This window comes from Gossypium arboreum, chromosome 2, assembly GCF_025698485.1.
Source record: "Gossypium arboreum isolate Shixiya-1 chromosome 2, ASM2569848v2, whole genome shotgun sequence".
In the NCBI taxonomy this organism is placed as follows: Eukaryota; Viridiplantae; Streptophyta; class Magnoliopsida; order Malvales; family Malvaceae; genus Gossypium; species Gossypium arboreum.
In genome coordinates, this window is record NC_069071.1 from 70140937 (window position 1) to 70213025 (window position 72089).

General features: G+C 37.4%; 1 non-coding gene across 1 annotated transcript; it reads right to left on the reverse strand.

Annotated features, from left to right (window-relative positions):
* Positions 1 to 71425: 71425 nt before the first annotated feature.
* On the reverse strand, positions 71426 to 71532 carry LOC128289693 (small nucleolar RNA R71). The gene has a single exon (XR_008279338.1). It is a non-coding gene; the product is annotated as a small nucleolar RNA R71 (small nucleolar RNA).
* Between the last annotated feature and the right edge of the window lie 557 nt (positions 71533 to 72089).

Genomic DNA, 72089 nt, shown 5'->3' on the forward strand with positions numbered 1-72089 from the left:
TAAGTTAACAGATTTTAAAGTTCTTGTGAAATAGGGCCAGAACGGTTTCTGGATCCCCTGTTCCAACTTTGGAAAATCATTGTAAATTAACAAGAGATAATTAGGAGTCATTCCATATATGTGTAGATTCCTCTCTGAGTCTAGTTTCTATAGAAACAAACGGCATTAGTATTGAAGCCCTGTACAGGAGATATCCAATTCGTAACGCACAAAGGTCAGTGTAGTCGATCCCTACAACAGGCGAGACTTTAACTAATAAACTGTACTAATTGGCTCGACCAAAAATTCTAGAAAAAAATATGTAGATGGACATATGAGTCTAGTTTCAGGAAAAATTTACGGAACTGATTTTCGAGTTGTAAAACTCAAGTTATGAATTTTGGAGCGACTAGTACTCAGATTGGCAGCTTGTCTGAAAATTGTCAATAAGTGGGTTGAAGTCTGTTAACACCTCGCGTTCGACTCCGGCGACGGTCTCGGGTTCGGGGTGTTACAGGTATGAGCTGCATTTATTCAAAATTCGCAGATGTGGGAGGTACGCAAATTTGTTGGGCCTCACACATGCACATCAACACGTATGACAGAAGATCATCGAAAACTTGATTCTAAAACTATCTGTACGTGTATCATGCCAATGGTGAAGGACATGCCGACCATTAAAGTTTCAGTACTGATTGCCGAAATACAAGCACGATTTCAGTATCGAGTGTCATATCGAAAGGCATGGATAGCAAAACAGATGGCGATGGAGCAATTGTATGGGGATTTCGATGCGTCGTATAACGAGCTACAGGGATGGATAGCCGCTATGCGAGTACGCATCGAGGACCGTTATTGAGTTACGAACCACGATCTTATTACGGCTGGATGACCAACTACAGTTGGGAAAACGAATTTTCCATCGGATGTTTTGGACGTTTGATCCATGTGTGCGCGCATTTCCCCACTGCAAGCCATTTGTGCAAGTGGATGGGACCTGGCTATATGGAAAATATACACAAATCTTACTTATTGCGGTTGCTCAAGACGGCAATAGGAACGTGCTCCCGATAGCATTTGCCATTGTAGATAAGGAGAATATGGAATCGTGGGAATTCTTCCTTACCAACCTGCGAAGGTATGTTATTAGCAACGATAATATTTGTATTATCTCTGATAGAGGGAAAGGATTAATTGCCGCCATTAGACGTTCCGGTGTACCATGGAGATCCGTTTACTGCATCCGTCACATCGCAGCTAACTTCATTAGAGATTATAAAAATGCAGACTGGAAAAGACAATTTGTGAAAATAGGTAAACGATTGCCTTATCCTTTCAATATAAGTTTTTAGGGCAATACTGTAACTTATCTATTCTTAATACATATACAGCGTACGAGCTAGAGCCACACATTTTTCGCCAAATGATGACTCGATTTGAGAGTGACATGGAGGGTCAAACAAATACATCTTTCCGATAGTGGTTGGGTACTATGGAGCCGTGGTAATGGGCTCAAAGTTTTGACGAGGGCTTTCGTTATGGTCAAATGACCACAAACTTAGTTGAGGGGGTCAACGCTATATTGTTGAAAACACGACACCTTCCGATTTCAACAGTCTTCTCGGCTACATTCTACAGGTTGGCTACCTTGATGCCAAGAATGGGTCAGCAACAAGTTAACCAGATTGAGGCGGGACACATATTTGTCGAAGATATTAGGGATGCAATGGTTGCAAACCGTCGGATGGCGAGGTCGATGAATGTAGAAATATATTCACGACGCCTTGAAACGTTTCGAGTTACGGAGACCATTGGTCGTCGACCCGGTCTACCACCTAGGTCCTACAGAGTTGATCTCCGGAATAGACAATGCGATTGTAGGAGATTCCAAACACTTCATTACCCATATGCGCATGTCGTTGCAGCGTGTGCTAAAGTGAACCTTAATGTTGAACAATTTGTCGAAGATGTGTACACACTCAATCGCACGTTACGTGTATGGGAAAACGAATTCCGTCCGCCCGAATTGCCTACATGGGAAGTGCCTCCGATAACTTTCGAACTTGTCCTGCATGAGGGCTACGCAGAATCCAAGAGGTCGTCCGCAATCAACTAGAATCCGTAATGAAATGGACATTAGGGAGAAATCCGATGATGCACGTTGTGGATTATGCAGAGTTAGCTGGTCATAATCGGAGTAAATGCCCGCAATGAAACTATCATGTCGGACAATCGTCACGATCGGTAGGAATTGAACTTATGTTGTAATGTATTTATTTTATATGAAAAAATTATATTGTAAATATTCCTCTATTTGTTAAAAATCTATCAAGCTATTTTTGGAGTTGCAGATTTAATTTATTTATATCCGAGCTACAGAACTCCAAATTAAGATCCGTTAATTTTTCTAGAAACTAAGCTAACATATCTTTTTACCATAAAATTTTTAGAATTTTTTATTTAGCCAATTAGTACAATTTATTCTTTAAAGTTACCCTTGCTTTGCTGTTCCACAGCTCCGACCCTTATTAACTAAAAACAAATTATATTATAGTACGGGATTTGGATAATGATATTTATCATAATATCATTTACAACTAATCATGAACTCACCATTTTAACAATCCCATGGTCAATTACACAATAAAACTTAATATAATCATCATTTAATTCTCATGAAGCACACATAACCAAACATTTTTACCAATTACCTACACTCAATCAACAAATTGACATATACAAACAAGGTACTGGTTGAGTTTACATTTACTCAACTTGCATATATAACCAAACCAAGAAACCCTAAAATTGATGGTTCGATGGTGTGGTCCTAGGGTATATTTCATGAGGTCGACGTTCACGTTGTGGGTGATCGCGACGACCAACATCCTCTTCAATCGCAGTGAGGGTGTACGATACGTAGAAGAAAAATCATATGGCTCGAATGGCATCGATGAACTTGAGCCGGAGGAGTGCCATGTCATGCGGTGGATACAACCCAAGAGGGAGTGGAGTATCGCAGTGGATACGGTCGTAAGCGATGCTATAATGCGGTGGATATGGGCCGAGAGGTGCTATCTTTGCGGTGTGTACGACCCAAACATATCAAATCAGAATGGTATCCGCTCGATGAGCCCGAGGAATTGCCATTGCCCGCAAAATCCGGATGATAAGAAGTATCACCAAAGTGAATGCGATGACGAGCCCGGAAATAGTCATTGCTCGCCAAACCGGATGATAAGAAGTATCGTTGAATGTGAATGCGATCGCTGACTCGGCCTCGGCTGTACCTCGCCCGGTTCGGGTCATGCTCGGCATCCGGTCGTGGATCGGGCTCTATATCGCCATCGCTCGTATGCCCCAGATCATCGCGACGCTTGGGGACTATAGTCGATCGCCCACCAAGTAAATATGGCTTCCCATACTAAAGAACCATTGTATGTACTCTAACGATGGGCGCAAATCGGAAGACATATCCATTCGAGGTCTTCGAGCCATCCGACTCTCCCACACCGCAATATATCTCGGTGCGTAACCCCCAATGCTGTCCATGTCTCCTCTCTTGTTCTTCGTGAACCTCCTCCCCACCGCATTGGCGGATCCGGATGTCTTGGATGCAACCAAACCGTCAGTAGTACTCGATCTCCGTGGTACCACTCGACTACATTGAAACTAATAATTGTGCGTTTGTGCACCACAACCGAGAATCAACGAGGCGCACGAGGTATAATAGCCGCAATTTCGGTCTACGGTATGGCATCCATATAAACCGCACGATTAATACCATGATTAAAATTTAACACGGTTGGAGTAAGATATAAAAAGCAATTACATGTCACGAATATTTGAATAGCTTACCCCTTCCCCGGCATGTTGTTCAATCATCGACGATATATCGGGACAGTGTACGACCTCCCGATACCCGGATAAATACTCCATCTACGAAAACAATTTTCAAGTAAATATAGTTTCAATAGTATTATTATAAAGAAATTGCCAATTACTAACAAGTTAAATTTTATCACCTGTTAACTAGCGGATATACGTATGGTTGGTGACTAACCGATGCCAAGAATGGCATCCGATAAAGAGCCCATGATTGCAACAATATAAGGCATCCGCCCATGTCTACAAAGATTAGGCTTTGTCGTCCGATAAAGCTCACGATACAACATTGCCGTAATGCGGAACCCCAACTATAGGAGCGAACACTACGCAGATCGCTTAATGAGGTAACATCGGATATGAACCTTGTTGTTGTTCGAATTGGGCATCAATACACCCCTATGATATGCATAATGTACGCCGAAGCCGCGACACCAACCGTTCTTCGGTGGCATTATCGATAAATGTTGAAAATTGGCTTTTAGCCATGTAAATTTCAACTCGAAAAAGTAGACTCAAGATCGTCGGCGAGGCTCCTAGTAGGTCAGTAACAAAGTGCAACGGCTCATCTATCGCACTTACGCTCGTGACGGCATCCCGTCGATTGGGAGCCCAAATCGCAATGCAACATCCTCCGTAGTAATCATGCACTCCCACACGATAAATGAAAAGTGTGGGTTTCGGCCGCCAACGCTCGACCAATGCGGATATTAAATCGCACCGCAAATCGAACGTCCGGTCAATCTGCCGATCCGAATCCACTAGCTCTAAGTACGGCATCGATTGTGCATCCGGGAATATCCTACACCATTCACCCGCCCTTAATATGCGGTACGAGTCCCGATAAATTGTAATTACAAAAATAGTTATAATAACATAATTTATTTTCTTAAATTACGTAAATTTTTTTAATGAAACCCTTGCGTAACAAATAACAATATATTACCGTATTATTAAGCGTGTCACATATGTGAGAAAGTTTCTTATTGATCAATGAAGCCATTACGATGCTCGCAATTTCAAAATAAATTTCGGTTATTAATTTTATTGTTTGATAGATTTTAAATATTTATTAGAATAACTTAATAAAAATAGCAAACAATTTTTCTACAACATTTTCTTTTGCTATACTACATTAAAAATTAAATATATCCAATTTAAATACAAATATTATTATTATTTTAAAATGATAATAAGTAAAATATTTTCAGATATTATTTTTATATTATTTTAGCAAAAATGTTTTAAATGTATTATGTAAGTATTTTTTATAATAATTTAATAAATAACACCGATTTTGACACTTTTTCGTATTTTTTTCGTATCTTTTTTAAATATATTACTTTCAGATTATTTAATTTTAAAACTCTTATTTTAGTACATAATGTTTTAAATATATTATTTAAGTGTTTTAAATATTTTTTAATAAATAATCCTGATTTTAGCACTTTATTCATATTTTTTCAGATATTATTTTTTAAAATATATTCTTTTCCTATTTTATTTTTTATATTATTTTAGCAAAAATGTTTCAAATGTATTATGTATATTATGTAAGTGTTTTTTATACTAATTTAATAAATAACTCTGATTTTGACACTTTTTTCCTATTTTTTGTATCTTATTTTTAAAATATATTATTTTCGTATTTTATTTCTTCATATTATTTTAGTACATAATGTTTCAAATGTATTATTTCAATATTTTTATATTTTTCAATAAATATCCCTGATTTTAGCACTTTATTCGTATTTTTTCAGATATTATTTTTAAAATATATTTTTTCTTATTTTATTTTTATATTATTTTAGCAAAAAAATCAAATGTATTAATTAACGGTTTCTTTCTATTAAGGGTTTTTACTAAATAACCCCGATTTTGATACTTTTTTCGTAATTTTTTATTTTCGTATATTATTTTTAATATATATTATTTTCGTTTTTATTTCTTTATATTATTTTAGTACATAATGCTTCAAATGTATTATTTAAGTATTTTTATATTTTTTAATAAATAACCCTGATTTTAGCACTTTATTCGTATTTTTTCAGATATTATTTTTAAAATATATTATTTTGGTATTTTATTTTAGCATAAAATCATTCAAATATATTATTTAAGTTTTTTATATTAATTTAATAAGTAACCTGACTTTGGCACCTTGTTCGTATTTTTTATTTTCAAATTTTATTTTTTAATTATACTATTTTCATATTTTATTTTTTATATTATTTTAACAAAAACTCGTCACCACCACTTTCCCCAATAAAGTTTTTTTCAGATTTTATTTCTTCTCGTATTTTTTTCATTAATATATTTTTAATTTTTAAATTTTTATTATTTTTGTAAAAAGTTTAAAACTCCGATTTACATAAAAAATAAAAAATAAAAAATTCTATAATAAATCAAATAAATTAAAAAATCTTTTAAACAACCTAAAACACACACTTAACAAATAAATTACATAAAATAATAATAAAAATATTCTTTACACATAAATGCTTAATACTTCAATGAAAATATAAAATAAATACGAACATACCTTAATATCTCTTCTTAACCAAATAACACCTTAGAAAAATAAAAATAAAATTATATCTCGATTTAAATCTAAAACGTTATTAAACTAACATTAATTACTAAAATTTATAAAAAAAATTACCTTTTTCTTTCCTTCTTTTTCCTTCCCTCTTCTTCTTCTCCTTCTCTTTTTCTTTTACTTTTTTCTTCTCTCAGCCGTAGGCCTCCTTCTCCTCCTCTCCTTCTTTTTCTTTCTTCTTCTTCTCTTCTTCCCTTCTTCCCTGCTTCCCTTCTTCTCTCTTTTTCTTTGCTGAAAATGAAGCTTGGGGACCATAATATATGGTTCCCCAAACAAAATAACAAAACCCTCTGCATGAGGGGTCAATAGACCAAAAGCAGACACCGATGCCGCTCTGCCAGAGAAAGAACACTGTCTGCCGCTGCCAGAGAGCAACACTGGTGTGCCCCCGCACCAACATGTCCTTTTTTTTTTTTTTTCGTTTTTTTACTGTTTGGTACTGTTTGGTACTGTGCGTCAAGGTGGTGCCGCCTGTCAGAGTGGCGTGACCACCCTGACTATACCATTTTCGTATTTACTTTTTTTACTGTATTATTTTCGAATTTTTTTATTTTTTTATATATTTTTTTAGTAAAAAACCCACTAAAATAAAACTGAATTTTAAAAAAAATTGAATAAAAACAAACACTAAATTTCAAATTGACATTTAACTTTCTCGTTGTGTTTTTCTGAATCCCAGATAAACCAGTAACCGTTCAAATCAAAACCATATCTTTAACACTAGTAGTCAGTAGGGACGGCAACAGGGGAGGGGACAGCCATGATGATAACCTGTAGCAGTAATTCACAGAGAATTTTGCAGTAAATCAATGATGTTTTTTTTTTTTAAAGTTCTGGATGATCACCCATTACAAAAAAGTGTAAAATATTTTGAATGTTGAACTCCACTTTTACCTATCCAATTTCCAAGCAAGTGGGACAAATCTTTCCCATCTTTCAAACTCTGACCATACACTCAAAGTTTTCTTGCAAGGTAAAGGCACTTTGGGAAAGGCCACACCCCAAAAAGCTTAACATACAATTATATTAATAATTATAGAAAAAGTTTAATCGTATTTTTCGTTTCCAACCATTTTAAAAAAATTAATTAAGTTTTTGTTTTAAATTTTTCTCCCAATTAAATCTTGAATAAACAAAATTATCTATTTTTAACTAACGTTGACCGTTATAGTACTATTGACGTGATCGATAATAGCACTGACATGATACTCTATGTAATAATATATTTGATTGAGTTTGCATGCATATACGATTAAATGTATGAATATATTAATCGTACATAGAGTGTCATATCAATGTCGTTAACGGTCATGTCAATCAAAGAGCTTATTATACTTGGCCAATTTTGTTAGTTTAATGCTCAATTAGTTGTAAAAAGTTCAAAAGAGTTTAGGAGCGAAGCTAGAAATATTTTTTAGGGGGCCGAAATGAAATTTGAATATTTAATAGTTTAAATCTTTATAATTTTTAAAAGATTAAATTAAATTTTTATAATTTTAAAGGAGTCAAAGTGTAATTTTATCTTTACTAATTTAAAATTTTAAAATTTTCTAAAAATCAAAACAATAATTTTCTATTTTAGGGGACTGAATTTGCCTCTAAAGAGTTTAATTAATTTTTTGAAAAAATTTGAGAGCCAACAATACGATTAAGCCATAAAAAAAGCCATTCAATTTCTAATTTAAATAGAATTCTTCCAAGTTTTGGATTCAAACCCTTCAATATACATTACTTTTCAACAGTCATGTAAATACGTCCCTAAACTTTATACCTTTAAGTTGAAATCTATCCTTAAAATTAAATTAATTATTATGAAATATGGGATTTTTTCCCTAAAATTTGACCAAGAAAAAATTTGTCCCCAAATTTGATTTGATACCAAACTTCCTTCTCAACCAATTGTCCCTACCTTAGTTGGAATTCTTATCCTTACATTGATTCGCCCCCCCTTCTTCTCTCACACTCCCAACTGGCAATAATTCTGGCACTGGTGTTATTAGCTTTTTCTTCTTTAGCTTCAGTTTGTTGCAGTAATGTATATATGTATGCCTCTAATAAAACACCGCAATGAACATGATGAGGGTATGGGCATACACAGGAAAGTGGAACTCTTCGACGAGTTTGAGCCACATGTGCTTGCATGCAATGCACATTAAGTACGTCGATGATGGATGATGATGATGGGATTCTTTTTTAACCACGAAATACCCGAGCTGTCCATTTCACTTTAGGGTTTAGATTTCGATGTTCGGTCCATGCTGCCAATGTTTGCACGTACTGTATTGATTGACCCTCGAATCACATGGTACGTCCGATCATTATCATGTGGTCATTGTCTTTTTTCTGTTTGGATTGAACTTTATCTGTTGACGTTACCATATTTGATTTAATCATATTTCCTTCTATGTAGTCTGAAGAGTTATATAAAAATAAAACCATAGCCCCTAACGCCTGTTTTTATACATATAATTTTATATGCTTTTGGTATTTAACGAACTTGAAATGAAAACACAAGTTCCAATTTTACTGCCAAATATGAGTCACTCTTTTTCTTTAATTTTACCTAAATTTGGATATGGGGAATAAAGGTATAAAAATTATTTTAGAACTCAACATTTTTTTTAATTTTGGTATTTATTTTTTATGGGTTATTTTGACCCTAAACTTCTAAATTTTAATTTAATTACTTGCTTTTTGATTGAAAAATTAACCGGACTGTTAAAAATTAGTGACATTGATGTGGAAGTTCACATGGTATTTTATGTATATTTTACTATTAATATGGATAAATTTTTAAAAAATATTTTTTAAAATTTGTTAATTTTTTAAATAGTTATATATATTTTTTGAATTTTTATGAAATATACATAAATTGTCACACTAGTAACCACATCAATGATGCTAAAATTTTAACAATTCAGTCACATTTTCCACCAAAAACAAGCAGTTTAACTAAATTTGAAAGGTTAAATGCTAAAATGACCCCAAAAAATAAGGATTAAAATAACAAAATAAATAAATATTAGGAGTTAAATTTATCTTTTATCATAAATGATGATGATTATGATGATGATGATGATGATGATGATGATGGGGACTGTGAAGTACGACAGCTGAATTTTGTAATTCATCAGTGTGAACATACAGGTTATATTAAAAGGCAGCAAAAAGAACATATATTATATATGACAGAGATTAACTTGTGGTACAATTTTTTTATAATTTTATATATGATTAATATTTTAATTATTATAATTAATTAATGTTTCATTCACATAAATTTTATATGTCAATTTTTGAATAAAATAAAATAAAATATTATTTATTTATTTTATGTAAAAAATTCACCCATTACAAATATATTAATAAAAATAATATTTTTATCAATATTAAAGATTAGACCGATTTGAAAAGCATATGTACAATAAGTACTGTTATATTGATAAATTTAACAACTGAATTATTAAAGTATAAAATATTATAGAAGTATAATTGGATTTCTCCTATTTCATACATATAATTTAATTTATGCAAATACAATCTAAGACAAATAATTAAATATAACAAAATATAAAATAAAAATATAATTTATGCATTAAATATGTGATGTATTTTTAAAACATCCATAAACCTTTCAAATCTAAAATGGAGAATATTCAAACCTCTTCTAAATTATTGTAATAACAAAGGAACATCTCACATGATAAATATGTTAGTTTAAAACTATTAATTATATTTATTGTACAGCACAAGGAAAAATTGTTCCATAACATGTGAATCTAGAAATCATATGCTTAAGGTTGGAATAATATCAATCAAGATGGTTGGCCATTGGAAGCAAACAAAGGAGATAGAGACATCAAGGGATTGAATGATATGAAAGAAAATGGAAAAGTTCCTCTCCTTTTATATATGTGCTTGGAATTAAATCAAATTAATGTGGTTCACCAAATTTTTGTCTGAGATATATGGATACATGTACAAGTTGCCTATTGTTGTGATCGGTTTCTGCCTTGTTTGGTTTCGAAAATAGAAGATCCTTTTTTAAATTTTTTGATTAAAATATATAGATCAAGTTATAGCTAAGTGTTTAGACATCATTTCTAAAAGGCTGGGTTCAAATATGTGATAATCTGATTTGAAATAAATTTTGAATTGTACTATTAGTTGTAATATTGTTTCGTAAGTAGGAGTGAAGTTAAAAATGTTGGCAAACTAAATGAAATATTTATGTAAAGTATGTGTTTAAAGTAGGTTCAAACAATAATTTTTTCAAATTTAGAATAACAAAATAAGTGCAGAGCTCTTTTTGTATTAGATACTATAATTATTTAACTTTATTCTTTTCATCAAATTAAGATTTAGGTATTATCATTGTTGAACTTTATTTTTATCATTTTTGAACTTTATTTTTGTATCAAATTAAATTTAAAATGTTATCAAATTTATCATAAAAAGTACAAATTCTAGGATTATTAATTTTAAAATTTTAAAAAGTAAAAAAGTAGAAATTAAATTTTACAAAATCTAGAGGACCTGCCAACCTCCACCCCCAATTTGCCCTATTCATAAGTTACAACAAAATTGAAATAGAGATATTCGTTGTTTTTGGTTAGATAGAAAATGCGAGCAAGAAAAGAAAATAATGAAGAGATTGTTTTCAGTCTTGGAATTGAAAGGGACTTAAAAAGAACAATCTAATTAAGTTTATATAATTATTTTAAAATAATATTTAGGATTTGAATTCCTATAAATTCATTTTCTCTATTCTCGAAACTAAACCTTGGTTTTACAAATTAAACGAAGAAATCATAATTGAAGGTAAAAAGAAATAAGACATAATCTGTTGCAATGAACTGTCAATTTTGAACCTTAACTATCTGTGAATGTTAGAAATGGCTTGTTTCTGCCGAGGTTCAGCTCTTTTGTTGTAGCTAATATAGTTTTTAAGGAATCAATCGTACAGATTCCTTTTTTTGTTTTTTTTTTAAAGGTGATCCATCTTCCAAAAGATGGATTGATCCTCTTTTAAGAAAAAAAAAACGATTGATTTCTAGTAAGGATCGATCTCTTTATAAGTGGCATTTATAGATCTATGCATAAATTTGGATTGTTTATATGGATTTAGGTAATGCATTTTTTTAGTACAAGGCAAAGTTAGAAATTAAAAATGAAACAAGGGAAGAATAAGGCAGTAGTAGAGGCTTAAAATGCCCATTGTTTGGTTTCTTCCTTGAGCTGACTATCACAATTGTCATTGTGAACTATTTTGGATTGAGGACGTCTTAAATGTCCTTGAATGCCAAAAAAAACAAAAAAAAAAAATGTTTCCACCCTACCTTCAAGTTACTAAGAAAGATATTAGCTCATTGCCTTTGTTTGTTCGCTAGTTTGCAAGATAGGATTTGGAGACCTTTTAGTATGAATAAGCACGTGCGAAGAATGAGAATTCTCGCCTGTATCTTAAAGGTGGTTTTAAAACTTTTGCAGACGATGTAGAATGCATTTTCCTTATTCCGTATAACTATGGCAACACGTATCATATTACCATTGACGTTCTTGTTAATATAGAGACAAAGAGTCCAACTAATGTTGTTGTTCTCTATTTCCAATGATCTCTCAAGCAGTCGCACCACGACGATAGAGGAAGAGGAGATGTTTCCTCGGCCAGTTGTGTTATCGAAAGAAGATAATATAGACAAACTCAAGTCTTTTAGTTTGAGGATGGCTCCTAATGGATTCACTGGGACTTTGTTTAAAAGAAGTAATTTATGGCCTTCCAAATCATCCAGAGAAGGTAAGTAAGAGTGTTTAGAAGTTCCTTGCTTCAGGACTATTGATGTCATTAGTTTGAAAGCCACTGAAAGGTCCACAAAGAGATGGAAGTGAGTTGGAAAAAGTCGACCCTAAGCGAGAGTGAGGAGCCAAACCATATAGCTCTAGTGAAATTGCATTGAACAATAAGATGTTCTAAATTTTAGATCCATCTAGATATAGAGGACACAAACTATCAAAGCAAACATTTCTTTATTTTGAGGGCTTTCTTAACTAGTAGACAATTATTAAATATTTTACATAAAAACAAGATTAGCTTAAAAAGAAGATGAAGCTTCTAATGAACTTTCTAGTTTCTAAAATAGTTCCCTTGAGCTAGACTATTATTATCACTGGCTTTCTAAAGGGAATGGTAGACCCCTTTTAGTAGAAAAGTTCCCACTAGGACCACCTTTCTATACCAACCTATACTTACATCATAAGATGGAGGAGGGCCTAGCTAGAAGGTCATTATCTACTTCTTCATGAAAAATTTCACATGCTCTATTGACATTCCACCTTCTCTTATTAAACTTATAATAGGATCATGCTTGGAAGAAGGAATTGTTAATTTTGACAATATCCAAACGAAGCCTAGTAAGAGTAAGGTTAATTTAACAATCATTCCAATTACATATTTGAACATCTTTTCCCAGATTATAAATGTCCCTCACAAGAAAAATACCTTTCTGGAGCCATGAGTCAGATGGCTTGTCTTTAACAACCTCAAAAGCATTAGACTTAAGGTACTTTACTTTGGGAATGCGAGCAACAAGAGAATTTGGCAAGTTCATGATATTCTGTGCTTGCCTAGAAAGGAAGACTTCTTCCATCAATTCTGCTTGTTTTATGCCCAATTCTCCTTTCGAGGTAGGAGAACAAATCATGTGCTTATTGTAGAGATGGATTTTCCTTAGCCGCACCTTGTGGCCCACCAAAAGAATCTAATGTTTTTGTCAAATTTTTCACAAATGTATGTTGAGGCTTTGAATGTAGAGAACAAATAAAAAAAAGGGAGCGAAGCAAGGGTAGATTTAATAAGCATTAGCCTCTCTCTTACTGAGAGGCAATTAGCTTTCCGAAGTGTGAGCTTATTGTTCATTTTATCTATGATTCCTTGAAAGAATTCCTTTATAACACCCCAAATTGGTCAAAAGTTCGATAGGATCTGAAGCGTCACAATGGTTTTCAAAGTGAACTAGATCAGTATTGTCGTTCAACTAAATACTAAATCAATTGTAACACGTAGCATGACTACAATTTGTAACCATTATTAACATCTCATAACATAATTTGAATTAATACTAATATCTCTAAAAACATCTATGATGTAATTTTCCATAAAATCATGTGAAGAAAAGGCCTATAACTTTCATGGTACCATTTAATATGATTTGCTCAATCATCAGTAGCTTTCATTCATTAGTATTGTTAGAGTTTGTATGACCCGAATCCTATCACTGGTTGAAGAAATAAATATAGTGGCGAATTAAGAGGAACCATGGGGGCAAGAGGCCAATGGCCTTAGGCGTGAGAAAGACTGCCAAGTTATATATTTTGTAAGTTCAACTATTACTGGTGATACAATTGTCGCTTCCTTTCCCTTGTCAAATGATAATGTTACTAGACTTTGGCATATGCGTCTAGGACATATAAGTAAGAGAGACATGGCTTAATTAAGCAAAGAGGACTTCTTCTTCGTATTCGACGCCGGAACAGGGTACGAGGCATTACCGGACTTAAAACACAAGCAAACATACATTTTCGAGTCATAAATTTTCGTCCAAATTAAAACCGTTCATATACAATCACAATGTCCCTAATACAAGCCTATAAGGCCCAAAACATACTTTAGAGGTGGTTTGGGACTAAACCGAGAACTTTAAAAAATTTCACATCACTTAGAAAATTTTCCTCTAAATAGGGGTCACACGCCCGTGTGGATATGGGACACGCCTGTGTGGGCAGGCCGTGTGGTTACACACGCTCGTGTCCCAACCCCGTGTAACTCTCTTTTTGTCACCCAAGAACAAACTGAAGACACACGGCCAAGTCACACGCCCTTGTTTTAGTCCATGTGGTCGAATTAAAATTTATGATTTTTCATAAAATAGGTGTAGACTTCACACGCCTAGGACACACGCCCGTGCCTAAGGCCGTGTCATCCACACGGCTGAGACAAATGCCCGTGTCTATGCCCATATGCTCAATTCTGAGCATTCTGTTTCTCAAAATTAAGGTACAGGGGACACACGGCCGGATCACATTCCTATGAGGTAGACTCTGTGTCATACACGGCCTATACACACGCTCGTGTGCCTACCCTTGTGGACAAAATAAAAGCTATTTACCAAGCCATTTGCCACCCTTATTAGCAGAAACACATATACCAATTCAATAGCACAAATCCATGACACACTTAGGCAACCAAACATCCACATTCATGGCTAAACATATCAATGTAATACCATACACTATCATACTCATAACATTTATTATGACCCAAAATCAATGATGCATCTTTCACATTCATTAAGTCGCAATTAACTACTTTCATAACTCCTATTTGTGTCTAAGATAATCATCTCGCCAACAAGTCACATTTCTAATACAACACATTCATTCTATGAATCTCATTCCATCGTACACCAAACATACCATGATCATATCACCAAAGGCATTGGCACATATATGAATATATTTAGGCTTACAACCATGTTAGCCAAAATAAGCCAATTAACATGACAAGGTACCAAATTAACCAATAGCTATTACAAACCAATACATTTGGCCAATCATAATTACACATATAACAAAAAGACAAAGTCCCTATACAACCAATACTTTTAAAATTTGATAGTATGAGGCGAATCTCTGACGATCTCTGATCCAAGCTAGCTTGGTGACACTATAAAAACATAAAAAAATAAATGGAGTAAGCTTTATAGCTTAGTAAGCTCGTATGCAAGAAATAAGCAACCTTACTATGCACATAACATTCAAATAATGTAACATAATTAAATGTAAACCTAACATAGTTTCATAATCATAATCCATTCCATCACAAAACTTACCTCATGTTCATCCTTTCACACATTTAATAAGCATGAACTTTATGTACATACCTGACTCATCTCGAAATGAATTTACAGATATTCTCATCTTTGACATACCCGTGAACCACTCGGAATAATAATGTCGGATACTCGGGAAAATTTGCACACTAAGTGCCACATATGTAGCCAATGCTACTTAAGTCTCATATCACATAATCGCTCACTATCGAGCTTTTGACGGGCCTGCTCACACGAGTTGTTTGTCAAGATGTAGCTATACGGTGCTACTCACACAAGCTATCAAGTATCCACAACATATGCCGATATACTCAGCCACCGGTAGGACGTACAGGACCAGCACCTAGATCACATAATCACATAACACATAACTACCCTAGTGACATGTCACTTGTATCCTACCCTATTCCTAAGGTTCAAACGAGATTTCTGCTTGTCGATTCGTCTTCGAACTTGATCATAGGATTATGTTCATCCACCTTAATCAAACATGCAATTCATGCAATACTAAAGCAATAAAATACAATCATATTAAAGCTTATTGTTAACATACGAACTTACCTCGGTACAAAATGAATAATTATTTGATTTAGTCCACAACCTTGTTCCTTCCCTGGTCTAGGTCAGAACCTCATCTTTCTTGATCTATAATATCAAATTTAACTTATTCAATTATCACATTATTCATTTTAATCCCAAAAACACCTTATGAAAAATTTATATTTTTGCCCCTAACTTTTTAACTTTTTACATTTTAGTCCCTAGGCTCATAAAATTATTTTCATTCGGTTTCTTCATTACCCAAACCTAGTCGAATATTAATGGTACTCATAACAGCCTACATTTCTCATTTATTCATATTTTTACACACATTTTACAACTTTTACAAATAGGTCCCTATTTGACATTTTCATCAAAAATCACTTGGTAAATGTTGTTTATCTAACATCAAATATACATTTTCTACCATTAGACATCAAAATACACAAATATTCAACAAGGGTAAAATTTTAAACTTTGATTTTCTTTCAAATTGGTCCTTGAAATAGCTAAATCAAGTTACAACAATCACAAAAACATAAAAATCATTAAAAACAAGATAAGAACAGACTTACAATTGAGCTTGAAAGTGGCCAAACCCTAGTTATGGAGACCCTTGTGAATTTCGGCCATGGGGGGACTAATTTGAAAAGATGACATCTTTTTATTTGTTTATTTTGTCTTTATTCACCAAAGGACCAAAAATGCCCTTAATGCTAAACTTTGAGATTTCAACTTGTAACATCCCGAATTAGGGTCTAGTCAGAATAGTGGTTTTGTAACACCCCGAACCCGAGACCGTTGCCGGTGTCGGACACGAGGGGTTAACAAGCCAAAACCACTTATAGCACCGACCAACTTGACATTCCCAGGCAAGCTGGAAAACTGCATCACTGTTGCCTTAAAAAGCATATCTCGAGTTACAGAACTCAGAAACAGATTCCATAAATTTTCCCTGAATTTAGACTCATATATCCATCCCTGGATTTTTTTCTAGAATTTTTGGTCGGGCCAATTGGTACAGTTTATTAGTTAAAGTCACCCATGTTACAGGGGTCGACTACACTGACCTTCGCGCGTTACAACTTGAATACAGGGTTTCAATACTGATGCCGTTTGTTTCTAATGAAACTAGACTGAAAAAGGAATCTGTACATATAAGGCATGACTTCTAATTCATTCTGGATAATTTATGGTAAATTTTCAAAGTCGCGACAGGGGACCCAGAAACCGTTCTGGCCCTGTCTCACGAGAACTTTAATATCTCTCAGTATACTGTTCATATGATCGTTTCGTTACTTTCATATGAAAATAGACTCGTCAAGATTCGATCACATAATTTATTCACTATTTAACACCATTCCTACAAATTTTGGTGATTTTTCACATCCACGTCACTGCAGCTGGCAGCCTCTGTTTTTAAGGTAGGCTTTACCTATATTGTAGTTCCCATGGACCAACTATAGTCTAGTCATACTTAGGTCCACATATGGTCATATTTAGCCATTCCAATGGCTGATCATGTGACCAACACTCTCATTCCAAACCATAATCACATCATGAAACCAAATATAATTACAAACCACATATGGTCAAATTCCAAACTCCACTTTTACGAACCATTTTCGCATGGCACACACATATACATCACAAAGTACTTAAAACAACCGAGGGTGGTCCTATACATGCCATATCCAAAACTCAACTAAAGGAGTACCGAAAAGGGCTTTGATAGTGTGGTTGACTTCAACTTCTATGATCCCGAATCCGATCGCTAACGAGCAAAATCTATAAACAGAGAAACAAAGAAACGGAGTAAGCAATTTATGCTTAGTAAGTTTCGAGCCATAATATACACACAACCAAAGCATAGCATTCAAGTAGCTAAACAATAATTCATATGCACAATTTCTCAAAGACATGCTTACTTCACAATCCCAACTCCTATATTCATACACAAATAACGGCCTAGTTAATGCCGATAGCTCATTTATCATTAGAGCGAATATTCATACGTATTTTACTCATAGTGTGCGGCACACACAAAACATACCTTGTTGTTGGGAATTTCACAAGTGCATTAACTGAAAATTTTCCAGCAAGTTCAAAGTTCTCGAATCACATACCTTCGAGTTTATCCGGATATAGCTACTCGTTAAAACGCCTTCGGGACATAGCCCGGTTATGGTAACCCGCACAAAGGCCTTCGGACTTAACCCGGATATCACAATTTGCACAATTGCCTCGGCTTAGCCCGGATATCATAACTCGCCTAATTGCCTTCGGCTTAGCCCGATATCATAACTCGCACAATTGTCTTCGGCTTAGCCCGATATCACTCTAACATTCATACACATCTTTGTTTCAATTTCATAACACAACTTTTATGCACAATTCACTTAGCAAAAATATCATTTCGGCTCAATGGCCACATACAAAGGCACAATTTCGATTGCTTATTACTTCATTCAATCGAATCAAAATCTAAGTTTCGATACTCAAAACTTACCTCGGACGTGGTCGAACAATTTCGACGGCTATTCGACGACTTTTTCCTTCCCTTATCGGATTTAGCTCCCTTTGCTCTTGAGCTTAATTTAACAAATAAATTGGTTTTATCATTTGAGCATCGAAGAGGAATTCAAGATACCTAGCCAATATATATGCTCATTAGGCATCAAAGTCGATATGTACGAAATCACTAATCGAACTCAACACATTAGTTAATATTCCTCGAGTCAATTTTCTAAGCCAAGAATAGGCATCAATATGCTTGCCTCTAACCGAATGCATGCACACCAATTTCCCTCATGTTGCCGAATATGCATGTCCATGTTGAGGCCAATTATGCACTTAATACCACACAAAACAGCATGCATTTTACTAACTAACGATTACATATTGTAGCTCAATACACATCTCTCATGTACTTCATAACCAAACATCATCACAAGCAAATATATACCTTGAAATAGTATATATGTCATGCCAATACATCAAGTGCAAACATGTATACACATATAGGTGCAAGGTCAATCTCAAGGGTTCATACCCATCCAAACACAAATTTTACCAATCAAGTAACAAGCATAAATCATGCTCATGAATGCACCATGGCGGATACATCACAACCATACTCTTTCAACTTCGGTCATGGTTAAACAAAGAATTCAATGTCCTACTCAAGAATACTAAAAAGAAATTTCAAGAGTAGTCAATCCATCGTTACATGCATCATCAACAAGCTTCACATTTAGCATGCAATGGCTTTAACACAATATCAACCTTGGGCAAATACCATTTTTCATGGCATAGCAAGGATTTGAACCATGGCTAACATGCACATCAAGTTAGCAACCAAAACAAGCATGAATCTCATGACACAACCTCAACATACCTTAATCTTGATGCAAGTATAGCCAAATCTCCTTCTAGATCTCTTCTAAACTAAAATGGAGCAAAATTTCCTTCCTTCTTAGAATTTTCAGCCCAAAGAAAATGAGAATGGATGAACCAAATTTTTTCTTTTCCTTTCTCTCAACTCACGGCCAAGGGGGGAAGCATGGATGAGACCATTTTTTTTCTTTCTTTGCCCATGCTCTTTATTTTATTATTTCACCCTAATGCACCAACAAAACATGTTTCATGACATGTTTTGCCCATCCACTCTTGCCATGGCCGGCCACTTCATGTTGGGGGAAATTGACATGCAAATCCTTTATTTTTGCATGCATGTTCAACTAGTCATAACACCTTTCCCCATCATACTTTCAAAGTTTACTACTAGGTCCTTTCTAATGAAATTCACATTTATAACTCTAAATCAAACATCAAAATGTCACACATGAATTAACACATATTATAGGCATCAAAATAAATTATAAATTATTTTTATGCCTCGGTTTTGTGGTCCCGAAACCACCTCCCGACTAGGGTCAATTTTGGCTGTCACAACTCTCCCCATTTAAGAAATTTTCGTCCCGAAAATCTTACCGTAAATAGGGTTGGGTATCGCTCTTTCATATAGTTCTCGGTTTCCCAAGTAGCTTCTTCTATCCCGTGTTTGAGCCATAACACTTTCACTAGCGGAACCCGCTTGTTTCGCAACTCTTTCACTTCACGTGATAAGATACGAATCGGTTCTTCCTCATAACTCATATTGGTTTGAATTTCAACCTCGATGGACTAATCACGTGCGATGGATCGATCTATAGCGTCAAGCATCGAAACATGAAAGACATCGTGAATCTTTTCGAGTTCGGGGCAAAATCAAATGATATGCCATCGACCAACTCGCTCGGATATCTCATATGGCCCAATGAACCTCGGGATCAACTTGCCCTTACTACCGAATCGAGTATCTTTTTCCAAGGCGAAACCTTGAGAAACACTTTATCTCCCACCGATACTCGATGTCTTTTCGTTTGAGACCAGCATTTACTTCTCGACGATCGGAGGCTATCTTCGACTTTCACGGATTACTTTCACTTTCTGCTTAGCATCTCTAATTAAATCCACCCCAAAAATTTTGCTTTCACCGAGCTCACCAAAACAATGGTGTACGGCATTTACGATCGCACAAAGCCTCGTAGGGTGCCATCTTAATACTTGATTGAAAACTATTGTTGTGTTTAATTCAATCAAAGGCAAATATCGCTCCCATGAACCATCGAACTCGAGGATGCAACATCTTAACATATCCTCAAGTATCCGAATTATCCGCCGGATTGACCATCGGTTTGGGGGTGAAAGGCGGTCTTTGAAATGTAGCTTGGTACCCAAAGCTTCTTGCAACTTCTTCCAAAATCGCGAGGTAAATCTCGGATCTCTATCCGACACGATGGAAATAGGCACCCGTGTAATCTCACAATCGAGAAACGCATAATTCGGCTAGTTTGTCCATTGAAAATCCGTACGTCGGGGATAAAGTGAGCCAACTTAGTCAATCTATCTACCACGACCCAAATCGCATCCTTCTTACTTGTCGACAATGGCATCCGGATACAAAGTCTATTGTGACTCGATCCCATTTCCACTCGGGTATCGTGGTGGTCAAGTAATCTCAAGGCACTTGATGTTCCGCTTTCACTTGTTGACATATTAAACATCTCAAAACAAAGTCGGAGATGTCTCGCTTCATACCATGTCACCAAAACCGACGTTTCAAATCGTTGTACATCTTCGTACTTCGGGTGGATTGCCATTCGGCTACAATGGGCTTCGCTCGTAATTATCGAAATAAGTTCAATTCTTTGGAACACACAGACGACTTTTGAACCTCAAACAATCGTCATCATCGATTTGAAATTCGAGTCCTTGTTCGAACACATTCAGCCCGCTTTGCAACCAACTCATCGTCGACTTTCTCGAGCTTCACGAATTTGACGTATCAATAATGGTTTGGCTTTCAATTCAGCTACTAACACATTGTCGGGTAGAATGCATAAGTGTACATTCATCACTCATAAAGCGAATAATGATTTACGACTTAAGGCATCCGCAACCACATTCGCCTTTCCCGGTGATAGTCAATGACCACTCATAATCCTTTAACACTCGAGCCAACGTCTTTGTCGCAGATTTAAGTCTCTTTGAGTCATCAAATATTTGAGACTTTTGTGATCCGGATACACATGGCACTTCTCACCAAATAAGTAATGTCGCCATATCTTTAAGGCGAATACGATGGCGACCAATTCGAGATCATGGGTCGGATAATTTTTCTCGTGTGGCTTTAATTGCCTCGACGACAGGCCACAACTCGACCTTCTTGCATCAATACGCAACCTAACCCGAGTAGGGATGCGTCACTATAAATAACAAACTCTTTGCCCAATTCGGGTTGCACTAGAATTGGGGCTTCATCAAATAAGTTTTCATTGATCGAAACTTTTTTTTTGACATTTCTCCGTCCATTCGAACTTAACATCCTTTTGGAGTAGCTTCGTCATTGGCGTGGCTATCGTCGAGAAACCTCTTACAAATCGTCGGTAATAACCGGCAAGCCCCCAAAAGCTCCGAACCTCGGTAATATTTCTCGGAGGCTTCCAGCTAAGTATGGCTGAAATTTTGTTCGGGTCGACTCGAATACCCGATGCGATATCACATGCCCCAAGAAGCTAACTCTCTTAACCGTAACTCACACTTCTTGAACTTAGCATATAATTGCTTATTCCGTAAAATTTGCAAGACTAACCTCGGTGTTCAAAGATGTTCGGTCTCATTTCTTGAATAGACCAAGATGTCATCAATGAACACGACTACGAACCGATCCAAATATGGTCCAAGATCGATTCATTAAATCCATAAATACCGCAGGGCATTAGTAAGCCCAAACGGCATCACTAGGAACTCGTAGTGACCATATCTCGCTCAAGGCAATCTTGGGTACGTCTCAATCTCGAATTCAGAATCGATAATAGCCCGATCTCAAATCTATTTTCGAGAACACTGAAGCTCCTTCAGGTTGATCAAACAAATCGTCGATACGCGGTAACGGATATTTGTTCTTTATCGTCGCTTTATTAAGCTGATGATAGTCGATGCACAGCCTCATGGTTCCATCCTTCTTTTTCACAAACAACACCGTGCACCCAAGGTGAAAAATTCGTGAGCAAAACCTTTATCCACCAATTCTTGCAACCGAGCTTTCAACTCCTTTAATTCCGTTGGTGCCATACGATACGGACCTATCGAAATTGGGGTGGTACCAGGTACCAATTCGATGCCAAACTCTATTTCCCGAACAGGTGGTAATCCCGGTAATTCTTCAGGGAAAACATCCGGGTATTCACAAACCACTAGCATTGCCCATATTTCTAGGTGGCCTACCTCGAGTTGTGGTAGCACCCGGGTTCCCACTTTGATTTACGTTTTGTTCAGATAAACTCGGGCAATCCTTAATGAAATGATCGACTGATCCACACTTGTAACAGGAGCGGTCACGGAGTCTACAACTCCCAGAATGCCATTTGCCACAATATTGGCACTCCGTTCTGTCTCGACGATCATTGCCAACACTGGCGATCGAAGTGACTCGCGTGCCCATAGAGGGTCGATCGCGGTCTCGTCTAGAAAAGCCCGAAGTGTCTCTAGATCGGCCTAAGCCATCTCTAAATTTCTTTGATGACTGTGGGAAGGGCTTCCCCGAAGACCTCTTACGAAACTCTCTTGCTCCCACTTCAGCTTTTCTTTTCTCCATATTGAGCTCCTCGGCTTTGCACGCTTGCTCGACAAGAGCCACAAACTCTCGGATTTCCAAAATGCCAACATACAGCTTTATATCATCATTCATCCATCTTGAGCGTTTACACATCACGGCTTTCGAAGAAATGCATTCATGCAGCATACCCTAAGCCTCACAAATTTTTGTTCGTAGTCAGAACCGACATGGAACCTTGTTTAAGTTCAAGAAATTCCTTCCGCTTTTGATCCATAAATCTCGATCGATATACTTCTTTCAAACTCGGTTAGAAAGAACTCCCAAGTTACGTGCTCCCTAGGCACAACAGAAGTCGAGTACTCCACCAATAGTAGGCGGAATCACGTAGCAAGGAGATAGTACACTTTAAGCATTCATCGGTGTACATGATAGCTCATCGAGCACCGGATAGTGTTGTCCAACCAAAATTCAGCTTGCTCGCATCGCCGCTATCCGTAGCTTTAAATTCAGTAGCCCCATGTTTTCAATTTGTCGACCGGGGCTTACTTGACCTTATTTGGTCATTCTCGGAGGTATTGTAGGTGCGGGGTTGCATTAGTCGGGAATGGAGGTTGTGGAACATGCGTGTTAGTTCGAATGTATTGGTTGAACCAATCATTCATCACGCTATAGAAGGCTTGCTTAGCCTCATCATTCGGATTGCTAGCAATAGGTTGAGAGTCCGCCGGCGCTGTCCCTTGCGCGGAGCAGCGCCACACTCTCCACATCATCAGCTATTGCTCGGTTGGGATCGGGATCCATGGCTATAAACAAACACAAATTTCAAAATGTCGAAATCACCACACTATCAATTATCACTTAATGGCATGTATAGCTAGACCCCAAACATATCACAAGAGTCCTAGGATCGACTAAACCGTAGCTCGATACCAATAAAATTGTAACACCCGAACCCGAGACCGCTGCGGTGTCGGACACGAGGTTAACAAGCCAAAACCACTTATAGCACCGACCAACTTGACATTCCCAGGCAAGCTGGAAAACTGCATCACTGTTTCCTTAAAAAGCATATCTCGAGTTACAGAACTCAGAAACTGATTCCGTAAATTTTCCCTGAATTTAGACTCATATATCCATCCCTGGATTTTTTTCTAGAATTTTTTGTTGGGCCAATTGGTACAGTTTATTAGTTAAAGTCACCCATGTTACAGGGGTCGACTACACTGACCTTCGCGCGTTACAACTTGAATATCTCTCTGTACAGGGTTTCAATACTGATGCCGTTTGTTTCTAATGAAACTAGACTGAAAATGGAATCTGGAAATATAAGGCATGACTTCTAATTAATTCTGGATAATTTATGGTAAATTTTCAAAGTCGCAACATGGGACCCAGAAACCGTTCTGGCCCTGTCTCACGAGAACTTTAATATCTCTCAGTATACTGTTCATATGATAGTTTCGTTACTTTCATATGAAAATAGACTCATCAAGGTTCGATCAAATAATTTATTCACTATTTAACACCATTCCTACAAATTTTGGTGATTTTTCACATCCACGTCACTGCAGCTGGCAGCCTCTGTTTTTAAGGTAGGCTTTACCTATATTGTAGTTCCCATGGACCAACTATAGTCTAGTCATACTTAGGTCCACATATGATCATATTTAGCCATTCCAATGGCTGATCATGTGACCAACACTCTCATTCCAAACCATAATCACATCATGAAACCAAATATAATTACAAACCACATATGGTCAAATTCCATACTCCACTTTTACGAACCATTTTCGCATGGCCGCACACATATACATCACAAAGTACTTAAAAACAACCGAGGGTGGTCCTATACATGCCATATCCAAAACTCAACTAAAGGAGTACCAAAAAGGGCTTTGATAGTGTGGTTGACTTCAACTTCTATGATCCCGAATCCGATCGCTAACGAGCAAAATCTATAAACAGAGAAACAAAGAAACGGAGTAAGCAATTTATGCTTAGTAAGTTTCGAGCCATAATATACACACAACCAAAGCATAGCATTCAAGTAGCTAAACAATAATTCATATGCACAATTTCTCAAAGACATGCTTACTTCACAATCCCAACTCTTATATTCATACACAACTAACGGCCTAGTTAATGCCGATAGCTCATTTATCATTAGAGCGAATATTCATACGACTTACTCATAGTGTGCGAAGCACACACAAAACATACCTTGTTGTTGGGAATTTCACAAGTGCATTAACTGAAAATTTTCCAGCAAGTTCAAAGTTCTCGAATCACATACCTTCGAGTTTATCCGGATATAGCTACTTGTTCAAACGCCTTCGGGACATAGCCCGTTATGGTAACCCGCACAAAGGCCTTGGGACTTAACTCGGATATCACAATTTGCACAATTGCCTTGGGCTTAGCCCGGATATCATAACTCGCCCAATTGCCTTCGGGCTTAGCCCGGATATCATAACTCGCACAATTGCCTTCGGGCTTAGCCCGGATATCACTCGAACATTCATACACATCTTTGTTTCAATTTCATAACACAACTTTTATGCACAATTCACTTAGCAAAATATCATTTCGCTCAATGGCCACATACAAAGGCACAATTTCGATTGCTTATTACTTCATTCAATCGAATCAAAATCTAAGTTCCGATACTCGAAAACTTACCTCGGACGTGGTCGAACGATTTTGACGGCTATTCGATGACTTTTTCCTTCCCCTTATCGGATTTAGCTCCCCTTTGCTCTTGAGCTTAATTTAACAAATAAATTGGTTTTATCATTTGAGCATCGAAGAGGAATTCAAGATACCTAGCCAATATATATGCTCATTAGGCATCAAAGTCGCATATGTACGAAATCACGAATCGAACTCAACACATTAGTTAATATTCCTCTTAGCCGAATTTTCTAAGCCAAGAATAGGCATCAATATGCTTGCCTCTAACCGAATGCATGCACACCAATTTCCCTCATGTGGCGAATATGCATGTCCATGTTGAGGCCAATTATGCACTTAATACCACACAAAAACAGCATGCATTTTACTAACTAACGATTACATATTGTAGCTCAATACACATCTCTCATGTACTTCATAATCGAAACATCATCACAAGCAAATATATACCTTGAAATAGTATATATGTCATGCCAATACGTCATGTGCAAACATGTATACACATATAGGTGCAAGGTCAATCTCAAGGGTTCATACCCATCCAAACACAAATTTTACCAATCAAGTAACAAGCATAAATCATGCTCATGAATGCACCATGGCGAATACATCACAACCATACTCTTTCAACTTCGGTCATGGTTAAACAAAGAATTCAATGTCCTACTCAAGAATACTTAAAAGAAATTTCAAGAGTAGTCAATCCATCATTACATGCATCATCAACAAGCTTCACATTTAGCATGCAATGGCTTTAACACAATATCAACCTTGGGCAAATACCATTTTTCATGGCATAGCAAGGATTTGAACCATGGCTAACATCACATCAAGTTAGCAACCAAAACAAGCATGAATCTCATGACACAACCTCAACATACATTAATCTTGATGCAAGTATAGCCAAATCTCCTTCTAGATCTCTTCTAAACTAAAAATGGAGCAAAATTTCCTTCCTTCTTAGAATTTTCAGCCCAAAGAAAATGAGAATGGATGAACCAAATTTTTTTCTTTTCCTTTCTTTCAACTCACGGCCAAGGGGGGAAGCATGGATGAGACCATTTTTTTTCTTTCTTTGCCCATGCTCTTTATTTTATTATTTCACCCTAATGCACCAACAAAACATGTTTCATGACATGTTTTGCCCATCCACTCTTGCCATGGCCGGCCACTTCATGTTGGGGGGAATTGACATGCAAATCCCTTATTTTTGCATGCATGTTCAACTAGTCATCACACCTTTCCCATCATACTTTCAAAGTTTACTACTAGGTCCTTTCTAATGAAATTCACATTTATAACTCTAAATCGAAACATCAAAATGTCACACATGAATTAACACATATTATAGGCATCAAAATAAATTATAAATTATTTTTATGCCTCGGTTTTGTGGTCCCGAAACCACCTCCCGACTAAGGTCAATTTTGGGCTGTCACAGGTTTTGAGACCATAAATTTGAAGTAGAAATAATTATTTTATGATTATTATGAGGTCTACAATATGATTGCATGCTTGTGTGAAAATTTTATGAAGAAATTTTATTGATAAAGTGTCCAATTTGACATTTAGGACTAAATTGTAAAAGTTGTAAAATGTGAGTTCTAGAAGCTTTAAGTATGAAATTGCTATGGATTATTAATTAGAGGCCCTTAAATGGAAATTTTCCAAATTTCTATCTTTATGGACAAAAGTGGACATAGTTAGAAAAATTTGAAAGAAAGACATAAAAAGGGCATTTTGGTCATTTGGTTAATAAAAAGAATAAAAAGGGAAAAATGAAGCAAAAATTGGCTCATCTTCTCCATGTGTGTGTCGAAAATTAGAAGGGCCATAGCTAGGGTTTTTCTTCAACTTTCAAGCTTGATTGTAAGTACACTCTAGCCCCGTTTTTAATGTTCTTTATGTTTTTGAGATCCTTGAAGCATGATCTAGCTATTTCTACCATTATCAACTAGGGTTCATGTTCAAAAACTTACCCATGTGTCACTTGCATGTATTTTGATGTTTAATGGAGGAATATGAAAGTTTTATGTGTGATAAACATCTTTTTCTAAGTGATTTTGTATGAAAACACCTAAAAGGACCTTTTTGTAAAAGTTGTAAAAATGAATAGTAAAAAAATCTAATTTGAAGGAAAGTGTGGGTTTTTATAAGCATGTGTTAGGTTCGGCTAGGCTTGGGTAACAAAGAAAATGGACACATTTCATTTTATGAGCCTAGGGACTAATTTATAAATATGTGAAAGTTTAGGGCAAAAATTGTAATTTTTCCAAAATATAGTTTTTGGGCTGATTTGAATAATGTGATGATTAAATGAGATGAATTTGCTATTATAGACAAGAAAAACAGAGTCCAGACCTAGACCGAGGAAAGAACAAGATTTTGGACTAAAACGAATTAATTGTCCATATTTTGTAATGAGGTAATTTCCTGTGTAAATAATGCAACATTATGTTAATAGATATTTAATGGTTTAATATTTCATAAATTGTGTAATTGTCTTTGTGGATTTGATTAATGATGACTCGATGACGATTTGACGAAAGTATGATACCTCGAAGTTCCCGGTTAAACCTTAGGAATAATTTACGATACAATGTGACATGCCACTAGGATCTATGTGATTATGAGGTCATGAGATTATGTAATGTATGTAATGTGATCCAGGTGCTAGCCATGTACGTTCTACCAGTGGCTGGGTATTCCAACATGTGTTGTGGATACTTGTCAGCTTGTGTGAGCAGCTCGAGTATCTACGTCTTGACTATCAGCTTGTGTGAGCAACCCGTGATTAGCTCGTGAATGAGCATTATGTGATATGTAATATGAAGTAGCATTGGCTACATATGTAACACTTATGTGTAAAAGTATTCCGTGTATCCGAGAATATTCCAAGTGGTTCAATGGGACATCCAACGAGTAATTTTAGGAGAATGTCAATGATGATATTGTGTATTTCTATGTTAAGGATTTGTATAGGTATGTACCTATAACTCCTAAGTTAGATAATGTGTGAATGATGGATATATGGTAAGTATGTGATAGAGTAAGATTTGTTTATGAGATTGGTGGATGACTATATTAACCTACCTTATGATAATTGTATGATCTATGTTGCTTATTGTTTACATGCCAACTTACTAAGCTTTATGCTTACTCCCTTTTCTTTTCCATTTTCTTATAGTATCACCATGCAGCTCGGGGATCGAAGGACATCGGAGCTCGATTCACACTATCAAACTAATCTTTTGGGTATAATGAATTCAAGTATTTTGAGTATGTTATGTGTAGGGGACTTGGTCTTTTTGTTTATGTGTCATATTAATTTGGCCAAGTGTGTTGGCTTATAATGATTTGATGATTCATTTTGTATATGGCGATGAGATATGGCTCATAATAATTATGGGATGTAATTTTATTCATATATGCATGCATGTGCTAAGGTCACTCATGACATGGTTAAATTCATTTGGCATGGATGAATTGTGGATATGATCATGGATGTTTGATGATGGAAATGTTAGTAAATGACATAATAACAACTAAGGCATGAATGTATGAAATAGAAGTAAAATTGATGTTTCATATTGCATGTGATTCGGTAAGCTTGGTCCAAATAAAATATGAAGTCTTAAGCAAGTGTAAATTGGTAAGAAGTTGATATGAATGAGTCATGTTTATGAATGTGTAAGTGCTCATTTATGCCATGTAGGATGTCATTGAGACGTGTAAGTGTGCATGTGTTATTAAGGGTGACAAAAGGCTTGGAAAATAGCCTTAAGGTTGTCCACACGGGTTGGCACACGGGTGTGTGTCTAGACCATGTGTAACACACAGTCTGCCCTATGGGCGTTTGATCTAGCCGTGTGTCCCCTGCACCCTAATTAGGTAAAATACAAAGCCTAGTAATAATCACACAGGTAGAGACACGGTTGTATGTCTCAGTTGTGTGGAGAATACAGCCTCAGGACATGGATGTGTGCCCTAGCTGTGTGAAGTCTGCACGTGATTTTTGGAATTTAATTCGCCACACAACGTAAGCACACAGGCTTGTGACTTAGCCGTGTGACACTATTTTGCTAATGACGTCATAAACAGAGATTTACATTGGCTGAGGAGACGGGCGTGTCCCAAGCCACATGAGCGTGTGTGACCACACGGCCTACCCACACAGGCGTGTGACCTTTTAAAATAAGAAAATTTTCTAAGTGTCGTAAAAGTTCTGAAAGTTCTTGGTTTAGTCTCGAACCACACTCAATGTTTATTTAGGGCCTCGTGTGCCATTATAAGGGACAATATGCTTGTGTAAGAATGGTTTTAACTTGGGCAAAATTTTATGGTCGGCTTTGTATGAATGTTTATGTTTGAGTTAGCTAATGCTTTAGACCCTATCCCGGTGTCGAATACAGGTAAGGGGTGTTTCATTTAGTGGTAGTAGAGCTACAGTTTATTCGATTCTCAGACTAACGTAGCATGTGTACAAGTTTAGCTATACATGCCATAAATGAATTATGATAGTGTGACGACTCCTGACCTTTTAAATTTTGTTTTCATATAGTAATGGATCCCAATCGAGCTGAAGCTAATGAAGTAGAAAGTAATGGGCTGACTCTCATTCAAGGGACAGCGTTAGTTGAGAGCAGACCCGTGACCGTGATTTAGGAAGGTGAAGAAGAGGCTAGGGAAACCTTTCTCCATATGATGAATGGCTGGCATACGAAGTTCGTTCGAACAAACCTGAGCACTTAACCCCCTCCATCCCCACCTATTCCTCATCATGTTCCTGTAGCACCCCAAGGTATGGATTTTATGAGATTGAATAGACCTCCAATGGATAAAATATGAAAGTAATGGGCCAAAGAGTTCCGAGCTAGTATAGATGATGACCCTGAGAGGGTAGAGTTCTGGCTCGAGAATACCATTAGGGTATTTGATGAGTTATCATACACACCTAAAGAATGCATGAAGTGTGTTGTGTCCCTTCTGAGAGACTCGGCTTATCAGTAATGGAACACCCTTGTGTCAGTTGCACCAAGGCAGAGAGTTAATTGGGAATTTTTCTAAGAAGAGTTTCGTAAGAAGTACTATAACACCCCTTACCCAAGTCCAAGGCCGGGACTAGGCACGAGGCATTACCATACTTAACCACATGCATATAATCATTTTTGAGTCACCAAGACTTGATCAAATTTAAAACTTTTTCTAACCTTGTTTAAAACTCTTTAATATGGGCCTATGAGGCCTCAAACTCTCACTGGAAACATTCGGAACTAACTCGGGTCTTTAAACCGACTTAACAAAAATGATTCTTGAAATAGGGCACACACCTGTGTGTAAAGGCAACATGCCTATGCGGTGTTATAACTTGGCTGTGCTGATGGCCCGTGTGACATACACGGCCCAGACATCTAGGGACATGCCCGTGTCCCATACCCATGTGAATTAAATTCTAAATTCGAACTTACAGGGGTTTTCACATGGCCTGACACAAGCCCATGTCAATGGCCTGTGTCTCTCACATGGCCATGACACGCACGTGTCCTATCCCGTGCCTAAAATCTTTACATTCTGTTTCTGACGTCAGCAATCCTTAAGGGTCACACGGCCAAGGCATACGTTTGTTGCCGTTTCCTTTACACGGTTGAGACACACGGCCACGTCTCTGCCCGTGTGTTTAATACCATGCATACAGCTTGAAATTTTTACGTGCAGGGGACGCATGGCCGGAAACACAACTATGGGGCTAGCCGTGTGTCACACACGGCCTAGACACACGCTCATGTGTCTACCCGTGTGGACAACATAGGGCTATTTACTAAGCCCTTTGCCACCCTGAAACACAAAATAACAACATCCAACATGCTAAAGATCATCATAATATGATTCCTCAATCTAACAACCACATCTATGGCCTTTACACATTTCATATTTACTAAAACAACCAACAGATTACCCATTCATGAAATAACTTCTTGTATTCATATAACAACTTTCAATTTTAACCATTTCTGTGGCCTTATACAAAATCAATCAAAATGCTAAATTAAGACAACACATTTGGCCAAATAACAATGACACAAAATTCTAAAGTTAGGTTCCTATACATGCCATAATCAAAATAAATAGATCTAACTGTACTAAGTGCTTCGGTTGATAGTGTGATCAATGTCTCCGATGTCCGTTGATCCACGAGCTAAATAGGCTGTACTATAAGAAAATGGAAAGAAATAGGGTAAACATAAAGCTTAGTAAGTTGCATGCAATAAATATAATAACAACTTTACCATTTATTATCATGCTCATAGTACTTAAGTAGGCAGAAGCACAACTTACTCATCACTAGCCAATACATTTCACATAGCATATATTGAGCTCACTTCTCATACATTTCAAACAGGTACTTGTACCACTCTAACCATGGTCATACTTTCCTTATTTAACTTAAACTGTGACTCCCATCGTTGAACCATTTAGAATGCTGTTGGATATTCATTAAGCCTCAAACATAGGGTGTAATGCCGATGCCATGTCCTAGACAGGGTCTTACACTGGCTCATCCAACAAGTTGATGCCATGTCCCAGACATGGTTTTATACTAATTATTGAAATCGAGGCCAATGACATGTCCTAGACATGGTCTTACACTGGCCCTCACATCTCCGTGTCGATGCCATGTCCCAAACATGGTCATACACTGACACATCTTGTAGCCGATGCATGTCCTAGACACGTTTTACACTGTCTTACATATCGACGCTGATGCATGTCCCAGACATGTCTTACACTAGCACACAAATGACCCAAATGTCATGGCACGAATATCCGATTTGTTCCTAAAGTTCACCCGGGAGTTCTATTATCTCAATTATCATCATGTATTTTCATTACCACAATTAAGAAATTTATGCTATGTAAATTCAAACACATATAATAACAATATAGTTGTATTATTTACATACAACTTACCTCGGATTACAAAATGCGGATGACTAGTTCAGCTTAGTCCACTTGTTTTGCCTTTCCATGGTCTAGCCCAGATTTCGTAATTCTTAATCTAAAATGATAGAAATTCCTTCATCTCATTAGCATATTAATCTAGACACTCGAAAATTCATAATTGGGCAAAATGACCCTTTTGCCCCTAGACTTTCATAAAATGACCATTTTACCCCTAGGCCTGAAAATTGATTTTTATCACATTTTCTCACTAACCAAGCCTATCCGATCAATTTTTATAGTAAAAGAAACCCACAATTCTCATTATTTCACACATTTATAACTTATTTTACAACTTATGCAAAATGGTCCTTAGTTAGGGTTTTCATGGAAACTACTTCACAAAAGTTGTTTATTACACTACCATACCTCATTTTCTTCCATAAAATTTTAGAAAATAACATGAACACTCTCATGGTAAAACCCTAAAATTTCCACGATTTTGTAAAATAGCCCCCTCATTTGAAAGCTCATGTTATAAGGGGTCCAAAAATACAAAAATCAACAAGAAAAGCTATCAAAATCACTTACTTGGGAAGGTAAAGAGTGGCTGAAAATTTTCAAGCTTCTAAAATCCTTTTATGGCTAAAATTTTTGGTGGGAAGAAGATGAGAGAAAATATCCTATAATTCTCTCTTTGTTTTATTTTATTTTCGTCAATCTAGTCACCAAACCCACCAAACATTGACTTTTTGACCACCTTTGTCTCCTATGGCCGGCCATGTCTCTTTAAAGGGTCTAATTTCCCTTTAAAGACCCAAAATTTAAGTTCTCTAGCTATTTGACACCCTTAGCTATCAAAATAGGATTTTTACACTTTATGCGATTTAGTCCTTTTTCGCAAAATTACTTCACGAAATTTTCAATGCACTAATATAAACATGCTATAGCTATAAAATAATAATAAAATACTTTATTCAACTTCAGATTGGTTGTCTCGAAACCACTGCTCTGACTAAGCCCAAAATTGGGCTGTTACACTTCTTCCCCCTTAGGGATTTTCGTCCTCGAAAAGCTTACCGGTGAATAAGTTCAGGTATTGATCTCTCATGGTCTCCTCAGGTTCCTATGTGGTTTCTTTGACTCCATGTCTATGCCACAAAACTTTCACGAGTGCTATACCTTTTTTCCTCAATTGTTTGACCTTCTGAGCCAAAAACCTTAACCAGCTCTTCACCTTAAGTCATGTCTGAGCTAATCTCAACCTCTGTTGGCGCGATTACGTACGAAGGATCCGATCTATATTGACGTAACATGGAAACATGAAACACGTCGTGAATCTTTTCTAATTCTGAGGGCAAGACCAATAGGTAGGCAACAGACCTTACTCTCTCGATAATTTCATAAGGTCCTATGAAACGAGGACTCAGCTTGCCTTTTCTACCGAATATGAGGACTTTCCTCCACGGGGATACCTTTAAAAGTACCTTATCCCCGACTTGAAACTCGATCTCTTTCTGTTTCAAATCCACATAGGATTTCTGTCTATCCAAAGTGGCCTTCATGCAGTAGCGAATCACCTTAACTTTCTTTTCAATCTCTTTAACTAAATCAAACCTGTGTATCTGATTCTCTCTTAGCTCGGTCCAATACAAGGGTGTTCGACACTTATGCCTCACCATTTTCAGAATTGACTGATAACTGTTGTTGTAGGCGAATTCGACTAGCGGTAAATACTTTTCCCAACTACCTTGAAACTCGAGAACACAACACCGTAACATGTCTTCTAATATCTAAATTACTCTTTCAGACTGATTGTCAGTTTGCGGATGAAAAGCTGTGCTAAAATTCAACTTTTTCCCCAAAGCTTCTTGCAACTTCTTCCAAAACCTCGAGGTAAACCTTGGATCCTTATCTGAGATAATCGACAAGGGCACCTCGTGAAGTCTCACTATCTCTGAAACATACAAATCAGCCAATTTCTCAAGAGAGTAGTCGGTACGCACTGGTATAAAATGTGCCGACTTAGTAAGCCTATCAACAACGACCAAAAATGAATCCTTTTTCCTTGATGTCAAAGGCAACCTTGACACAAAATCCATGGTTACTCGGTCCCATTTCCACTCGAGAACCATCACAAGCTGAAGTAAACTTGAGGGTACTTGGTGTTCGGCTTTCACTTGTTGACAAACTAGACACTTAGAGACAAATTCAGAAATGTCTCCTTCCATCCCCAACGACCAGTACATTCTCTTCAAGTTGTTATACATTTTTACGCTACCCGGATGGATAGACAAGTAACCCTTATGGGCCTCTCGTAAAATCTTCTGAATAAGCTCATTATCCTTGGGTACAAAAATCCTATCTTGGAACATCAAGCATCTGTCGGTATTAATTCAAAAATCTGATTCAACCCCTGATTCACACTGAGTTCTCTTGGCTTGCAATTCATCGTCGTTATTCTGAGCTTCACAAACTTCTTGAAGCAAAGTCGGTCTAGCCTTTAACTCTACTAGAACTAAACCATCCTCAAACAAGACCAATTGGACGTTCATTGCTCTTAAAGCAAATAAGGATTTTCTACTCAATGCATCAGCGACCCCGCTCACCTTTCTCGGATGATAGTCGATAATCAACTCATAATCCTTTATCAACTCTAACCACCATTGTTGCCATAAATTCAGCTCCTTTTGAGTCATCCAATAATTTAGACTCTTATGGTTAGTAAATACTCGACATCTCTCGCCATACAAATGGTGCCTCTAAATTTCAACACGAATACTATAGCCGCTAGCTCCAAATCGTGGGTCGGGTAATTCTTCTTTTGTTGCTTTAACTGTCTCGAGGCATAGGCTATTACCTTGCCTTCTTGCATGATCACGCACGCTAACCCATTCAAGAATGCATCACTATACACCACAAACTCTTTTCCCGGTTTCGATTGCACCAAGACTGGGGCTTCGGTTAGCAAAGCCTTTAGTTTCTCGAAACTCTATTGGCAGTGCTCCGTCCATTCGAACTTGAAATCTCTGTGTAACAACCTTTTCATCAGAGTAGCTATCATTGAGAATCCATTTACAAATCTTCTGTAATATCTAGCCAAACCCAAAAAGCTTCGAATCTCTGACACATTCTTCGGCGGTTTCCACTCAACAATATCCGAGATCTTATTTGGGTTAAATCTAATTGCATCTCCCGACACGATGTGTCCTAGGAATCCAACCAGCTTAAGCCAAAATTCACTCTTACTGAACTTGGCATATAACTGCTTATCCCTCAAGGTTTGTAAAACCGTTCTCAAATGCTCCGTGTATTCACTCTCATCACGCGAGTAAATCAGTATATCGTCGAGAAAGACCACTATGAACTTATCCAAATACTGCCAAAAAATGCGGTTTATTAAATCCATAAAAATTACAGGGGCATTCGTTAAACCAAAGGGCATAAAAAGGAACTTATAGTACCCATACCTCATCCTAAGCACGATTTTCGATACATCTTGCTCCTTAACCCTTAGCTAGTAGTAGCCAGGCCTTAAGTCGATCTTAGAAAACACGATGGCTCCCTTCAAATGATCGAAAAAATCATCGATCCTGGGCAAGGGATACTTGTTCTTCACAGTCACTTTGTTGACTTATCTGTAGTCTATACATAAACTCATCGACCCGTCTTTCTTCTTCACAAAAAGTACCGGAGAGCCCCACGGTGAATAACTCAGTCTTGTAAAACCTTTATCCGTTAACTCTTGTAACTGAGCCTTAAACTCCTTTAACTCCATTGGAGCCATTTTATATGGAGCAATCGAGATAGGTGTCGTACGAGGGACCAACTCTATGCCAAACTCAATTTCTCTAGTTGGAGGTAATCCGGGCAACTCTTCCGAAAATAGATCTAGATACTCACATACCACTGGCATTGTATCAATTTTCACTTTCGACTCTTTGATGTTCAACAAAAATGCTAGGTAGGACTCATACCCTTTTCTCAAATATTTCTCGGCAGTTAAAGATGAAATCAGTACTGGTGAGTTATCCTGTTCACCTGATTTAACTCGAATAATATCCCCATTCTCACATTTCATTTCAACGAACTTGCTACCACAATTCACTATCACATTATGAGCAGTTAACCAATCCATGCCAAGAATTAGGTCAAATTCATCAAATGGTAGTAGCATGAGGTTAGCCAGAAAACAATGACCTCTAATCATCAAAGGACAATCTCTACACACTTTATCAACTATCACATGCCTTTCTAACGGGTTTGACACTTTTATCACAAATTCAGTAGACTCAACAGACATATTCATACTAGATACTAATTTCATGCATACATAGGAATGAGTAGACCTTGGATCAATCAAAGTAATATTAGAAATATCGTAGAGAGAAAAAGTACCTGTAATCACATTTGGTGAAGATGCCTCTTCGCGAGCGCGAATGGCATAAGTTATTGCAGGCGCTCGACCCTCAGACCTCGCAGCTGAATCTCAAAGAGCTCCTCTACTGCTAGCTCCACTGCCTGGGTTCTTCTGTGGTCTACCCCTTGTAGGAGCACTACTCACCTTCACATCTTGCTTTTTCTCTTTCTCATCTAATTCAGGGCAGTCTCGAATGAAGTGGTCTAAAGATCCACATTTAAAGCAACCTCTTTCATTCCCTTGGCACTCACCAAAATGACATTTTCCACACTGTAAACACTCCAGCCTACTTGGCTGAGCACTACCGACACTCACGATAGAGGTGGTTTGGGCCTTAGAAGCCGTATTCTACTTGTTCTTACTCTTATTTGAGAATCTCATTGACGCGTCGATCAGGTAGGAAACTTTCTCGATCTCTTAGATGAGGTCTGCTGTGATTTACCCATCTATCTTTTCCTTGAGTGTCGAGACTCAATGTCAGCTCTTCTCTTCTCTTTGGCCAATTCCTCGGCCTTACATGCTCTCTCCACGAACACCATAAATACCCTCAATTCTAAAATTCCCACTAATAGACGGATATCTTCATTTAGACCATCTTCAAACCTCTTGCACATGATGGCTTCTGTAGATACGCACTCCCGTGCATATTTTCTAAATCTTACAAACTCACGCTCTTACTCCGTCACCGTCTTACGACCTTGCTTCAGCTTTGAAACTTCTTTGGTGTTTTGGTTTATGAACCTCTGACTAATGTATATCTTCAGGAACTCTTCCTAGAAGAATTCCCAATTTACTCATTTTCTCGGTATGACTAATACTAGAGTGTTCCACCATTGGTAGGTTGAGTCTTGTAAAAGTGACACTATGCACTTTACACATTCCTCAGGTTTTCATGATAGCTCATCAAATATCCAAATGGTATTTTTCAACCAAAACTCTGCTCTCTTCGGGTCGTCATCAACATTAGCCTAGAATTCCTCGGCCCCTTGCTTTCAAATCTTATCTACCGTAGGTTTCTCTCTCCTAGCCATATCTATTCCTTGAGAAGCTACAAGGAGTACTGAGGAATCAGAGGAGGTGAGAGAGGTGGAGTGTTCAGATTCGCACGAACAAACTCCGTGTACCAAGCGTCCATTATGTGGAGGTAAGCCTCTCTAGCCCCTCCGCCCTGACTCAGTGTCAAGGGCCCACTATCTACTGGCGTGGTCCCTTCGACGGGAGTCAGCGCGTTACTCTCCACATCATCTGTTGTAGCTAGGTCAAGATCCATTTACTATATAAATAAAAATACAATTTATCTCGTCAAGAGTCGTCATACTATCAATAACAATTATGGCATGTATAGCTAGACTCGTACTCATGCTAGGTTAGTCTTAGAACTAACTAAACCATAGCTTTGATACCACTAAATTTGACACCTTTTTCCTGAGTCCGAGGCCGGGACTAGGCACGAGGCATTACCATACTAAACCACATGCATACAATCATTTTCGAGCCACCAAGACTGTGACTTCCCTAAATTGACCCTAGTCGAAAAGTGGTTTCGGGACCACTAAACCGAGTCATAATAATAATTAACCATCATAATTGATGCTCATTATATGTATATATGCATGTGTGAAAATTTCGTGTTTGGATTTTGTTAATTGTAAGTGAATTTTTATCAAATAGGACTTATGTGAGAAAATTTAGAAATGTGCTAGGCAATTGTAAGGTGGCCTATTAATACATGTGGGAAAATAGTTGTCCTTGCATGTCAAATAACCCACTTCCTAAGGTGAGTGGCGGCCATGACAAGGTTATGGGTAAGGGAACATGTTTCCAACATGTTTTGCTAATGGTTGATGTTAGAATTGTTATTATATTGGTGTTGTAGGAAGAGAAACAAAAAAAAAGTGTGTGTGTGTGGTTACCCTCCCCATTGCCGTGTATTGAACAAGGAAAACAAAAAAAAAAGAAAATTTTGCTCATTCTATTCTCCATTGCCGTGACTTGAAGGAGGAAGAAGAAGGATTTCTTTTGTGCATGATTCGCTTGGTTGATGCTTAGGAAGAGGTAAGCACTTTGAAATCCTTGGAAATTTAGATATAAACGAGGTGATTAGTTCAAGTTCTATTCATCCCATGGATTAAATTTGGGTGTTTGGAGGCTTGGTATTTGGCCAAGTAGTTGAAGCTCTTGGTACATATACTTTTAAATGGAGGTTGAAATTTGGTTGTTCATGGGGAGGGTGCGAATGTGGCCAATGAAAGGCCTTGATGAACTATATATGTGGCATGGTTTTATGATATTCGGTTAAGGGATATTGTGCTAGCAAGGTTGGTTTAATATATACATGTAAGTTACTTTGTATTTGATGTTTAGAAAAAAAAATAGTGAAAGGCAAAGTTAATGATGTTGGATAAATTTTTAGTAGAGTTGTGCTTAGGCATTCGGTCATTGATGAGCATTGTTGTAACCTAGTTGTAGTTGCAACTCCTAATCTTGAGATGGAATTTGTACACATACGTTAAGTAAATGGTTAGGGCCGAATGGGACTATGTGTTTGAAAGAATAAAATCGATACTATAATTGCTAGTATAAGTATTCGGCCATTCAATCAAGGGTATAGGTGATGTTAGACCAATTTTAGCACATTCGGCTATATAAGTATACCCAATTATGATATTGCCTTTGATTGTATGAAATCAACTAAAATGGGTGGTTAGTAAGGACGGTTATCTAATATACGAATATGTATACGTGTATGTGCGATTGGATTATTGATAGAATAGTAAATTGCATAAGGCTATTGGTAGAATAGCCAAGAACATAAGGTAGCAAGATAAAATTTTACCATGTCGTTCGCATGTTATATTATCATTAGAATGTGGATACCAACATATGTACCAAGCGATTGAATGAGTTGATTTATTTGTTTAAGCTCAAGATCCTAAAGGAGAGGCGCCCAACAAAGGGAAATCGAAGGTCAACGAGTAGCCGACTTGGAATTATTTGCCCAACACTAGGTAAGTCATTAGCACATATGCTTGATATTGCTTAAATGATTGTAAAATCTATGCAATTGTATTTAATGGGATGCTATATATATATATATAAATGAAATTGTATGTGTATGGAGTGATGACAATTGTTGAATGTAAAAGAAATAGTGAAATGTGTAGAAAGTTTGCTTTCGGCACTAAGTGTCTTGGGCAATACGTGTGTACGGTGACGAGATTGGCACTAAGTGTGCATGCTGGAAATATATGGCACTAAGTGTGTATGCTGGAAATATATGGCACTAAGTGTGCATGCTGGAAAAAAAATACTGACCTTTGGGTGTGCGAGCTCGAAGGGTATGGCACTATGTGTGCGGGCTTAAATTGCGTGGCACTAAGTGTGCGAAATCGAGTATTAAGCACCGTGTGTGCGTGTTCTATATATATGGAGGGTGTGTCTCCATCGAGTTGAGTATGGACAGCGGATCGGGTAAGTACCTCGAGCTCATGACGAATAGAGAATACGCTCATGCTTGGGGTTGAATTTGGTAAGCCTTAAATCTATGTGATGATTGAAATTGTATGGTTGTGCTGGAAAATGAGTTAATGTGTAAAATGTTTGATTATCTTGTTGTGTAGAATATGAAATGTGGATGTATGACTTGGTACGAGATTGGACCGAAAGGTCCGAGGTATTATGGTATAGATTCGTTATGGATGAGTACCTAGCCTCGTTTGTTGTACATGTTGTAGTAACTTTATCAGTGGATTGATGAATGCTTATGACTTACTGAGTTGTAAACTCACTCGGTGTTTTTCTTGTCACCCATTTTAGGTCTCTCGGACTCGTATTGTTTGCGTGATCGGGACCGTCGTTGAAGTCATCACACCGGCTGAAATCTTGTGGTATTGTTTTCGTTGTTGAAGAACATTTGGCATGTATAGGCTATTATATTTTGTCGAATTGTGGGTTGTAAACTTTAAGCCATGTGAAAATGGCCTATGTGGTCGTCGAGTGGGATGCTAGAACCTATAGCCACGAGTCTTAGAAACTCTAATTTTGATATGGTGCCCATAATTTGTGTCATGTATGATGGATGATTAAGGCCAAGGAAAGATTCATGAAATTGGCATAGTCTACTGCAGTAACTGTTGCGGACAGCAGCAGTGAGATGAGATTGAAAAATCACTAAAAATAGTAGAAGTAGAATTAAATAGTGAGTAAATTATGAAATTGAACCTTGATGAACCTATTTTTATATGGACGAAACGAAACGACCATATGAGCAGTATATTGAGAGATATTAAAGTTCTCGTGAGACAGGGCCAGAACGGTTTCTGGGTCCCCTGTCGTGACTTTGAAAATTTACCATAAATTATCCAGAAAGAATTAGGAGTCATGCCTTATATGTACAGATTCCATTTTGAGTCTAGTTTCATTAGAAACAAACGGAACCAGTATTAAATCCCTGTACAGAGAGATATTCAAGTTTTAACGCGCGAAGGTCAGTGTAGTCGACTCCTGTAACATTGGTGACTTTAACTAATAAACTGTACCAATTGGCCCAACCAAAAATTCTAGAAATAAATCCATGGATAGATATATGAGTCTAAATTCAGGAAAAATTTACGGAATCAGTTTCTGAGTTTTGAAACTCGAGATATGATTTTTATGGCGACAGTGACGCAGTTTCCCAGCCTGTCTGGAAATGCCAAATTGGTTGGTACCTTGAGAAGATTTGGCCCATTAACCCCTCGTGTCCGACACCGGCGACGGTCACGGGTTCGGGGTGTTACATTTTATTGGTATCATAGCTATGGTTTAGTCGGTTCTAGGACTACCATAGAGCGTGTGAGTCTAGCTATACATGCCAAATGTTTAGTGCTTAATAATGTGATGACTTCTGACGGTTGAAATTTTTGTTTTGATTAGCGATGGAACCCGGGATAGAGAGACCCTTGGCGGATGACGTTGAAAGTGTAGCGGCTGCTCCTGCGCAAGGGACACCGCCTATTGAGCCTCGGTCATCCGCGAATAATCAAAATGAAGGGCGAAACAAGCCTTCTTCACCATGATGAATGAGTGGGTCGTGCAATATGCGAACCAATCCGGTGTCCAACCATTCCCGAATTTAAATAATCCACCCCAAGAGCCCATGATGCCATCGCCATCGATCCCGTGAGGCTGAGTAAACCACCCGTGGACTTGATTAGGAAACGTGGGGCCGAGGAGTTTAAGGCAGAAGTTACCGAGCGATGCCGAAAGGGCCGAAGTTCGCTTGATAACACCATTAGAGTGTTTGATGAACTGTCATGCACACCGATGAATGTCTTAAGTGTGCTATATCCTTGTTGCGAGACTCACTTACTATTGGTGGAGGACTTTAATTTCCATAGTCCCAAATGAACGAGTTACTTGGGATTTCTTTCAATCCAAATTTGAAAGAAATACATTAGTCAACAGTTCATCGATCGAAGCGTAAGGAATTCTTGGAACTCAAGCAAGGCCGGATGATCAGATCTCGAATCTGAACATGAGTTCGTAAGACTTAGTCGGTATGCTCTGGAGTGTGTGGCTGATGAGGTTGCGATGTGCAAAAGATTTGAAGAAGGATTGAATGAAGAGTTAAAGTTACTAGTGGGAATTTTGGAGATAAAGGAGTTCGTGACACTAGTCGAACGAGCTCGCAAGGCGGAAGAACTTGGGAAGGAGAAGAAGAAGGCTGAATTTGAAGCAAGAGATTACCATAAAAGATCGACGAGTAAAGCTCCGTTCTCGGCTGTAAAGAGGTTCGTGGAGGACACAAGTAAGTCGAGGACGATCATGCGGGAATTTCCATTAGAGCCCGACCATTGACGGACTCGAGCTACTTCAGAGCTAGTGTGGGCAATAATCGTCAAGAGAGACCTGAATGCCCCCAATGTGGAAGACGACACCTAGGTGAATGTTGGGGTAAGTCATTAATAGGGCTGTTATGGATGCGGTTCAAGGACCACTTCATTAGAGATTGCACGGAGCTAGATGAGAGGAATAAGACGTAAGGTGCAGGACCTAGTGGAACGACGGTGGAGGTAGGCCCCGAGAATCTCTGGAGGTAGGGGTGGTAATCGAGAGGAGCCTCTAATACTGCCGTCCGATCCGAGACCCGTGCTCTGCTAGAGCATATGCCATCCGCGCACGAGAGGAGGCATCCTCCCCGACGTTATCACTAGTACTTTTACTCTCTTTGATACTATTGTGATTGCATTGATTGACCCCGCTCTACTCACTCATATGTATGTGAAACCTTAGCATCCAAGAAGACTCTACCGTTGAGTCTCTCGAGTTCGTAATTCGAGTGTCAAACCCTTTGGGTCAATACGTGCTCGTTGATAAAGTGTGCAAGAGATGCCCCTAATAATTCGAGAATCTCTGCTTTCGTCGATCCGATGCTTCTACCATTTCATGAATTGATGTTATTCTTGGTATGGATTGGTGACAGTACATGATGCAAGGTGGTCGCAAAAGGAAAACCATTGATTTGAGGAGTGCAAATAATGAGGTAGTCCGAGTCGAGTCTCTCGATTTGAAAGGAGCGCCAATGATAATATCTTCTATGACCGCTCGGAGGTATGTGAAAAGGGTGTGAAACATACCTTGCGTATGTGTTTGGAAGTAAAGAGACGGAAAGGAAACTCGAATCGGTACCGGTGGTTTGTGAGTATTCGGATGTTTTTCCCGAGGAGTTACGGATTGCCACCGGTTCGAGAAGTGGAATTCGCATCGGTTGTACCGGTACTACGCCGATTTCAATAGCCCGTGATCGTATGGCATTAACGGAATTAAAGGAATTGAAGGTTCAATTGCAAGAATTGACGGATAGAGGTTTCGCTCGACCGAAGTTTTTCTCCATGGGCCTTTGTATTGTTTGTGAAGAAGAAGGACGGAACCATGAGGTTGTGCATCGACTATCGTCAACTCAATAAAGTGACGATAAAGAATAAATATCCATTGCCACGAATTGACGATTTGTTTGATCAATTAAAGGGAGCCTCGGTGTTTTCAAAGATAGATTTGAGGTCGGGTACTATCGGTTGAGGGTCCAAGAATCGGACATACCCAAAACCGCTTTTAGAACGAGGTACGGTCACTACTTAATTCTTGGTGATGCCGTTTGGGCTCGAGAATGCCCTGCGGTGTTTATGGATTTAATGAATAGAATTTTCAGCCATACTTGGATCGGTTCGTAGTTGTATTTATCGATGACATTGTGGTCTATTCGAGAGATGAAACCGAACATTTGAACACCGAGGCTAGTGTTGCAAATCTTACGAGATAAGCGATTATCGCAAAGTTCAAGAATGTGAATTTTGGTTGAAAGAGGTTAGCTTTTGGGGCACGTGGTGTCCGTGACGGTGTCGTGGTGGACCCAACAAAATTTCGCCATAGTCGATTGGAAACCACCAAGGAATGTTACCGAAGTTAGGAGCTTTTGGGGCTTGCGGTTATTACCGACGATTTGTAAAAGGTTTTCGACGATAGCCACGCCAATGACGGCTACTCCAAAAGGATGTTAAGTTGAATGGACGGAGAAATGTCAAGAGTTTCGATCAACTGAAAGCTTATTTGATGAAGCCCCAATTCTAGTGCAACCGAATCGGGCAAAGAGTTTGTCATTTATAGTGACGCATCCCTACTTGGGTTGGGTTGCGTATTGATGCAAGAAGGGCGAGTTGTGGCCTATGCGTCGAGACAATTAAAGCCACATGAGAAAAATTATCCGACCCATGATCTCGAATTGGTCGCCATCGATTTGCCTTAAAGATATGGCGACATTACTTATTTGGTGAGAAGTGCCATGTGTATTCGGATCACAAAGTCTCAAATATTTGATGACCCAAAAGACTTAAATCTGCGACAAAGGCGATGGCTCGAGTTGTTAAAAGATTATGAGCTCGTCATTGATTATCACCCGGAAGGGCTAATGTGGTTGCGGATGCCTTAAGCCGAAATCACTATTTGCTTTATGAGCGATGAATGTACACTTGTCTATCCTACCCGACAATGTGTTAGTAGCTGAATTGAAAGCCAAACCATTATTGATACGCCAAATTCGTGAAGCTCGAGAAAGTCGACGATGAGTTGGTTGCAAAGCGGGATGAGTGTGTTCGAACAAGGACTCGGAATTTCAAATCGATGATGACGATTGTTTGAGGTTGAAGTCGTCTGTGTTCCAAAGAATTCGAACTTATTCCAATAATTTTGAGCGAAGCCCATTGTAGCCGAATGGCAATCCACCCGGGGAGTACGAAGATGTACAACGATTTGAAACGTCGGTTTTGGTGGCATGGTATGAAACGAGACATCTCTGATTTTGTTTCGAGATGTTTAATATGTCAACAAGTGAAAGCGAACATCAAGTGCCTTGAGGATTACTTCAGCCGATCACGATACCCGAGTGGAAATGGGATCGAGTCACAATGGACTTTGTATCCGGACTGCCATTGTCAGTGAGTAAGAAGGATGCGATTTGGGTCGTTGTCGATAGACTGACTAAGTCGGCTCACTTTATCCCCGTACGCACGGATTTTTCAATGGACAAACTAGCCGAATTGTACGTTTCTCGATTGTGAGATTACACGGGTGCCTATTTCTATCGTGTCGGATAGAGACCCAAGATTTACGTCGCGATTTTGGAAGAAATTGCAAGATGCTTTGGGTACCAAGTCGCATTTAGCACCGCTTTTCATCCCCAAACCGATGGTCAATCCGAACGGATAATTCAAATACTCGAGGATATGTTGAGATGTTGCATCCTTGAGTTTAGTGGTTCATGGGAAGCGGTATTTACCTTTGATTGAATTCGCCACAACAATAGCTTTCAATCAAGTATTAAGATGGCGCCTTACGAGGCTTTATACGATCGTAAATGCCGTACCCCATTATTCTGATGAACTTAGTGAAGGTAAATTCTTGAGGTTGATTTGGTTAAGGATGCCGAGCAAAAGTTCGAGTAATTCGTGAAAGTTTGAAAGTCGCCGGATCGCCAAAAGTCGTATGCGGATTTGAAAAGAAAAGATGTTGAATATCGGGTTGGAGACAAGGTCTTTCTCAAAGTTTCACCTTGGAAGAAGGTGCTTAGATTTGGTCGTAAGGGCAAATTGAGTCCGAGGTTCATCGGGCCATATAAAGTATCCGAACGAGTTGGGCGATCGATATCGATTAATTTTGCCCCGAGCTCGAAAGGATTCACAACGTTTTTCATGTCTCGATGCTTCGACGATATAGGTCCGATCCATCGCACGTAATTGCTCCATCCGAGATTGAGATTCACCTAATTTGAGCTATGAAGAGGAACCGTTCGCATTATGAGGCGTGAAGTAAAAGAGTTGCGCAATAGGAAAATCCCGTTAGTGAAGGTGTTGTGGCATAAACACGGAATGGAAGAAGCCACTTGGGAACTTGAGGACTCTATGAAAGAGCGATACCGAGCCTATTTACTGGTAAGATTTTCGGGACGAAAATTTCTTAAGTGGGGAGAGTTGTGACATCCCTAAATTGACCCTAGTCGGAAAGTGGTTTGGGACCACTAAACCGAAGTCATAATAATAATTAACCATCATAATTGATGCTCATTATATGTATATATGCATGTGTGAAAATTTCGTGTTTGGATTTTGTTAATTGTAAGTGAATTTTTATCAAATAGGACTTATGTGAGAAAATTTAGAAATGTGCTAGGCAATTGTAAGGTGGCCTATTAATACATGTGGGAAAATAGTTGTCCTTGCATGTCAAATAACCCACTTCCTAAGGTGAGTGGCGGCCATGACAAGGTTATGGGCAAGGGAACATGTTTCCAACATGTTTTGCTAATGGTTGATGTTAGAATTGTTATTATATTGGTGTTGTAGGAAGAGAAACAAAAAAAAAAGTGTGTGTGTGTGGTTACCCCTCCCCATTGCCGTGTATTGAACAAGGAAAACAAAAAAAAAAGAAAATTTTTGCTCATTCTATTCTCCATTGCCGTGACTTGAAGGAGGAAGAAGAAGGGATTTCTTTTGTGCATGATTCGGCTTGGTTGATGCTTAGGAAGAGGTAAGCACTTTGAAATCCTTGGAAATTTAGATATAAACGAGGTGATTAGTTCAAGTTCTATTCATCCCATGGATTAAATTTGGGTGTTTGGAGGCTTGGTATTTGGCCAAGTAGTTGAAGCTCTTGGTACATATACTTTTAAATGGAGGTTGAAATTTGGTTGTTCATGGGGGAGGGGGTGCCGAATGTGGCCAATGAAAGGCCTTGATGAACTATATATGTGGCATGGGTTTATGATATTCGGTTAAGGGATATTGTGCTAGCAAGGTTGGTTTAATATATACATGTAAGTTACTTTGTATTTGATGTTTAGAAAAAAAATAGTGAAAGGCAAAGTTAATGATGTTGGATAAATTTTAGTAGAGTTGTGCTTAGGCATTCGGTCATTGATGAGCATTGTTGTAACCTAGTTGTAGTTGCAACTCCTAATCTTGAGATGGAATTTGTACACATACATTAAGTAAATGGTTAGGGCCGAATGGGACTATGTGTTTGAAAGAATAAAATTGATACTATAATTGCTAGTATAAGTATTCGGCCATTCAATCAAGGGTATAGGTGATGTTAGACCAATTTTAGCACATTCGGCTATATAAGTATACCCAATTATGATATTGCCTTTGATTGTATGAAATCAACTAAAATGGGTGGTTAGTAAGGACGGTTATCTAATATACGAATATGTATACGTGTATGTGCGATTGGATTATTGATAGAATAGTAAATTGCATAAGGCTATTGGCCGAATAGCCAAGAACATAAGGTAGCAAGATAAAAATTTTACCATGTCGTTCGCATGTTATATTAACATTAGAATGTGGATACCAACATATGTACCCAAGCGATTGAATGAGTTGATTTATTTGTTTAAGCTCAAGATCCTAAAGGAGAGGCGCCCAACAAAGGGAAATCAAGGTCAACGAGTAGCCGACTTGGAATTATTTGCCCAACACTAGGTAAGTCATTAGCACATATGCTTGATATTGCTTAAATGATTGTAAAATCTATGCAATTGTATTTAATGGGATGCTATATATATATAAATGAAATTGTATGTGTATGGAGTGATGACAATTGTTGAATGTAAAAGAAATAGTGAAATGTGTAGAAAGTTTGCTTTCGGCACTAAGTGTCTTGGGCAATACGTGTGTACGGTGACGAGATTGGCACTAAGTGTGCATGCTGGAAATATATGGCACTAAGTGTGTATGCTGGAAATATATGGCACTAAGTGTGCATGCTGGAAAAAAAATACGGCACTGGGTGTGCGAGCTCGAAGGGTATGGCACTATGTGTGCGGGCTTAAATTGCGTGGCACTAAGTGTGCGAAATCGAGTATTAAGCACTGTGTGCGTGCTCTATATATATGGAGGGTGTGTCTCCATCGAGTTGAGTATGGACAGCGGATCGGTAAGTACCTCGAGCTCATGACGAATAGAGAATACGTTCATGCTTGGGGTTGAATTTGGTAAGCCTTAAATCTATGTGATGATTGAAATTGTATGGTTGTGCTGGAAAATGAGTTAATGTGTAAAAATGTTTCGATTATCTTGTTGTGTAGAATATGAAATGTGGATGTATGACTTGGTACGAGATTGGACCGAAAGGTCCGAGGTATTATGGTATAGATTCGTTATGGATGAGTACCTAGCCTCGTTTGTTGTACATGTTGTAGTAACTTTATCAGTGGATTGATGAATGCTTATGACTTACTGAGTTGTAAACTCACTCGGTGTTTTTCTTGTCACCCATTTTAGGTCTCTCGGACTCGTATTGTTTTGCGTGATCGGGACCGTCGTTGAAGTCATCACACCGCTGAAATCTTGTGGTATTGTTTTCGTTGTTGAAGAACATTTGGCATGTATAGGCTATTATATTTTGTCGAATTGTGGGTTGTAAACTTTAAGCCATGTGAAAATGGCCTATGTGGTCGTCGAGTGGGATGCTAGAACCTATAGCCACGAGTCTTAGAAACTCTAATTTTGATATGGTGCCCATAATTTGTGTCATGTATGATGGATGATTAAGGCCAAGGAAAGATTCATGAAATTGGCATAGTCTACTGCAGTAACTGTTGCGGACAGCAGCAGTGAGATGAGATTGAAAATCACTAAAAATAGTAGAAGTAGAATTAAATAGTGAGTAAATTATGAAATTGAACCTTGATGAACCTATTTTTATATGGACGAAACGAAACGACCATATGAGCAGTATATTGAGAGATATTAAAGTTCTCGTGAGACAGGGCCAGAACGGTTTCTGGGTCCCCTGTCGTGACTTTAAAAATTTACCATAAATTATCCAGAAAGAATTAGGAGTCATGACTTATATGTAAAGATTCCATTTTGAGTCTAGTTTCATTAGAAACAAACGGCACCAGTATTAAATCCCTGTACAGAGAGATATTCAAGTTTTAACGCGCGAAGGTCAGTGTAGTCGACTCCTGTAACATTGGTGACTTTAACTAATAAACTGTACCAATTGGCCCAACCAAAAATTCTAGAAAAAAATCCATGGATAGATATATGAGTCTAAATTCAGGAAAAATTTACGGAATCAGTTTCTGAGTTTTGAAACTCGAGATATGATTTTTATGGCGACAGTGACGCAGTTTCCCAGCCTGTCTGGAAATGCCAAATTGGTTGGTACCTTGAGAAGATTTGGCCCATTAACCCCTCGTGTCCGACACCGGCGACGGTCACGGGTTCGGGGTGTTACAAAGACTTGATCAAATTTAAAAATTTTTCTAATCTTGTTTAAAACTCCTTAATGTGGGCCTATGAGGCCTCAAACTCTCATTGGAAACCATTCAAAACTAACTCAGGTCCTTAAACCAACTTAATAAAAATGATTCTTGAAACAGGGCACACGCCCGTGTGGAAGAGCAACACACCTATGTGGTTGTTATAACATGACCGTGCTGATGACTTGTGTGACACACACAGCCTAGGCATCTAGGGACACGCCTGTGTCCCATACCCGTGTAAATTAAATTCTAAATTTGAATCTACAAAGGTTTTCACACTGCCTGACACACGCCCGTTTCTATGCCCTATGTCTCTCACACGGCCATGACACGCTCGTGTCCTAGATCGTGTCTAAAAATCTTGACATTCTATTTCTAATGTCAGCAATCCTTAAGGGTCACACGGCCAAGGCACATGCCCGTGTACTAGGCCGTGTCCTTCACACGACTAAGACACACGGTCGTGTCTCTGCTCGTGTGTTTACTACCATGCATACTCACTTGAAATTTTTACGTGTAGAGACACACGGCCAGACAACACGCCCATGGGGCTGGCCGTGTGTCTACCCGTGTGGCCAACATAGGGCTATTTACCACGCCCTTTTCCACCCTGAAACACAAAACAACAACATCTAACATGCTAAAGATCATCATAATATGATTCTTCAATCCAACAACCACATCTATGGCCTTTACACATTTCATATTTACTAAAACAACCAACATATTACCCATTCATGAAATAACTTCTTCTATTCATATAACAACTTCCAATTTTATCTATTTCCGTGGCCTTATACAAAATCAATCAAAATTCTAAAGTAAGCCAACACATTTGGCCAAATAACAATGACACACAATTCTAAAGTCTGGGTTCTATACATGCCATAATCAAAATAAATAGATCTAACTATACCAAGTGCTTCAGTTGATAGTGTGATCAATGCCTTCGATGTCCATTGATCCATGAACTAAATAGGCTGTACTATAAGAAAATGGAAAGAAATAGGGTAAGCATAAAGCTTAGTAAGTTGCATGCAATAAATATAACAACAACTTTACCATTTATCATCATGCTCATAGTACTTAAGTAGGCATAAGCACAACTTACTCATCACTAGGTAATACATTTCACATAGCATATATTGAGCTCACATCTCATACATTTCAAATAGGTACTTGTACCACTAACAACATGGTTATACTTTCCTTATTTAACTTAAACTGCGACTCTCACCATTGAACCATTTGGAATGCTATTGGATATTCATTAAGCCTCAAACATAGGGTGTAATGCTGATGCCATGTCCCAGACATGGTCTTACACTGGCTCATCCAACAAGTTGATGCCATGTCCTAGACATGGTCTTACACTGGCCCTCACATCTCTGTGTCGATGCCATGTCCCAGACATGGTCATACACTGACATATCTTGTAGCCGATGCATGTCCCAGACACGTTTTACACTGGCTTACATATTGAGGTTGATGCATGTCCCAGACATGTCTTACACTAGCACACAAATGACCCAAATGTCATGGCACGAATATCTGATTTGTTCCTAAGGTTCACCCGAGAGTTCTATTATCTCAATTATCATCATGTATTTTCATTACCACGGTTAAGAAATTTATGCTATGTAAATTCAAATACATATAATAACAATGTAGTTGTATTATTTACATACAACTTACCTCGGATTACAAAATGCGGATGACTAGTTCGGCTTAGTCCACTTGTTTTGTTTTTCCCTAGTCTAGCCCGAATTTTGTAATTCTTAATCTAAAATGATAGAAATTCATTCATCTCATTAGCATATTAATCTAGACACTCGAAAATTCATAATTGGGCAAAATAACCCTTTTGCCCCTAGACTTTCACAAAATGACCATTTTACCCCTAGGTCTGAAAATTGATTTTTATCACATTTTCTCACTAACCAAGCCTATCCGATCACTTTTTATAGTAAAAGCAACCCACAATTCTCATTATTTCACACATTTATCACTTATTTTACAAATTATGCAAAATGGTCCTTAGTTAGGGTTTTCATGGAAACTACTTCACAAAAGTTGTTTATTACACTACCATAACTCATTTTATTCCATAAAATTTTAGAAAATAACATGAACACTCTCATGGTAAAACCCTATACTTTCCACCTTTTTGCATAATAGCCCCCTCATTTGAAAGCTCATGTTACAGGGTGTCCAAAAATACAAAAATCAACAAGAAAAGCTATCAAAATCACTTACTTGTGAAGGTAAAGAGTGGCTGAAATTTTTAAAGCTTCTAAAACCCTTTTATGGCTAAAATTTTTGGAGGGAAGAAGATGAGAGAAAATATCCTATAATTCTCTCTTTGTTTTATTTTATTTTAGTCAATCTAGTCACCAAACCCACCAAACATTGACTCTTTGACCACCTTTGTCTCCTATGGCCGGTCATGTCTCTTTAAAGGGAATAATTTCCCTTTAAAGACCCCCAATTTAAGTCCTCTAGCTATTTGACACCCTTAGCTATCAAAATAGGACTTTTGCACTTTATGTGATTTAGTCTTTTTTTGCAATTAAGCTTACAAACGCTAAAATTACTTCACCAAATTTTTCATGCTCTAGTATAAACATGATATACCTCTAAAATAATAATAAAATACTTTCTTCGACTTAAGATTGGTGGTTTCAAAATCACTGTTCTGATTAAGCCCAAAATCGAGCTTTATAAGTACATTAGTCAGAGGTTTATTGATCAGAAGCAAAAGTAGTTTCTTGAGTTAAAACAAGGCTGAATGTCTGTAATAGAGTATGAGCGTGAGTTCGTAAGACTCAGTGAGTATGCCCGAGAGTGTGTTTTAACTGAAGCCATCATGTGCAAGAGATTTGAAGATGTGTTAAATGAGGACATCTGATTGCTAGTTGGCATACTATAATTAAAAGAGTTTGTCTTACTGGTTGAGAAAGCTTGCAAGGCCGAGGAATTGGCGAAAGAGAAAAGAAAAGCTGAGTTTGAGTCTCAAGACTCGAAGAAGAGATAGATGGGTAAATCATTTCAATCCTCATCTAAGAGACTGAGAGAGTTTAATACTCGATCAAATGCTTCAGTTGGGTTTTCGAACAGAAACCATGGGAAATAGTATTCAGGTCATAAGGCTTAGACTACTTCGATAGCAAGTGTGGGTAATGCTCGGCCTAATAGATTCGAGTGTCAACATTGTGGTATACGTCACCCCAGTGAGTGCTGGATGAATAACCGGGTATGTTTCAAGTGTGGATCACATGACCATTTTATCAAGGATTGTCCTAAGATGGTTGAGAAAAAGAAATTCCAGAGTGCAAGATCTAGTAATATAGTTTCTAGAGGGAGGCCACAGAAAAATTTAGGAAATGGAGCGAGTAGCAAGAGTGCACTTAGAGATTTCGCTGTGAGGATTGAGGGTAGAGCACCTGCGAGGACTTATGCAATTTGCGCTCACAAAAAGGCTTCATCTCTTGATGTAATTACGGGTACTTTCTCTCTTTATGATACTTTTGTTGTTGCTTTGATTGGTCTGAGATCTACCCATTGTATGTTTGTGTGAAATTGGTGTCTAGCATGAATATGCCTGTTGAGTCTACAGAATTTGTGATAAAAGTGTCAAACCTTCTAGGCAAGTATGTGTTAGTTGACAAAGTATGTAAGAATTGTCCTTTAATGATTAGAGGTCATTATTTTCTAGCTTATCTTATGCTTTTTCCATTTGATGAATTTGATATAATACTTGGTATAGATTGGTTGACCATGCATGATGTAGTAGTAAACTCTAGAAGGAAAATCATTGAATTAAAATGTAAAAGTGGTGATACTCTTCGGGATGAACCAGATGAATCAGATAGCTTGCCTGTAGTGATTTCTTCTATGACTGCTCATATATGTATAAGAAAGGGTTATGAAACTTATCTTACCTTTTTAATAAATACAAAAGAGTCTAAGTTGAAAATTGAGTCAATGCCGGTAGTATGTGAGTATCCTGATGTATTTTCGGAAGAGTTGCCCGAATTGCCTCCAATTAGGGAAGTTGAGTTTGGTATTGAGTTAGTCCCTGGTACGACACCTATTTTGATTGCTCCTATAGGATGGCTCTGATGGAATTAAAGGAGTTAAAAGTTTAGTTGCAAGAATTAATGGATAAAGGTTTTGCGAGACCTAGTTATTCTCCGTAGGGTGCATTGGTACTATTTGTGAAGAAGAAAGATAGAGCTATGAGGCTTTGCATTGACTACCGGTAGCTCAATAAGGTAACCATAAAGAACAAGTACCCTTTGCCAAGAATCAATGAATTGTTTGACCTATTGAGGGGAGACATATTATTTTCAAAGATAGACTTGAGGTCCAGTTACTACTAGTTGAGAGTTAAAAACTTGGATGTGCCAAAAACTGAATTTCGGATGAGGTATGGTAACTATGAATTTCTGGTTATGCCATTTGGTTTAACAAATGCTCCCGCAGTATTTATAGATTTAATGAATTGAATTTTCAGACCGTACTTGGATAAATTTGTTGTTGTTTTTATTGATGATATACTGATTTATTCTCATAATGAGGCCGAGCATGCCAAGCACTTGAGAACGGTTTTGCAAGCTTTGAGAGAAAGCAGTTGTATGCCAAGTTTAGTAAAAATGAATTTTGGCTTCGAGAAGTCAAATTATTGGGGCACATTGTTTCGGGTGATGGTATTAGAGTTGACCCGAGTAAGATTTCGGCTATTGTTGAATGGAAACCGCCGATGAATGTGTCAGAGGTTAGAAGCTTTCTAGGCTTAGCCGGCTATTACAGACAATTTGTTAAAGGATTTTCCATGATTGCTACTCCAATGATGAGGTTGTTACAGAAAGATGTCAAGTTTGAATGGACAGAAAAATGCCAACAGAGTTTTGAGAAACTAAAGGCATTGTTGACTAAGGCACCGATTTTAGTGCAACTTGAACCGGGAAGAGAATTTGTGGTTTATAGTGATGCATCCTTGAATGGATTGGGTTGTGTACTTATGTAAGAAGGCAAGGTGATAGCTTATGAATCGAGGCAGCTGAAGCCACATGAGAAAAACTATCCAACACACGATTTGGAATTGGTTGCCATTGTGTTTGCGTTGAATATTTAGAGAAATCATTTGTATGGTGAGAAATGTCGTGTGTATGCTGACCATAAAAGTCTAAAATACTTGATGACTCAAAAAGAATTGAACCTACGGTAAAAGGAGATGGTTGGAGTTGTTAAAAGATTACGAGTTAGTGATTGACTACCACTCGGGAAAGGCGAATGTGGTCGCTGATGCTTTGAGTAGGAAGTCGTTATTTGCTTTAAGGGCTATGAATACATGGTTGACTTATTCAGATGATTGTTTGATTCTAGTAGAGTTGAGAGCTAGGCCGATGTTTCTCCAAGATATTAATGAAGCTCGGAAAAGTGATAGTGATTTACAAGCTAAAAAAGTCCAATGTGAATCAGGTATGGACTCAAATTTTTAGATTAGTTTGGATGGGTGTTTGATGTTTCGAGATAGGATCTGTGTTCCTAAAGATACCAAATTGATGTAGAAGATTTTGTGTGAGGCACATAGTAGTAGTTTGTTTGTTTATCCAGGTAGTACGGAGATGCATAATGACTTGAAGAAAATGTATTGGTGGTCGGGAATGAAAAGAGACATTTCAGAGTTTGTTTCTGAATGTTTGATTTATCAGCAAGTGAAAGCCGAACACCAAGTACCTTTAGGTTTACTTCAGCTTGTATTGGTTCCTGAGTGGAAATGAGATCATATTACTATGGATTTTGTGACGGGTTTGCCATTGACACCAAGAAAGAAAGATGTTATGTGGGTTGTTGTAGATCGATTGACAAAGTTAGCTCACTTTATACTGGTATGTATCGACTATTCACTTGATAACTTGGCCGAATTGTATAGTTCCAAATTGTGAGATTGCAGAGAGTGCCTTTGTCGATTATATCGGATAGAGACCTGAGGTTCACTTAGTGATTTTGGAAAAAGTTACAAGAAGTGTTGGGTATGAAATTGAATTCTAGTAGTGCTTTCCATCTACAAACTGACGATCAATCTGAAAGGGTAATTCAAATTCTTAAAGATATGTTACGAAGTTGTGTTCTTGAGTTCCAAGGGAGATAGGAAAAGTATTTACCGTTGCTGGAATTTGCCTACAACAATAGTTTTCAGTTGAGTTTGAAAATGGCATCTTATGAGGCATTGTATGGGTGTAAGTGCCGGACACCCTTTTATTGGACCAAAATCAGAGAGAATCAGATTCACGGAGTTGATTTAGTTAGAGAAATTAAAGAAAAAGTGAAGGTAATTCGTGATTGTTTGAAAGCTACTTCGGATAGACAGAAATCCTACGCAGACTTGAAATGAAAAGAGATTGAGTTTCAAGTCGGTGATAAGGTATTCCTGAAAGTATCTCCATTGAAGAAAGTTTTAAGGTTTGGCTAGAAAGGCAAATTAAGTCCACGCTTTATTGGACTATATGAGATTATCGAAAGGACAGAGCCGGTAGCTTATTCATTGGCTTTGCTGTCTGAATTAAAAAGAATTCATGATCTGTTCCATGTGTCTATGTTGCACCGATACCGATCTGATCCTTCGCATGTGATTTCACCGATAGAGGTTGAGATTCAACTGGATATGACTTATGGTAAAGAGCCGGTTAAGATTTTGGCTCGGGAAGTCAAACAGTTGAGAAACAAAAGTATTGCCCTTGTGAAACTATTATGGCAAAGTCATGGGATTGAAGAGGCTACATGGGAGACCGAGGAAAACATGAGAAACCAATACCCAAAGCTTTTCACCGGTAAGATTTTAGGGGACGAAAATCCTTAAGGGGGGAGAGTTGTAACATCCCAAATTAGGGTCTAGTCAAAATAGTGGTTTCAAGACCACAAATCCAAAGTAGAAATAATTATTTTATGATTATTATGAGGTCTATGATACGATTGCATGCTTGTGTGAAAATTTCGTAAAGAAATTTTATTGATAAAGTGTCCGATTTGACATTCAGGACTAACTTGCAAAAGTTGCAAAATATGTGCTCTAGAAGCTTTAAGCATGAAATTTCCATGGGTTATTAATTAGAGGTCCGTAAATGACAATTTGCCTCATTTTTATCTTTATAGACAAAAATGGACATAGGAAAATTTGAAAGAAAGGCATAAAAGGGCATTTTGGTCATTTGATTAATAAAAGAATAAAAAGGGAAAAATGAAGCAAAAATTGGCTCATTTTCTTCATGTGTGTGCCGAAAATTAGAAGGGCCATAGCTAGGATTTTTCTTCAACTTTCAAGCTTGATTGTAAGTACACCCTAGCCCTATTTTTAATGTTCTTTATGTTTTTGATATCCTTCAAGCATGATCTAGCTATTTCTACCATTATTTTGAGCTAGGGTTCATGTTCAAAAACTTACCCATGTGTGAAATGCATGTGTTTTGATGTTTAATGGAGGAATATGAAAGTTTGATGTGTGATAAACATCTTTTTCTAAGTGATTTTGTATGAAAACACCTAAATGGACCTTTTTGTAAAAGTTGTAAAAATGAATAGTAAAAACATCTAATTTGAAGGAAAGTTGGGGTTGTTATGAGTATGTGTTAGGTTCGGCTAGGCTTGGGTAACAAAGAAAGTGGACACATTTCATTTTACGAGCCTAGAGACTAATTTGTAAATATGTAAAAGTTTAAGGTAAAATTGTAATTTTACCAAAATATAGTTTTTGGGCTTATTTGAATAATGTGATGATTAAATGAGCTGAATTTTCTACTATAGATCAAGAAAAACGGAGTCCGAACCTAGACTGGGGAAAAAACAAGATTTTAGACTAAAACAAATTAATTGTCCATATTGTGTACCGAGGTAAGTTCCTGTGTAAATAATGCAACATTATATTATTAGATATTTAATGCTTTAATATTGCATGAATTGTGTAATTGTGTAAGTATGTGATGGAGTAAGATTTGTTTATGAGATTGGTGGATGACTATTTTAATCTACCTTATGCTAAATGTATAATCTATGTTGCTTATTGTTTACATGGAAACTTAGTAAGCTTTATGCTTACTCCCCTTTCTTTTCCATTTTCTTATAGTATCGCCAAGCTAGATCGGGGATCGAAGGATGTCAGAGCTTGATTCACACTATCAAACTAATCTTTTAGGTATAGTGAATTCAAGTATTTTGAATATGGCATGTGTAGGGGACTTGGTCTTTTTGTTTATGTGTCATATTAATTTGGAAAAGTGTGTTGACTTATAATGATTTGATGATTCATTTTGTATATGGCCATGAGATATGGCTCATATTAATTATAGGGATGTAATCCTATTCATATATGCATGCATGTGCTAAGGTCGCTCATGATGTGGTTAAATTCATTTGGCATGGATGAATTGTGGATATGATCATGGATGTTTGATGATGGAAATGTGAGTAAACGACATGATAACAACTAAGGAATGAATGTATGAAATGAAAGTAAAATTGATGTTTCATATTAGACGTGATTCGGTAAGCTTGGTCGAAATAAAATATGAAGTATTATGCAAGGATAAATTAGTAAGAAGTTGATATGCATGAGCCATGTATATGAATGTGTAAGTGCTCATTTATGCCATGTAGGATGACATTGAGATGTGTAAGTGTGCATGTGTTATTAAGGGTGACAAAACGCTTGGAAAATAGCCTCAAGGTTGTCCACATGGGTTGGCACACGGGCGTGTGTCTAGACCGTGTGTGACATAAAGTCTGCCCTATGAGCATGTGATCTGGCCGTGTATCCCCTGCACCCAAATTAGGTAAAATAGAATGCCCAGTAATAAACACATGTGCAGAGACATGGCTGTATGTCTCAGCCATGTGGAGGACATTGGTGTGTGCCCTGGCCGCGGAAGTTTGCACCTGATTTTTGGAATTTAATTCACCACACTGCCAAAGCACATGAGCGTGTGACTTGGCCATGTGAGCCTATTTTGCTGATGGCATTATAAATATAGAGTTAAATGGGCTAAGGACACGTGCGTGTGTGACCACATGGCCTACCCATACGAGCGTGTGACCCTCTAAAATAAGAAGATTTTCGAAGTGTCGCAAAAGTTTTGAAAGTTCTCGATTTAGTCTCGAACCACACTCAATGTTTGTTTTGGGCCTCGTGGGCCCTTATATGGGACAATATGCTTGTGTAAGAATGGTTTTAGCTTGGGTGAAATTTTATGGCCCGGTTTTGTATAAATGTTTATGTTTGAGTCATGTAACGCCTCGGACCCTGTCCCGATGTCAGATACAGGTAAGGGGTGTTACACACCTAACCATGTCCATTTTTGTCTAACTTAAAGTATAATTGTCTAATTACCATTTAAGGACCTCCAATTTGAGAATTCGTTCTAATTAAACACCTCTAGCTTCTAGAACACACATTTTTCACCTATTGAAATTTAGTCCTATTAGTCAAATTGGACACCCTATCGATAAAATTTATTAATGAAATTTTCACACAATCATTCAATCATACTGTAGACCTTAAAGAAACAATAAAATAAATATTTTTACTTCAGATTTTTTGTCCCAAAATTACTGTTCCGATTTGACCTTAAAATGGGTTGTTAGAACTCTCCCCCCTTTAGGGATTTTCATCCCCAAAAATCTTACCAAAAAAGAGGTTTGGGTATTGTTTTCTCATAGCTTTCTCAGGTTCCCACGTAGCCTCTTCGACCCCATATCTTTGCCATATCGCTTTCACTAGGGCTGTGCTTTTATTTCTCAATTGTTTAACTTCTCGAGCCAAAATCTTGATCGGTTCCTCAGCATAAGTCATATCAGGTCGAATCTCAACCTCTGTTGGTGAAATCACATGTGATGGATCTTATCAATATCTGCGCAACATAGACACATGAAACACATTCTGGATCCTTTCTAACTCTAATGGTAAAGCTATCCGATATACCATTGACCCTATTCTCTCAATAACCTTATACGGACCAAAAAAGCACGGACTCAGTTTACCTTGGAGACCGAATCTAAGGATTTTCTTCCACGGAGACACTTTCAAAAATATCTTATCACCAACTTGAAATTGAATTTCCTTTTGTTTTAAATTCGCATACGATTTCTGTCTATCTGAAGCTGCTTTCAAACAATCACGAATTACTTTCACTTTTTCTTCAGTTTCTCTAACCAAATCAACCCCGTGAATCTGTCTCTCACTGAGGTCGGTCCAGTACGACAGAGTTCGACACTTGCGCCCATACAATGCCTCATACAGTGCCATCTTCATACTCGACTAAAAACTATTGTTATAAGCAAATTAAACTAAAGATAGATATTTTTCCCAACTACCTTCAAACTCTAATACACAACAACAAACCATATCTTTGAGAACCTGAATCGTTCTTTCAGACTAACCGTCTGTTTGCGGATGAAATACGATACTAAAATTCAAATTTATGCCCAAAGCCTCTTGCAACGTTTTCCAAAATCATAAAATAAATCTTGGATCTCTATTTGAAATAATAGCAAGAGGCACTCCGTGCATCTAACAATCTCAGCAATGTACAATTCAGCTAGCTTATCCAATGAGTAGTCGGTATGTACCGGAATAAAGTGAGCCAATTTCGTCAATCTATCAACAACGACCCAAACAACATCTTTCTTCCTTGGAGTCAGAGGTAACTCGGTTAAGAAATCCATCCTAATTCTGTCCCATTTCCACTTGGGAGTCACCAAAAGCTGAAGTAAATCCAAAGGTACTCGATGTTCGGCCTTACTTGTTGACAAATCAAACATTTCATTACAAATTTAGAGATATCTCATTTCATACCTAACCACCAATACAATGTCTTCATATCATTGTACATCTTCGTACTTCCCGGATGAACAGACAAACAACCACTGTGTGCCTCGTGAAAAATTTTCTAAATAATCTCGGTGTCTCTCGGTAGACAAATTCTGCCTCGGAACATCAAACAACCATCAACCCTAATTTGAAAATCTAAATTATTAGTTGATTCGCACTGAGCTCTTTTTGCTTGAAGTTCTTTGTCATATTTCTGAGCTTCGTAAATTTGCTGAAGAAATATCGGTCTAGCTCTCAGCTAGGCCAAAATCGATCTATCATCAGATAAGTTTAGCCGTGTATTCATTGTCCTCAAAGCAAACAAAGTCTTTCTACTCAAGGCATCAGCGACTAGATTCGCCTTTCTCGGATGATAATCGATTACCAACTCATAATCTTTCAACAACTCGAGCCATCTCCGTTGTCTCAAATTCAAATCCTTCTGAGTCATCAAGTACTTTAAACTCTTGTGATCAGTATAGATGTGGCACTTCTCACCGAATAAATGGTGTCGCAAAATCTTCAAAGTAAACATGATGGTAGCCAATTCCAAGTCGTGCGTCCGATAATTCTTTTCGTGCGGTTTCAACTATCTCGAGGCATAAGCTATCACTTTACCCTCTTGCATCAACACACATCCAAGATCATTCAGTGATGCATCGCTGAAAATTACAAAATATTTTCTCGATTCTGGATGCACTAAAACCGGTGCCTCAGTCAACAATGCTTTCAACTGTTCAAAACTCTTTTGGTATTTCTCTGACCATTCGAATTTAACATTTTTCTGTAACAATCTTGTCATAGGTGTTGCGATCATCGAAAATCCCTTAACAAATCATCGATAATACCCAGGTAAACCCAAAAAGCTTCTAACCTCGGACACATTCCTCGGTGGTTTTCAATCTACAATTGCCGAAATCTTACTCGAATCAACTATTATGCCTTTTGCAGAGACAATATGTCCCAAAAATCTGACTTCTCGTAGCCAGAACTCACTTTTGCTGAACTTAGCAAACAATTTATTATCTCTCAAAGTCTGCAACACAATTCTTAAATGTTCGGCATGCTTTGCCTTATCTCGAGAATAAATCAAAATGCCATCAACACACACCACTACAAATTTATCCAAATACGGTCGGAAGATCCGATTCATCAAGTCCGTAAAAATAGCAGGGGCATTTGTTAATCTAAAAGGAATAACAAGAAATTTATAATGCCCATACCTCATTCTGAATGTGGTTTTTGGCACATCCGAGTCTTTAACTCTCAGCTGATATTAACCAAATCTCAAATCTATCTTTAAAAACACTGTTGCCCCTTTCAACTGGTCGAACAAATCATCAATCCTCGGTAAAGGATGCTTGTTCTTTATTGTAACCTTGTCGAGTTGACGATAATTGATACAAAGTCTCATGGATCCATCTTTCTTCTTGACAAATAATACCGATGCACCCCAGGGAGAAAAACTCGATCTCGCAAATCCCTTATCTGTCAACTCTTGCAACTGAGATTTCAATTCTTTCAACTCGGTTGGAGCCATTCTATACGGAGCTATTGATACTAGTGCAGTCCTTGGTACTAAATCAATAGCAAACTTAACCTCTCTGACCGGCGGTAAACCAGGAAACCTTTCTAGAAACACATTCGGATATTCACAAACTACCAGTACAGATTCGATCTTTAATTCAAACACCTTAGTATTCAGTACATACGCGAGAAATGCTTTACAACCCTTTCTTACATACCTCTGAGCTGACATCGACAAAATCACAATAGGCATTTCACCCAATTTATCCGATTCAACCCGAAAATTTTCATTGTTTTGACATTTCAATTTAATAACTTTTCATCTACAATTCACTACTACATCATGTAAAGTCAACCAATCCATTCCAAGTATCACATCAAACTCATCAAATGGCAAAAGCATTAAGTTGGCCGAAAAATAGTGACCCCGAATTATTAAAAGACAACCCTTGTAAACTTTATCAACTAAAACATATTTGCCTAAGGGGTTCGACACCTTAATCACAAACTTAGTAGACTCAACAGGTAAGTTCTTATTAGATACCAAATTCATGCAAATGTAAGAATGAGTCCATCCAGGATCAATTAATGCAACTACATTAGTATCATAAAGAGAAAATGTACCAGGGATCACATTAGGGGAGGATGCATCCTCTCGAGCTAGAATAGCATAAGCTCTCGTAGGTGCTCTCGCTTTCGATCTCACAGCTAAATCCTTGGATTCACCTCTGCTACTGTCCTATTTCTTGTATTTCCCACTGACCTCCCTCTAATAGCAGTATTACTCGACCTTGCATTCTAAAAATTATCTTTTTCAACCATTTCCAGAAAACCCTGAATGAAGTGATCTGGGGAGCCACATCTAAAGCAAGCCCCGATTATTCATCCTACATTCACCGGGATGTCGTCGACCACAGTGTTGACATTCAGGCCTATTAGACCTAGCGTTGCCAATGCTCGCTATGGCTGTAGTTTGGGCCTTAACACCCAAATATTGCTTCCCACGATTCCTGTTGGGATACCCAGCTGAAGCATTCGAACAAGTATGTATATCCCTTGATTTATTTGATGAGGATTGACATGCCTTATTCATCAACCTCTTTCTCGAGTCCCTAGCCTCAAACTCAGCTTTTCTCTTTTCTTTGCTCAACTCTTTGACTTTACAGGCACGTTCAACTAGTACAACAAGTTTTTTCAGCTCTAAAATCCCAACTAATAGTCGGATGTCCTCATTCAATCCATCTTTGAATCTCTTACACATGATAGCCTCTGTTGATACACATTCCCGAGCATACTTACTGAGTCTAACAAACTCTCGCTCATATTCTGTCACAATCATTCAACCTTATTTCAGCTCCAAGAACTCTTTATGTTTCTGATCAGTAAACCGCTGACTGATGTACTTCTTTCTGAATTCCTCTTGGAAAAAATCCCAAGTTACCCTTTCCCTTAGTACTACCGATACTAAAGTGTTCCACCAATGATATGTCAAATCCTTCAAGAGTGATATAATGTATTTCAAGCACTCGTCCGGTGTGCAAGAGAGCTCATCAAATACTTGGATAGAGTTCTCAAGCCAGAATTTTGCCCTTTCGGGATCACCATTGACATTTTCTCTAAATTCTTCAGCCCCTTGCTTCCAAATCTTAAAGACTGGAGGCTTGTTCAGTCTTACCAATTCTACACCTTGGGTAGCTACGAGAACCGGTTGGGGGTTAGGTGGGGGTGAAGGATGTTGGGCAGCTGGATTTGTCTGAACAAACTTGGCAAATAACTCATTCAATCTTTGGAAGAAGGCCTCCCTAACCTCTTCTCCCTGACTAATTGGGACCGGTCTACTTTTAGATGGTGCTGTCCCTTGGGCGGGAGCCGGTGCATTACTTTCTACATAATTAGCCATTTCTCGGTCGGGATCCATTTACTATATGAAAACACAATTTAAATTGTCAGGAGTCGTCACACTGTCAAAATTCATGTATGGCTTGTATAGCTAGACCCTTACACATGCCATGTTAGCCGAGAATCGACTAAACCATAGCTCTAATACCATTAAATGTAACACCCCTTACCCGCATTCGACGCCGGAATAGGGTACGAGGCATTACCGAGCTTAAACACAAGCAAACAAACATTTTTGAGTCATAAATTTTTGTCTAGAATAAAACCATTCGTATACAATCACAATGCTCCTAATACGAGTCTACAAGGCCCAAAACATACTTTAGAGGCAGCTCAGGACTAAATTAAGAGCTTTAGAAAATTTCACATCACTTACAGATTTTTTCCTTAAACAAGGGTCACACGCCCGTGTGGATATGGAACACGCCCGTGTGGGCAGGCCGGGTGGTTACACACGCCCGTGTCCCAACCCTATGTAACTCGCTGTTTGTGACCTAAGAACAAATTGAAGACACACGGCCAAGTAACACACCCGTGTGCTAGGCCGTGTGGTCGAATTAAAATTTATGATTTTTCATAAAACAGGTGTAGACTTCACAAGCCCAGGACACACACCCGTACCTAAGGCCGTGTCATCCACACGGCTGAGACACACCCCCGTGTCTCTACCTGTGTACTCAATTCTGAGCATTCCATTTCTTAAAATTAATGTGCGGGGGACACACAGCCAGATCACACGCCCATATGGCAGACTGTATGTCATACACAGCCTAGGCACATGCTCGTGTGTCTACCCGTGTGGACAAAATAAAGGTTATTTACCAAGCCATTTGCCACCCTTATTAGCAGAAACACATATACCAATTCAATAGCATAAATCCAAGGCACACTTTGGCAACCAAACATCCACAATCATGGCTAAACATATCAATGTAATACCATACACTATCATATTCATAACATTTACTATGACCCAAAATCAATCATGCATCTTTCACATTCATTAAGTCTTAATTAACTACTTTCATGACTCATACTTGTGCCTAAGATAATCATCTCACCAATAAATCACAGTTCCAATACAACACATTCATGCTATGAATCTCATTCCATCATACACCAAACATACCATGATTATATCACTAAAGGCATTGGCACATATTGAATATACTTAGGCTTACAACCATGTTAGCCAAAATAAGCCAATTAACATGACAAGGTACCAAATCAACCAATGGCTATTACAAACCAACACATTTGGCCAATCATAATGACACATATAACAAAATACCAAGTCCCTGTACATGCCATACTTCCAAAATACTAAGATCATCAAATACCCAAAATGAAAATTTGATTGTATGAGGCGAATCTCTGACGATCTCTGGTCTGAGCTAGCTTGGCAATACTATAAAAACATGGAAAATAAACGGAGTAAGCTTTATAGCTTAGTAAACTCATATGCAAGAAATAAGCAACCTTACTATGTACAAAACAGTCGAATAATGTAACATAATTACATGTAAACCTACCATAGTTTCATAATCCTAATCAATTCCATCACAAAACTTACCTCATGTTCATCCTTCCACACATTTAATAAGCATGAACTTTATGTAGATACCTGAGCTATCTCGAAATGAATTTACAAATAATCTTATCTTTGACATACCCGTGAACCACTCAAAATAATAATGTCGGATACTCACGAAAATTTGCACACTAAGTGCCACATATGTAGCCAATGCTACTTAAGTCTCATATCACATAATTGCTCACTCTCGAGCTTTCGACGGGCTTGCTCACATAAGCTGTCAATTAAGACGTAGCTACACGGTGCTGCTCACACAAGCTATCAAGTATCCGCAACATATGCCGGTATACTCAGCCACCAATAGGACGTACAAGACTAGCACCCAAATCACATAATCCCATAACATATAACTACCCTAGTGACATGTCACTTGTATCCTACCCTATTCCAAAGGTTCAAACGGGATTTCTGCTTGTCGATTCATCTTCGAACCCAATCATAGGATTAAGCTCATCCACATTTATCAAACATGCAATTCATGCAATATTAAAGCAATAAAATGCAATCATATTAAAACTTATTTTTAACATATGAATTTACCTCGGTACAAAATGAATAATTGTTCGATTTAGTCCACAACCTTGTTCTTTCCCCGGTCTAGGTTAGAACCTCATCTTTCTTGATCTATAATACCAAATTTAACTCTTTTAATTATCATATTATTCATTTTAGTCCTAATAGCACCTTATGGCGAAAATTATATTTTTGCCCCTAACTTTTTAAATTTTACATTTTAGTCCGTAGGCTCGTAAAATGATTTCCATTCTATTTCTTCATTACCCAAGCCTAATCGAATATTAATGGTACTCATAGCAGCCCACATTTTTCATTTATTCACATTTTTACACACATTTTACAACTTTTACAAATAGGTCCCTATTTGAAATTTCCATTAAAAATCACTTGGTAAATGTTGCTTATCTAACAGCAAGCATGCATTTTATACCATTAGACATCAAAATACACAAATATTCAACATGGTAAAATTTTAGACCTTGATTTTCTTTCAAATTATTCCTTGAAAAGTTACAACAATCACAAAAACATAAAAATCATTAAAAACGGGACAAGAACGGACTTACAATCGAGCTTGAAAGTGGAAAAACCCTAGCAATGGAGACCCTTATGAATTTCGGCCATGGCAGGACTAATTTGAGAAGATGACATCTTTTTATTTGTTTATTTTGACTTTATTTACCAAATGACCAAAATGCCCTTAATGCCAAACTTTGAAATTTCACCTAAACATGTCCATTTTTGTCCAATTTAAAGTATAATGGTTTAGTTACCATTTAAGGACCTCTAATTTGAGAATTCGTTGCAATTAAAACATTTAGCTTCTAGAACACACATTTTGCACCTATTGCAATTTAGTCCTATTAGTCAAATTGGACACCCTTTTGATAAAATTTCTTAACAAAAATTTCACACAATCATTCAATCATACTGTAGACCTTAAAGAAAAAATAAAATAAATAATTCTACTTTATATTTGTGGTCCCAAAATCACTGTTTCGATTTGACCCTAAAATGGGTTGTTACACTTTTTAATGGACAAGGCATTAGCAAATTGAAGTTCTTGGAGCACAATATTTTTGGGAAGCAAAAGAGAGTTCGATTCACTATAGGAATCAATAACACAAAAGGAATGCTAGATTATATCCATTTTGATATTTGGGGACCAACTAGAGTGCCTTTGAAGGGTGACATTAATTATATACTGATGATCATTGACGATTTTTCTGGAAAAGTTTAGGCATTATTTCTAAAGTAGAAAAGTGATGTGTTTTCTACGTTTAAGGCTTGGAAGACTATGATCAAGAAGTAGATAGGAAAACAAATAAAACACCTCCACACAGATAATGGCTTGGAATTCTATTCTGATGAGTTTAATAAATTGTGCAAATCAGAAGGGACATAAGACACTTGATAGTTCGTCATGCTCCACAATAGAAGAATAATGGAAAATGTTCGAAGCATGTTGTCGAATACTCATTCATTGAAGTCGTTTTGGGTTGAAGCGGCCGCTACATGTTTTCTTGAGTAACCAATATCCATCCATTTTCATTGAGAAAAAGACTCCATAAGAGGTATGCTCTGGTACCCTTGCTAATTATTTTGATTTGAAGATTTCTAGGGTGTCCTGTGTATGCTTATGTTAGTAAAGGGGATGGAGTTATGACATTATAAAAATAGAAAAGTTGTGATTAGCAGAGATGTTATTTTTGATGAAATTGCTATGCTACCTAACTTACCTTTTAAAGGCTCTTCTGATAAAGGCAAGTAGAAATCAATTCAGATTGATCTAGGATCTACAACAGAGTCTACTACTCAAGTTAGTACAGAAACTCAGAGTAGAATTGCTTCTTCACCACAGTTAGCATCACAATATTATATTGCTAAGAACAAACCTAGAAGAGAAATTAAACCCCCAAAAAGGTCCGCCAAGGCTAATCTAGTTGCTTATGCTTTAAATGTGGCTAAAGTTATAGATACAAATCAAGAGCCATCTATTTATTCCAAGGCAGTTATCTATGAATATTCAGGAAAGTGGATGATTTCCATGCAAGAAGCGATGAAATCACTCCATAAGAATAGAACGTGGGACTTAGTGAAGCTTCCTAAGGGTAAAAAGGTTGTTTGTTGTAAATGGGTGTTCAAGAAGAAAGAAGGGACTCTAGGAGTTAAAGAACCCAGGTATAAAGTAAGGCTAGTTCAAAAGGTTACAATTTGGTTCCAGGTGTATACTTCACAAATATGTTTTCTTCAGTTGTTAAGCATAGTTCAATTCGAACCTTACTTGGTATTTTGGCCATACATGATTTGGACCTTAAGCAGTTAGATGTAAAAACAACATTCTTGCATGGAGAACTTGAGGAAGATATTTACATGCAACAACCAGAATGTTTTATAGTCTCAGAAGGAGGACCATGTTTACTTGCTAAAAAAGTCCCTTTATGGCCTAAAACTACCTAAGTAGTGGTACAAGAGGTTTGATACTTTTATGACTACTCATGATTTCAAAAGAGGCAATTTTGACAGTTTTGTTTATTTTAAAAAGAGTAGTGATGGTTGGAAATACAAAAATATACACATTTATTCATGCCCTTTTTAACCCAAATTCATGCAAGTTCGGTAGTATTCTTGTCGAAAAATATATAATTATTATAAAATAATCATTTTGTACTTAAATTATTAACATAATAAATTTTAATTAATTTTGATTAATTTTTATTATTTTTGACAGATTTGTACAAAGGGTGAAAAAATGCTAGGCAGAAACAGCTAGAAGTGCAAAACTAAGAAGCAATTTTGAAGCATCAAGGCGAATTAATTATTCAGATTAAGACGGTCCAAATTATGTGTATTAATTCATAATATAATTAATTTTAATTTATATCCAATTTAATTTGGGTTAAATAAATTATTATTAATTAATTATGAAAAGTGGCCCAATTAAGTTGAACCGAGAAAAAATCGAACCGACTGATTACTAGGCAGCCCAAAACCATCCCACATGCTGACCCAATCAGCTTGTTTGGCTGATTAATTAGCTTGCAAAGTAGCCCTTTTAGACTTGTTCAAATTGCAAACAAACCCCTCCACTATTTGTGCCTTTCTAGATTTGCCCTTACATTAATATAGCAAGTTTGAAAACTTCAAACTTGCCACATGTGTGGCCAGCCATGGGAGAGCTCTTTGGATGCTAATTTTGGCTATTTTAGCAGCCCTGTCAACCTATAAAAAACCCCCTTGGCTGCTCATTTGAAACACACCTCAACTATCTCATCTCTTCTCTTCTCTATCAATTTTCTCTTTTCATTTCCCATCCATTTTTCTTTATTCCCTTGCCGATTTCACCTCTTGAAAAAGAGTCATCCACCCACCATTTGGAGCAGCATTTAAGTGTTCATAGCAGCCTAGGTTCGAAAAGAACAAGAGAAGAAGAAAGAGTGGAGCAAAGCAGTCAAACCACAGAGAAACACTGAATTTGATTCTTGTTCCCTATCCTTTTAATTTTTGTTGTTGTTATGATGAATATGTCTATGAATACTTGTGATGTTGAAAATTTTAATTTAATTGATATGGCTTAAATTTAATTCATGTTAGGTTGATTTCATTTCGTCTACTTAATTTATTAAAATTGTGTTTGTGTTGTTATAGGCCTCAGTAAGATGTTTGATTAAGTAAAACCATGACTAAGTTATTCTTGCATTACAATTGTAACAAACTAATGAATTAATTATTTAAACGGGTTGAAATTGTAATTAATTAACACGATACTTAATCAGTGCATGTTTAATCATCTAAGGTAGCTGAGGGTTAAATTAGCAACGGTATCTAGGGATACATTTTCCTTTCATAACTTACAAGATTATTGTGATTAAACTATTTCAAGGTGGAAATACATTGTTACCTCAAGTAATCTTTTATGTGCTTATGAGATTCAATTAATTTTTTTAATTGGTATAGAGATATGTACAAGAGATTATTTTAATTTCATAAGTATGTATGTGCATTAACACATTTGCTTATTAAAATCTGTTTAATCGATTGAATTGACATAGAGATATAGTCAACAGATGAACGGATTTTGGTAGGTGAGTATGTTCATAAGTTAGCAAATTATTGAGTTGCAGTGAATTTATTCGTAACAACATAAACATGAGTTTAATAATTCTAAGTAAAGAAATGTAATTAATCTAACATAATTATGTCATATTGATTAAATTAGCTTTTGAAATTGTGCATTGGAACTTTAATTTATTTTATTTATTTACCTTGTTTACTATCTTTCAATCACTTTTCAAATAAAAATATTTTTTCTTCTCCAAAGTGTTTTAAATTGCATTCATAAATAATTCTTTTCGCAGTCCCTGTAGGTCCGTTAACTCGACACTGACTTGTCACTTTATTATTTGTTCCGATAGTGTACACTTGCACATTTCTGTCATTCCAAGTTTTTGGCGCCGTTGCTGGGGACTGTGTTAAAAAGTCATTATTTGTGAATTTGTTAGTTTTGCATATTGGTTTATTTTTTCTGTTCAATTTTAACTGAAATAATTTTTCTATGATTATTTCAGGTTTTTATGAGTATTGACCAAATTATCGATTTACTCCTTGTAGACCTTGAGATTGAACGAACTTTCCGACAGCGAAGAAGACAAGAAAGTCAGAGAAGGACCGAAGAGATGAATCTCAAAAATTTGAATTAAGGAAACGGAGTAGACCTACTCAAAATCCTATCCTTATTGATGATGATAGGGATAGAGCTTTAAGATAGTATGCCATGCAGTGTTTCATGATCTTAATCTGGGTATTAGGGGACCCAAAATTGAGACACAATAATTCGAGTTGAAGCCAGTCATGTTCCAGATGCTTCAGATAGTGGGCCAATTCAGTGGAATGCCTACCGAAGATCCTCATCTTCACTTAAGACTATTTATGGAGGTGAGCGATTCTTTCAAGTTAGCCGGAGTACCCAAAGATGCATTACGATTAAAGCTGTTCCTATATTCGTTAAGGGACAAAGTTCTAACCTGGTTGAACTCATTGCCACCAAATTCAATTTCCACATGGCAAGAGGTAGCAGAAAGAGTATGAAGTAATTCTTGCCTAGCAAGAATGCTAAGCTGAGGAACGAGATTAGTGCTTTCCAAAAAATGGATGATGAGTCCTTGTATGAGGCATGGGAAAGGTACAAAGAATTATTACGGAAGTGCCCTCATCACGGAATCCCACATTGCATCCAACTTGAGACGTTTTATAATGGTCTCAATGCCCACACAAGGATGGTAGTGGACGCTTCAGCTAATGGTGCTCTCTTTTCTATAATGAGGCTTATGAAATCATTGAGAGGGTTGCCAGCAACAATTATCAATGGCCAACCAATCGAGCAGCATCAGGAAGACTAGTCACTGGAATACATGAAGTGGACGCTCTCACTTCACTCGTATATCAGGTATCATCCATATCAACAATGCTTAAAAATTTTACCGTTAATGGGTTTAATAGTTTTGCAGCTCAACCACCAAGTCAAGTTGAAAATATAGCCTATATCTGTTGTGGGGAAGGACATTTGTTCAAAGAATGTTCATCGAACCCAGAATCCTTATATTATATGGGTAACCAGAATCAAAATTGAGGAAGGCAAGGATTTCAATCCAATTTCTATAACCCATCGTGGCGGAACCACACTAATTTCTCCTGGAGTAACCAAGGGGTTGGACCCAGTAACATATATGCCCAACTTAGACCAACCCAGCCACCTATTTTTACCCAACAAGTTCAGAA